Source organism: Malania oleifera, chromosome 13, assembly GCF_029873635.1.
Source record: "Malania oleifera isolate guangnan ecotype guangnan chromosome 13, ASM2987363v1, whole genome shotgun sequence".
NCBI lineage: Eukaryota > Viridiplantae > Streptophyta > Magnoliopsida > Santalales > Ximeniaceae > Malania > Malania oleifera.
Genome location: NC_080429.1, coordinates 35590697 through 35651644, shown reverse-complemented (window position 1 = coordinate 35651644; position 60948 = coordinate 35590697). Strand labels below are relative to the sequence as shown.

Sequence of the window (60948 nt, the reverse complement as noted above, 5' to 3'; positions counted from 1 at the left end):
CAATGACAGCCCAGCAAATGAGCACGACTCATTAGGCGAAACAAGCCCAAATGAAGAGCATCACTCTTGAGGCCAACAAAAAGTAAGCCAAAAAGCCGCATAGGAAAGCTACTCGACAAAACCCACTTTGCAAAAACGTACCACGAAGTAGGATGGCAAAATCGCTCTACGAGGCAGCTCGGCTAGAACTGCTATGCAAAAATGCTGCATGAAGCAGCCCGAAAAACATTCGATCGGTCAGAATCCAATTCGGTAAAATGCTCCATGGAGCAGCTCGGAACATTGGCTCGACAAAGTCTGCCCAGCTCTACAAAATTCCTCCGCGTAGCAGCTCGGGAAAAATGCTCCGCGGAGTAGCTTTGAATAGCAGCTAAAAAAAAAATGCTCCATGGAGCAGCTCAGAACATCGGCCCAGCAAAGTCTGCCCAGCTTGGAACAGCTCAGCAAAAGTCCTCTGCATAGCAACTCGGGAAAAATGCTCCACGGAGTAGCTTGGAATAGTAGCTCGGGAAAAATGCTCCATGGAGCAGCTCAGAACATCGGCTCGGCAAAGTCTGCCCAGCTCGGAACAGCTCGGCAAAAATCCTCTGCGTAGTAGCACAGAATAGCAGCTTGGGAAAAATGCTCCATGGAGCAGCTCGGAACATCGGCTCGGCAAAGTCTATCCAGCTCGGAACAGCTCTGTAAAAGTCCTCCAAGAAGCAGCTCGGAATATTAGTTCGGTAAAAATGCCCCACGGAGCAGCTCGAAATATCAATTCGGTAAAAATGCCCCACGGAGCAGCTCGGAATATCAGTTCGGTAAAAATGCCCCACGAAGCAACTCGAAACATCAGCTCGGAACATCGGCTCGACAAATTCTGCCCAGCTCAGAACAGCTCGGTAAAAGTCCTCCACGAAGCAGCTCGGAATATCAGCTCGGAACACCCTAAAAAAGAAGAAGAAGAAGAAGAAGAAGAAGAAGAAAAAGAAGAAGAGGGAGCATTACATCTTTTGGAAGGAAAGTGCAGACACAGCGATTGTTCAAAATTCCGTCCAGAAATTTGAAATTGAGGGGGGGGGGGGACAACTGATTCGCCCAAAATAGTCCAGCCAATAAGAGCAGGTCAACACTTGATTTTGACCTAACTAGGCTTTTCAATCCTATTTTAATGATAACAAAATGAAGGATGCTTTAACATATGATATTAAGTGATGTGTTTTAGGTAAAAGAACTCTCAAGGTTGATAGGTTGAAGTTTAATGTTAATCTAGTGAAAGCTCCTCAGAATGTTGAAGGTAATGAATGACAAATGAAGAAGTTTAAGGGCAAGCAAACCCAGAGTCAAAAGTGAACCTCAAAAGGCTGAAAGAGGCTCAAGAATTTAAGAAGACCATAATTAGAAGAACTGTTGTAAGTACTTCAAAGCCAAATGTTAGTTAGATATGTGAAGCTCTCATTTGTCAAAAAAAACTAAGAAACACCTTGTTAAAAGAGTTTAAAATATGTTTTTTTTATTTTATTTTGAAACTCATTAGGCAAAGAGACTTAGAGACTTTGGTTTAAGTCTTGGAACACAATTTTCAATGTTAAACAAGTTAATATTCTAAGATTAATTAAGCAAAGAAGAGTTTAATTCAACAATTTAATTAAATGAGGAAATTGTTCTTTGGAAAAATTTTGAATTTCAAAATTAGTTCAATAATTTAATTAAATGAGGAAATTGTTTTTTGGAAAAATTTTGAATTTTAAAGTTAATTCAATAATTTAATGTTACCTAATTAAATGAGGAAATTGTTCCTTGGAAAAATTTTGACTTTCAAAATTAATTCAATCATTTAATTAAATGAGGAAATTGTTCTTTTGGAAAATTTTAAATTTCAAAATTAATTCAATAATTTATTGCTACCTAATTAAATGAGAAAATTATTTTTTGAAAAATTTTGAATTTCAAAATTATTTCAATAATTTAATGCTACCTAATTTAATGAGGACATTATTCTTTAAAAAAGCTTATAAATACCTCTTTGGGTAATGAAAAAAAACAAGAAAGAGAAAATACAAGAAAATAGAGAAATCAGACAAAATTTGAAATTCATCTTGTGCTGAAATTCTCCTGAAATTCTTCTTTGCTCACATCTTTTGCTGGAGAGGAATTCTACAATTTTGGTTCAAAGCTTGATTCCGGGTTGCAATTCCATTTCTCTTTTAAACAAACCAATGGTGACTTCTAAAAACTTTAGAGCTTTATATATTTTAATTTGCTTTGGTTTTTTTGAAGTACAATTTACATTTCAATTTGTACAACCTGCTCTAAATTTTGAGAGTATTTTTTGTACGCAAAATTTATATTATATTCTTGTAGATTGTGACGATTCCAGGTTTTCTGGATCATTGGCTAGGTGAGGGATTATCACTTAGAGAGATACTGCTCTAGCCTTCTGAAGGAGTGTGTAAAGGTGTTGTTTCGCCCGGTAAAGGAACAGGCTTAGTGAATCCTTTGGTGGTTTTGCCAAAGGCGAGGACGTAGGTTGTGTTGAAGCCGAACCTCGTAAAATCCTGTGTCTCACTCTCTCTTTCCCTTACTCTTTATTTTCAGCATATTTATATTGCGTGGATGGTTTAAATTTGAAATCATATACATTACGTATATTTGAAAATCAAACAAACTTAAAGTTTAATTTTGATTTGGGTTGCGGAAACCGAAAGGGAGTACGTTGGTTAAATCATACTTTACGGAAACTATACGGGAGTACGTTACTTGGTTAAAACACTTAAAGAAAATTAACTAATAGTTTACTTGAATTTTGAATTTTGGGAAGAATGTAGATGTGTGGTTGTAAATCATATAAAAAAAGCAAATTTATTTTAACAAGCATATCATTCAACTACAGGGTTTGATTCATATTTATAAGGCATACATAAACAAACAACCGTCCTAATTTCTTATTACTGTATATTTTAATTTTGGTTTGGTTGTTTGCTTTCAAATTGTGTTTGATTAGTTTGGATAGTGTGGTTGATTGAAAGGTTGTTTGGTGATTTAGTTGTTTAAGTGCTGGTGTTGTTGATTGTATAAAAGAAACCAAGTTATTGTGTGTTTGACAAATTAAACAAACAAGTAAAAGAATTGGTTAAATAATAAAAGAAGTTAAGTTTTCTTAAAAGGAATTAAAAAGAAAATTTTTAAATTCCCAATTCACCCCCGTCTTGGGAAGCTATCCTAATTTCACCTGACCCACGCCTCCTCCGGGTCAAACATTCTGACGAGCAATTAGCTCTCACCCAATAGAGAGGAGGAGAGATCCACGTCAACAACTTAAATAACTGAGTGATGAGCGCAAACACTTTATGACTTGGGAGTGATTCATGCCCCCGCACAATAAAGACGAATCAACCAAGGGTCAGCTCTAGCTCCTATAAGAAGGGATTTGGGGAAGAGATCAAGGTAAGTCATTCAACCTATTCTACTGTTGCATTCAACCTCTCTAAAGCATCCCTCTTACTTAGGCATCAGAGTGATCCCCCGGAGTACACCCCGAGTCCTCCAAACCTTTCTGTTTTTTATCTTTTTCAGGTCACCAGAGATCTGGGAGCACCCCTATTGGTCGTCAACGATTTTTCCCCCGCAACAGAGTTTGAAGGGGATGATTTCATCATGGTTTATCTTCAAAGAGAGAGGTTCTATGCTAACATTATAACAAGCTCAAGCAAAGGAAGTTCAAACCTTGCCTGATACTAAAGAAGCTTGGGTAGCATATTGTTTGGAGATGTTGGATGGCTTATCAATCAATTCTATATTTAATGTGAGCGGTTTATATCCTTTCTATGGTGATGCAAATAGAATTGCAAGGAAGCTGCACGAATTTGTAGAAAAAAACCACAAGTTCTACTTAGGAGATGATTGATGTATTCGATGTGAGAAGTATTACAACCAAGCTATTCTTTTATTTCAATGGAAAACCAAGTTCAAAAGATGCTTGGATTTCAGCTTACGAGATTAAGGAGTTGGATGAAGCACTTTGGGAAGATTTGACTTCAAACATTAAGCCAAATTCTTTTCAAGCAAGGGAGAATCATGTAAGAGCATAGTAGCAACTTTCATAGCCATAAAACAAATTCAATTAGAGAGTCTTCCATTAATTTGGTTTGAATTTATTTTGAGTCATTGAATGTTTTTGCTGGCATTTATGTTGTTTTCTAGTAACTAATGTCTTGAAATTATGTATAGGTTATCTAAAGGCTTGTTTTAGACTTGGGTCAAACTAACTTTTATTATGTGAAGTATGAGAGTCACATTTTGTATAAATATAGATCAAGTGAATGAATCCAACAATACTTTGTTTAAGAAATTCACATTTTTGCAAGTATTCTTGGAGTGATTATTTTCCTCCTAGTCAAATCAAGTGTGCTGCTTGGTTGCGTTGAGTGGTATCCATGATTAGTGACATTTACATCCATCATTCTAGTTGAATGATATCCATGGTTATCTTTTTTTTCGTTGAAAGCTCACTGGTTTTGACATTATTATTTTTTTTTTTGGGTGCATGTTTCTTATTTACATCAAAGTTGTAAAGTGTCTAAAAGTATTTAAAATAATTAAAATAAATATGTATTTTTAGAAAATGTATTATTGGGTTGATTATTTTGTTACATTTTTTAAAAAAAAGTACCAGTGGAACAGAATAATTTGTTTAGGAAAAAAAGTCAGTTTTCAAGTTTTAAAAGTTTCAAATTCTAACTTTCTAAAATTTTTTCAGAAAACCTAAAAGTTTTTTTTTTGTAAGTTACAAAAATTGTTTACTAAACACCTTATACCTAACTTTTTCTTTGAAAAGTTACAGGGGGCTGCAAACTCTGAGAAGGATGGATAAACCCTAATTCTACACATATTTGGCATGGTTTTGGTGCAAAACATTACAATTGTCTTCAAACTTATCTAACTAACATACCACATGCGCTCTTTTTGAGGTATGACTAATGACAGTATTGACTTGCCCATTTTATTATGAGCAATTGGTTTCAAGGGCAACACAAATTAACTCATGTCACTGGAGTAAACACGATTAATTTGTTCTTAGTTCATCAACACTGTCACCATATTTCTTCAACAGCATGAAATTCCTAAGGTGACATGAACTCTAAAGCAAGTTTACAACCCACAAACCATAATCCAGTTTGTTTCTTCTTTGCTTTTTATCCTTTTTGTTTTCGTCATTGCTCTGTTGCCTCCATTTCTAACTGCTTTTGCTTAAAACTATGACAAGGACAGACCCTACAGAGTAGGGATGACATTCTGGAGCCTTGATGAATATGAGTGGAATTAATTGAAAATGCAGTCCTGAAAATAATTCATGACTCAAATATAATATAATCCAGTTAGATATTGCCTGTCAAACTGTACATTTTTGTAATTTTAATTCTTAGTTTCCTACAGCACCAAGAACACGTACAATAAAATAATGATAATAGGTGTTTTGGTGGGTAATGTTTCATATAAATTTTGCATGAAATTCCAATAGTGCTAATGAATTAACGAATTAACAGACTATTAGAAAATAAATAAAGGGTAGCCAGGTGCACAAAGAGAGAGAGAGAGAGAGAGAGAGAGAGAGAGAGGAAAATTGAGCTGGGAAAGCAATGGAGCCCTAGAGTGAATACACCTGGAATCAACTGATGGTAATCCAAAGACTGGCTAAGTAATCTGCAGAAACAAACTATGCTCGAGATTGACTATGGATTTTCAGCCCTTTTAGGAGATGGGCGGGAAAGAAACTGGTGTGTAAACTAGTCACGGATTGGGAGCTGCAAGGGAAATGATTGTGGTGTAAAACATTTTGTGGAATGGTTTTAGGAGGAATGAAATGCTCATTTTCCCATGGAAAACCAACGGAATGCCCATTCCAACCATAAAGGGTGCTCATTTCAAAAGAATCCCAGGTCAAATCTTATATTTTGCAACCAAATAATGTAAAGGAATCCCATAATTCTGTTTTTCCATGACTTCTTTTCGACCAAACACAGTTGGTTTATTGAATAGAGAAAAGTTTAAAACTGTTTTCATGTTCTAGTGTCTTGTCAAGTGACTTTATAATATATTTAGTAATATTTCTTTTTATTTATGGTGTTCACGATTGGATTTATGGTTGGTGGCCTACATCTATACCTCCGTTTTTGCATGCATTCTCACTCACTACATCTGATGAATTCTTTCAGGACAATTTGGATAGTTGTCCTGTAACTCTGGATGCTATCACAGCAAATATTTTTTTCCCCTCTCCACGTCTGTAATGAAATGTACTAGAGAACATGCAGCTGAAGTTTCCTTTCCCAGCCTAATTTGATGAAGTTGTGCTGTTCAGAGTGTACACTGAACATATTAGATGATAATTTAGTGTATTGCGGCTAGCATGACTGAACCGTAAACTATAAGAATATGATTAATGGTCTGTTGCTTAGTGCATACTGAAGCATGGCTAAACCGTGCATTCCAGTAATTATGGTGCCACAACTAATGCCTAACATATTTTACCTTTTGTATAGAACTGACAACCTCCAACAATTCCTTCCGCCTAGGTTTTGCATCCATCCAGTTGTCACAGAAGGCCTGTGCATCATAGCTGTATAAGTGATTATGCTGTGAGTGTTCTTGGTGTGAGAAACACAGCAGAAAACATGGGATCATTGCAGATTAATTATAATAACCCTTTGAACAATTCCTGATATATGCAGCTCATGATATATGGAAATAATATTTGCTGTTAGTATGTATTTGCTCATCATAAATTTACTATGACTCTCAAATATTTTTACGTCTACAATCCTAAACAGCTCATTTATTAAACCAGTTTCACTTCCAGGCTTGTCATAGCTAACACTGTTCCAAATTATCAAATGAAGAAATGTGCGCGTCATTCAATTTGCTTTAACCTGTATGACTGCATGTCAAACATGCTTTTCATCACAGAAGCACATCAAGTGCTTATTTGCATCTAGCATAAATTAGGTTCATATGTTTTCTGCATAAGTATCATATGATCACATCTTATGTCAAGATATAAAATATGATACTAAGATGATATTCAAATATGAATACGCCCCCACTTACTCCACCCAATACAATCAATTACCCACTCATTATTCAACAATATAAGGAAACCAGAAACAAATAAACAGGTGGTTTGTGTGCATTTTGAAATGAGAACAGTAAGGCTAGGCTTACAAATTTTACATTATTAAGCACCACTGCAGTCAACTTGATCAGCAGCAGTGAAGCAATTTAATAGGAAGCAATTAAGACCCATTCAGTTTTTATGTTGCATTCCTCCACTTTCTACACCAGCGTAAGGGTCAATTGTAACATTTATCACAGCTGGCTTCCGTGCAGAAAAGGATTCGCCAAGGGCAGACTTGAGTTCGTCAGGCGTCCCTACAAGATAGCCTTTGCCCCCAAAAGCTTCAATTAGGGTATGATAAGCTGCACCAGGGACAAAAGAAGTGGGTGCAGGATCATCTTTGTAAGGCCCTACAATTTCTTGAGCTCTTCTCCGGTCGCCACCATATACCCCACCATTGTTAAAAACTATCACAACTACAGGCAACTGATATCGAACCAATGTCTGCAGAAATCCACAAAAGCACACATGATATGAAATTTTTTCTACAATGGGAGAAACAAATAAATAATCAGAACATTATAATCCACGAGAATAAAAGCATAGTCCAACATAATCCAAACTGAATATCATTTTGCAATATTAACCAATGTCATACTAGACCTGAAAAAGAATCAGCACAGGAACTGATGCAACACCAACATCCAACAACCTTAATTCTCATTCCAATCTTGGCAAAACTAATAGATGAGGGTCCATTTATAGATTTAGGGGGGATTTGGAAAAATTAAGTGTTAAATGTTGAACACTGAATTCAAATCTGATTTTTGTGGACCAGTTCTGAATTTAATTTGAATCAGTTAGTGAATCTAAAAACTGAATTATTCTAAATATTTGCATCTAATATTTGAATGTGTTATTTTTCAATTTTAACCTTCTCAATGCTTGGAACATAAATAACATAAGCTAAAGTTTTTAATTTAACATAAATAATATTTTCTTTTCATATATTTAATTAATAATTATAAATAGAAGCAAATAATTTATTGTCATACAAAAATAAAATTTATTATTTTAATTTTAATCACTTGGGTATTGAGCTTTTTGCCATTTTTAATTTCATAAGGGATAAAATTGGAAAACCGAATCAGACATGTTTCCATGTTTCATTTTAGCAGAGGAATTTTAAGAAAATTCAAAGATGTCATCAAACGCTCTAATGTCTAACCGATTCACTTATTTAGTGAACAAGTACAAAGATAGCCTCTATTTAGAGGCCATTCAAGTCAAACAAATGCCCCCTTACAACACTTGTAAAATAAGCAAAAACTAATTTAAGAGACCTAAAAAAAATCAATACTAGTTTCTTAAATAAATTAAATTTCCAAATAATCAAAAGAAACTAAAATACAAGTTCCTCAAATAATAATGCCCCAAAATCTTGTTTCCTAAGTTATACTATCCTAGAATCTTGAAGACATAACCTAGTACAAATAACCTAAATAAAACAAACGAAATTAAAAAAAATTAGGAAAGTAATAACAGTCCTTTGCTTGTGTGTTGCATCATTCTCCACTAGTTAGAAAGAATTTGAACTCAAAATTTTAAAAACCATAGGATGAAGAAAAAGACCGCACATAAGCTTGAAGGAGACCAAGGAAATTTGTTGGCTTCAAAATGACATGTGTATGATGGAAATGCCCATGGAGGTGTAGCTGGCAAGTTTACTAGGAATGTATGAATTAAACTGGTTTCTCTAATCTTAATAGTAGCTTCCTCAACTACTTCATTAGGTTGGAGCTTTGGCTCCCAATATAGTGGGTTCTACGTCAACAGTCACTTCCTCAACTATCTGTTGTTTGACGGCGCTTTTGTAATGGCCGGGAAGGAAGGCTTGTTTTTTTACATTCACAATAATTAGGATCAATGATCAATATAAGGAAGCAAAGCATAGAATCAAGCTTGTTCATCCTAGAATTGTACTTCTTGAAGGCCAATTCAAGGGTTGTGCTTTCTTTTTTTTCTGCTCTTTAACTGGCAGCATGGTGGCTTGGTCCTGTTCTCGAAAATTCTCCTCCTCGTTAGATCAAAATCAATGAGAGGTAGGGTTTTCTTTGTCACTCCACAAACCTGATAGTCTATCTAGCAGCAAAGACACCAAGCAACAAGGGTGCATTGATGAGTGGCATTAATGACCAGAGAAGATGTTATTCCCATCGATGATGACTAGATTCTTCATGTGAGCTCTATCTTCTTCTTCAAAAATGACAGCAAGGCTGAACAAATGGCTACTAACTTTGTTGCTGAGCCAATCACCAATGGTGAGAAGCAATTTCATCCATGAGACAGGAATCTACAATGGTGATTTGCTGGTGACATGCGGAGTAGTGGCCTGCTCTAGAACAAATAACACACATTTGGATGTGAAGTCGCAGGTAGCTGTCATAAACAAAAACAGCTCCAACGAGTTCACAAAGTAAGGTTGCAGTAACAAGCTGTTGCCAGTTTATGGCTACAAGCTCTTGTGAGTTTCTATGAAGATAACAAAGGTCTTCAATCTGCAGTCTTTACAACAATGGCAAGGCTCACAATGGAAGTAGACAACAATTGAGCTTTTGTTTGAAAGAAAGAGAAGTTACATCCTTGGTGATGAATGGAAATCCTAAAAGAAAAATAAAATAAACCCTTCAAAGAAGCTACAACTCTTTAAACCCTTCCCCTCGTAGTTCTCCAAACAATTCAAATTTGCTAGTTCCCTCTGGCCCTTTTCTCCTTATTGTTACCACTGCCGGGCTAAATTTCGTTTACTTCAAAATCAAACAGCTGCAATTCCAACTTATCCATCAAATGCTGAGCTTTTAGATACTTCCTGGAAATCTCCTCCATAGGGGTGGTAAAATTCCATCCTCATCCACTCCATCATTTTCACAAAATATTAATCCCCTTCAATCCTTCCATTGGAGGTGGTGGCACATACAATAAATCCCCAAGTAGAACAGATGAGTCTACAAACATACCCATATAGTTTCCAAATCTCACCCAAAAGCAAAGCCCCATCACAATCAAAGTCAGAAAAGACTTCACTGTCATTACCCAATGCATTGACCTTTTGGCCCCTAAACTCATCAGAGTGAGTTTCCTTACCACTAGGTTTCCCCTTGGAAAAACATTTTTCCCCAGAACCTTGCACACAAAATTTTTTATTCTTTGTAAAATCCCCCCTTTCATCAGCCATTGCTGAAGGTCCACTAGTAATTCTCTCCTCTACGCTGATTTCTTCTCCCACTGAACTCAAATTTATTATGGGCACAAAGGGCAGCTGAAAGTTGGGACCAATTCAGGCTTATACTGGAAGAGGGCAGATTGCCAAATAAATGGCCCAAACGTAACACGACCCAGGTCCAGATCATGCCATATTCAACCCTTGGATTGTCTCTTGCGAAACCTAGCTACATGGCAGTACTCTGCATGTTGAGAATTCCAATTGCCTCACATCATCTCCGATGGTCTCCTCCTGCATATTCTTGCCATACTTTACATGGATGAGCTTTTTTTAGGCAATGACAGGCTTCAATTGTGTCAAAGATTTGATGTCCTGCTTGATAAACATAGGGCTGGAGGGCATTTGGTATTGCATGGTTTCTTTCTAATATACCTGCTGCTGGTTGGAAGTGGCGGACAGACAGTAGAAGGCTTGAAGCTGAAAGTAAATGGTAGCGGTGATAGTGGTGGTGGGGAGGTGACAGAGGATGCGATGCAATTTAAGTTGAAATTGTGAAACCTACGAGCTTAAGTGGAAGCTCACAGACAACCTTGCAAACACTGACATTTGTGACGATTTAAGTTGAAATCACAAACATTGTCTAATGTCTAATAACACCGATAGTCATGTTGAATCAAACCCTGCTTTGAGCCACTTGATGTGCGACCAACATCCAACAACTTTATTTCTCAATGCCAATGCTGCAAAAATTAATATATAAGGGCACATTTATAGGCTTATAACATGGAATATAAGCAAACTGATTTAAGAAACCTAAATAAACCAAAACGGTAATTTCCTAAATAAACTAACATTACTAGGAAACCTCAATAAACTAAATACGAGTTCCTTAAATAATACTTCCCTAAAATTTTGCCTCCTAAATTATAATATCTAAAAATGTTGAAGATATGACCCCGATAAAAATACATTATAAATAAAACAAGCGAAAATACAATAAAATTAGAAAAGTAAAAATAACTATTGCGTCTTCTTTTTGAGGGGAAAAAATAATAAAAATCTTGCATGTGCTACATTGCAAACCTACTCAAAAGTTGCAAGGTATCATAGTCCCAAATTGGAGGTGTACTAGAGAAATCCTGAGCTTATAAGGTTGGTTTGGGCTCCAACTATGTGAGGTTTCTTTTATAGGACAAACCCATAAAGCCAGTAGACCAAAGTGAACAATACCTCATCGGAATTGGGACCAAGACCATTACATTTGGTATTAGAGCCACATTAGGGGTACTATCATGTGGGACCTCGCTTGGAGGCACTCTGACAAAGACGTCAAAGATTATACGAGACCACACAAAATTCTTTCGGGTTGTAAGACACATTGAATTCAAATTCAATATAAGTCTCAAAAGTGCAAATAAAATTAGCGGGAGGGGTTAAAGTTATTAAGTTAACTTGAACTTCTTGAATTTGAATGAAAAAAATTCATATTTATATTGAGATTATCATAGTCCCACATTGGATGCGCATTAGGAAAATTAGGAAAATCTTGGGCTTATAAAGTTGGTTTTGGCTCTAACTATGTGAGACGCCTTTTATAGGACAAACCTGTGAGGCCAATGGGCCAAAACAGACAATACCTCACCGGAATTGGGTCCAAGGTTATTAGACAAGGCCTTACTTAATAGAAGAAATATCTTAAACTTAACCTGTAGAGACTAGCAACACTTTTACGCATCCTAAACAATGGACAAAACTAAGATGTTTATGCACCTATCCCTTTTGAACAAATGACTACACCAGCACAGGCTGAAAGGGAGAAAACTCAAAAGTAGAACCAAACCAAAGAAATTACGGTCTTAAAAACTTTTTTATAACAAAATCAAAAATACAAATATGATTCGCTTTTTAAAGCAAGAACAAACAATCAAATCAATAGGAAAAAATAATATTGTTTTTCATGGTGAAAGTTGATTTACTATTTAAATAAGAAACATTAGAAGTTCACTAACATAAAATAATTAAATAGGAATAATGAAATATCAAAGGAAAAAGTTTGTGAAAATCCATGAAACACAACATGGAATAATTGTAAGTTGTGGCTCATATTTGTTAGTTGTTGAACCATTGATCTCAAGCTTTAGGTGGACGTAAAAGCATAAAAAAGCTCCAAACATGTGAATGTCAATCAAGATTGTTGAGTTATGGCTCTCATGTAAAAGGGTGGTCCACTTGAAATTTGTAAGTAGGGGGCTCACATTCAGCCCCCTCCACCCTCCACCCTCCACCCTCCCCCATCTAGTAGTGCAATACCGAATTTTTAAGTCAATACTAAGTGTCATTATATTGTTGTATGAATGTATTTTGCGGTTTTCACATAGGAGCTACGTATATTTGTAGCTGAGGATTGAAATCCTAAGGCAATTCAAATAGCTTATTGGAGATTTTTGCAAGGGCTTTGTGGATGTTGGTATACCATCCAACCATGTAAATTGTTGTGTTCTCATTTTTCTTCTATTTTTAACTGCTGTGTTCTCAAATTTTTTTTCCCCCTTTTGATTTGGTGCGTGTGCATGCATAACCATAGTGCTTTTGCAGACTAAGCAATCACTTCAGCCTTTGAAGATACTATTGATGCATGAAGGATGTGGAAGCGAAAAGTTGCAAATGCCATAAACTGAAACGTAAGAGTTGCCAATCATCCGACTGCCCAATTAACCATTCAGAGGGATACAATAAAGGCACAAGGTCAATCTATGTGCATAGTTTAGCGTGGTAGCTATATTTTGAATTCATCTTTATTTTCCCCAGGGGGTTTCATAATTGGATGCAATTCCACCTATAATGCACTTAATGAAGTAATCTTTTCAAACACAGATGGTCCCAAGCCTGGGTAAAGGAGGATTGCATTAGGTAGCTCACAACCAATGTCAAACTTGTCAGATCATTATGATATGAATCCTTACCGCCTATTCCCAAGGGCATCCCCTATGAGCGACGCATTGCATTTCTACCACCTGAGTATAGCGAAAAGTGGGTGAGGGTGGGCTAGGTTGCCCCGAAGCAACACACCGTGTCTGCACCCAGGTATGGTGTCAAATATGCAAGTGTTCCTGCATCATTCTAGATGTGGGCAGGTAAATAAATTAGTTCAAGAGACTAGGATTAGATTAGCAACTTGGAATATAGGGACACCTATAGGTAAAAACATTGAAATTGTGGACAAAATGATTAGATGAAAAATTAATCTAATATGCCTTCAAGAAATTAAGTGGGTGGGGGAGAAAGCTAGATAAATTGAAAGATTAGGATTTAAACTTTGGTACCCTGGAAAAAAGAACATAAGAATGGGGTAGGAATTATTATAGACAAAAACTTAAAAGATAGCATTGTAGATATAAAAAAAGTACATGATCGAATTATAAAAATCAAGATGGTCTTAGACTAAGAGATAATAAATGTTATTAGTGCTTATGCTCTTCAAGTAGGCTTAGCAAAAATTCTTAAGAGAAAATTTTGGGAAAATATGAATAGTATAATACAAGGCATATCAAAGACTGAGAAAATATTTATAGAAGTATATCTGAATGGACACATTGGAAGAGATAATAAAGGTTATGAGAGGATATATGAAGGATATGGATATGGAGACAAAAATGAGTCTAGAGAGATGATCTTAGACTTCGCCACGTCATATGATTTTATTACAATGAATGCTTGCTTTAAGAAGAGAGAAGAACACCTAATTACCTTCAAAAGTGGATAAAATAAAAGTCAAATAGATTTTTTCTTAACTAAGGGGGTTGATCATTTATCGTGTAAGGATTGTAAGATATCCTAGGTGAAAGCTTAACTACACAACATAGAGTTTTAGTGCTAGATATATGTATTAAAAAAATAGAAAAAAAAGTATAAAATAAACCAATGTTAGAGAACTAGATAGTGGAACCTAAAGGGAGAGAATATAATAAAATTTAAAGATAAAATGATCAAAGATGGCGATTGGACTATAGAGGATGGTGTAGACACAAACACTCTTTAGAAAAAGATACCTAACTCTATTAAAAAGATAGAAAAAGAGATTTTAGGTGACTCAAGAGGAAGATTATCGAATAGCAAAGAAAGTTGGTGGTGGGATCAAGATATCCATAAAGCTGTAAAGACAAAAAGAATTTGGTATAAAACATGGCAAAATGTAGAAGCATGGAAAACTTTGAAAAGTATAAAGAAGCGAGAAACGATGCAAAAAAAACTGTTAGTGAAACTAAACATAGATAATTTAATAATTTGTATGCTATATTAGATACAAAAGAAGGGGAAAGAGACATTTTTAAACTTGCTAGAGCTGGAGAAAGAAAGAGTAAGGACTTGGGTAATGTAAAATATATAAAAAGTGAGGATGATATTGTCTTGGTTAACGAAGAAGACAAAAATGAAAGATGGCAAAGCTACTATAGCAAGCTATTTAATGAAAATCAAGTAGAAGGCATAAACTTAGAATTGACAAACGAGGAAAAGACAAAAAAATATGAGATTTATTCGTAAGATTAGAGTTAATGAAGTTAAGTTTGCACTAAAAAAAGACAAAAAATGGAAAGCTATAGGACCCGATAACATCCTAATTGAAGTTTGGAAATGCTTAGGTGATTATGAAATTATATGGTTAACTAATTTCTTTAACACAATTATAAAAGCTAAAAAACTGTCAAACGAATGGAGGAAAAACACTTTAATACCTATATACAAAAATAGAGTTATTCATAATTGTAATAACTATCGTAGAATCAAAGCGTTGATGTCCTGCTTGATAAACAAAGGGCTGGAGGGCATTTGGCGTTGCATGGATTCTTTCTAATATACCTGCCGCTGGTTGGAAGTTGCAGACAGAGAGTAGAAGGCTAGAAGCTAAAAGCAAACGGTAGTTTTGGGGGGGGGGGGGGCGCGTGAGTTTAAATGGAAACTCATAGACAACCTTGTCAAACATTGACAATTGTGGAGATTTAAGTTGAAATCACAAACATTGTCTAATGTCTAATAACACTGATAGTCATGTTGAATCAAACCCTGCTCTGAGCCACTTGATGTGGGACCAACATCCAGCTACTTGAATTCTCAATGCCAATGCTGCAAAAATTAATACATAAAGGCACATTTATAGGCTTATAAATCATGGAAGATAAGCAAACTGATTAAAGAAACCTAAGGGTCTGTTTGGTATTGTTGTTGTTTTCTGTTACTTTTTTTCCACAGTGAAGAAACATATTATAAAAACACATTTGTTTATGTAGTCAGTTTTTTGTTTCTATTGCTGGTTTTCAACTATTTGCCAAAAAAAAAAAAAAAAACTGAAAACTAGATTTTATGGTTTTCAGTTGTTTTGGCAGCCTGTTGCCAGAAATTTTAATATCCATAAATAGTTTTTTTTATTAAATTATTCATTTTATACACTTTTAAATTAAAATCAAAATTAAATGATCATATGAAATTAGATATAATTAAAAGCAAAACATATATAAATTTTAATAAATAATGATAATGTCATTTACAAAATGATTTTACTATTTTTCAATTGTCATGTTCAATAAATTTTTATTGTAATGTGAAATTTGAAAGTGCAACAATTAAGTAAAATAATTATAATAAATTTTATTTTTATTCTAGTAAATTGTTTAATGTATATTATTTGTAATTTTATTATTTTAATCATATAAATTGTTTAATGTATATTATTTTATTATTTTAATCATATTTTTATGATATTATTTGATTTAAAGATGAAAATGAGCATTTTTCAATTAATTTTTTAATTTGTATTAATTTTATAAATATTAACCAAACAAGTTGCTTGTTTTCAGTTTTTAGTTTTTGTTTCTGGTTTTTGGTTTTTGTTTTAGGATTTCATTTCTCTAATTTTTGATAGCGATACCAAACGACCCCTAAAAAAACCAAAATAGTTATTTCCTAAATAAAATAACATTACTAGGAAACATCAATACTAAATACGGCTTCCTTAAATAATAAAGGGCAGCCCGGTACACAAAGCTCCCACATATGCAGGGTCCGGGGAAGGGAGAGTTCCTTAAATAATACTTCCCTAAAACTTAACCTCCTAAATTATAATATCTAGAAGTGTTGAAGATATGACCTTGATAAAAATACCTCTTAAATAAAACAAACAAAATAAAATAAAATTAGGAAAGTAAAAATAACTATTGCGTCTGCTTTTTGTAGGAAAAAGATAATAATAAAAATCTTGCATGTGCTACATTACAAACCTACTCAAAAGATGCAAGGTGTCATAGTCTTACATTGGAGGTGTATTAGGGAAATCTTGGGCTTGTAAGGTTGGTTTGGGTTCCAACTATGTGAGGTTTCTTTTATAGAACAAACCCATGAAGCTAGTGGGTCGAAGTGAACAATATCTCATCGCAATTGGGACCAAGACCATTACATTTGGTATCAGAGCGACCTTAGGGGTACTATCATGTGGGACCTTGCTTGGAGGCACTCTGACGAGAACGTCAAAGATTAGATGGGAGAGAGAATATCACAGTCCCACATTGGATGTTTATTAGAAAAATTTAGGACTTACAAGGTTAGTTTGGCTCCAACCATGTGAAGCGCCTTTTATAAGACAAAGCTGTGGGGCCAGTGGGCCAAAGTAGACAATACCTCACCGGAGTTGGGTCCAAGGCCGTTAGACAAGGCCTTACTCAATAGAAGAAATATCTTAAACTAAACCTACTGAGACTAGCAATACTTTTACGCATCCTAAACAATGGACAAAACTAATATGTTTATGCACCTAGCCCTTTTGAGCAAATGACTATGCCAATAAAGGGTGAAGGAGAGCGAACTCAAAAGTAGAACCAAACCCAAGAAATTACGGTTTTAAACTTTTTTTATAACAAAATCAAAAATACAAATATGATTCGCTTTTCAGAGCTAGAACAAATAATAAAATCAATAGGAAAAAATAAAATTGTTTTTCATGGACAAAGTTGATTTACTATTTAAATAAGAAATATTAGAAAGTTTACTAACATAACAAAACTAAATAGGAATAATGAAATATCAAAGGAAAAAGTTTGTGAAAATCCATGAAACACAGCATGGATTAACTAGAAACACTTGAGATAAACCTTGAAGGTATTGTAAGTTGGCTCATATTTGTCAGTTGTTGAACCATTGATATCAAGCTTCCAGTGGAGGTACAAGCATAAAAAAGCACCAAAGGAGTGAGTGTCAATCGAGATTGTTGAGTTATGACTCTCACGTAAAAGGGTGGTCCACTTGAAGTTTGAAAGTAGCGGCTCACATTCGCCCCCTTCCACCCTCCCCCATCTAGTCATGGAATACCAAATTTTAAAGTCAATACAGAGTGTCACTGTATTTTTGTATGAAAGTATTTTTGCGGTTTTCACATTGGAACTATGCATATTTGTAGTCGAGGATTGAAATCCTAAGGCAGTTCAGATAGTATATTGGAGATTCTTGCAAGGACTTTGTGGATGTTGGTATACCATCTAACCATGTAAATTGTTGTGCTCTCATTTTTCTTCTATTTTTAATTGTTGTGTTCCCATTTTTCCTTTGTTTTTCTTTCAATTTGGCATAACCATAGTGCTTTTGCAGACTAACAAGCACTTCAGCCCTTGAAGATACTATTGATGCGTGAAGGATGTGGAGGCAAAGGGTAGCAAATAAACCGAAACACAAGACTTGCCAATCATCCCACTGTCAAATAAACCATTTAAAGGAGGGATGACAAGAAAGGCACTAGGTCAATCTATGGGCACAGTTTTAGCGTAGTAGCTAAATTTTGAATTCATTTTTATTTTCTCCAAGGGGTTTCATAATTGGATGCAACTCCGCCTGTGATGTGCTTAATATACTAATTTTTTTACACACAGCCAATCCAAAGCCTGGGTAAAGGAGGAGGGTTGCCTAGGTAGCTGACAACTAGCGTAAAACTTTGTCAAATCATTATGATATGAATCCTTACTAACTATTCCCTGGAGCATCCCCTATGAGCAACATGTTGCACTTATATACCATCCAAATGTAGTGAAAAGTGGATGAGGGTGGGCTAGATTATCACCTCGAAGCGACACACTATGTTGGCGCTCAAGTACAGTGTCAAATATGCGAGGGTTCCCGCATCATTTTGGATGTAGGCGGGTAAAAAAGTTAGTTCAAGAAACTAGGAATTATAGAAAAAAAACTTAAAAGATAGCATTGTAGATATCAAAAGAGTAGGGGATAAAATTATAAAAATCAAGATGGTCTTAGGCCAAGAGATAATAAATGTCATTAGTGCTTATGCCCCTCAAGTAAGCTTAGTAGAAAACCTTAAGAGATAATTTTGGAAAAATATGGATAGCATAATACAAGTAATATAAAGGTACTGAGAAAATATTCATAGGAGCAAATTTGAATAGACACGTTGGAAGGGATAATAAAGGTTATAAAAGGGTACATGGAGGATATGGATATGCAGGCAAAAATGAGCTAGAAGAGATGATCTTAGACTTCGCCATGTCATATGGATTTATTATAATGAATACTTGCTTTAGGAAGAGAGAAGAACGCTTAAGAACCTTCAAAAGTGGACAAAATAAAAGTCAAATAGATTTTTTCTTAATTAAGAGGGTAGATCATTTATCATGTAAGGATTATAAATTTATCCTAAGTGAAAGCTTAACTACACAATATAGAGTTTTAGTGTTAGATATATGTATTAAAAAAAGGAAGAAAGAGGATAAAATAAACCCAATGTAAGAGAAGTAGATGGTGGAACCTAAAGGGGGGGAAAATAATAAAATTTAAAGATAAAATGATCAAAAGATGGTGCAGATACAAACACTCTTTGGAGTAGGTAGTTAGCTCTATTAAAAAAATAGCAAAAGAGATTTAAGTAAATCAAGAGGACGATTATTGAATAGCAAAGCTGGTGGTGGGATCAAGATATCCAAAATTCTATAAAGACAAAAAGAATTTGGTATAAAACATGGCAAAAATGTAGAAGCATGGAAACCTTTGAAAAGTATAAAGAAACGAGAAAAGATGCAAAAAGGCCATTAGTGAAGCTAAACATAGACAATTTAATAATTTGTATGCCAGATTAGATACAAAAGAAGTGAAAAGAGACATTTAAACTTGCTAGAGCTAGAGAAAGAAAGAGTAAGAACTTAGGTAATGTAAAATTTAAAAAAAAAATGAGGATGATATTGTCTTGGTGAAGGAAGAAGACAAAATGAAAGATGGCGAAGTTACTTTGATAAGCTATTTAATGAAAACCAAATAGAAAATTTAAACTTAGAATTGACAAACGAGGAAAAGACTAAAAATATGAGATTTATTGATAAGATTAGAGTTAACAAAGTAAAGTTTGGACTAAAAAATATGAAAAATGGAAAATCTATAGAATCAAATAACATCCCAATTGAAGTTTGGAAAAGTTTGGATGATAACAGAATTATATGGTTAACTAATTTATTTATCAAAATTATAAAAAACTAAGAAAATGTTAGACGAATTGAGGAAAAACACTTAAATACCTATATACAAAAATAAAGGAGACATTCAAAATTGTAATAACTATCATAAAATTAAACTTATGAGTCGTGCAATGAAACTATAGGAAAGGGTAGCTGAACAAAGATTAAGGCTAGAAATGAAGGCCTCAGAAAATCAATTCAATTTTATGCCTAGGAGATCTACCATAGAAACTATATATCTTTTAATAAGATTCATAGAAAAGTTTAGATAAAAGACAAGAGACTTGCATATGGTATTTATTGACTTAGAGAAAGCATATGATAGAGTACTTTTCTATAGTGGGTTTAAAAAAAAAGAATGTATGTAATAGGTATAATGATGTCATTAAGGATATGTACAAGGGAGTAATGACTAGTGTTAGGAATATGGTGGAGAGACTAGAGAATTCCAATCACAATAGGTGTTCATCAAGGATCTGCTTTGAGCCCTTATTTTTTTTCTTTAGTGACTGATGAACTAACTAAGAGTACCCAAAATGAGGTTCCATGGTGTATGTTGTTTGCAAATGATATTATCTTGATTGATGAAACTAGGAGTGAAGTAGAATCTAAGTTAGAATTATGGAAAGAAGCTCTAGAATCTAAAGGCTTTAGGATAAGTAGAAATAAGACAAAACATATAAAATGTAATTTCAGTAATAGTAGGAAAAATATCAAAGATAAAGTTAAACTTGATGATGAAGAAATCATTAGTACTAAGAGATTTCGATACCTTGAATCTATTACGCAAGCTGAAGGAGAAATTGAAGAAACTGTAAAATAGAGAGTTAAAGCAGGTTGGGTAAAATGGAGAAGTGCTTCAAGTGTACTTTGTGATTGTAGAATAGCCTTAAAATTAAAAAGGAAGTTTTATAGGACGATTGTAAGACCAGCTATGCTATATGGATTATAATGTTGGGCAACTAAGAAAAACATATCCAAAAAGTGAAAGTTACTGAAATAAGAATGTTTAAATCGATGAGTGATATAATGTTAAAAGATAAATTAAAAAATGAACATATTTGTGGTAAGTTAGGCGTAACTCCTATAGAAAATAAGATAAGGGAGGGACAACTCAAATGGCTTGGGCACTTGCAACGCAATATAGTGCGCCAATGAGGAAAAGTGAATTAGTTACTATGAAAAGCAGTATAGGGGGTAGGGGTAGATCTAAAATAACTTAGAATGAGAAAGTAAGGATTTAATAGCCTTAAATTTGTCAAAATAAATTGTCCAGGATTGCATAAATTGGAGAAAAAATATTAATGTAACTGACCCCACCTACTGAAACTTAAGGCTTGGTTCTGTTGTTGTTGTTTGTTTGTTCCATAATTGGATGCCAAACCCATTCCATATGATGGTAGTTGCCAGTGTATTATGTGATGTTGACTAACTTGAATATCTCTTTAATTGATCAATGAGCAATTTTGAATTCTCACTGTTAATAGAACCCAAATGATCTCTAGATTGATAAAAAATTCCTAAAAATTGGCTTGAATCACTTAAATAAAACTGAAAAAAGAAATAAACATAAGGCCATGATTGCCAAATCCTAGGGAATTACTTTATCCTTTAAGAGAACTGAATACTTTTTAAGGCTAAATTTGTAATAAATAAATAAAAATTTTGTCCAATAGCTAAAATATGTAAAATTTGAATTTCAAACCAATCAAGGAGAAACTATGTTAAGCCGCGACGTTCGGATAGAGGGTTCAAGCCAAATCCCAAATATCTGGGAGGAGGTTAGACGTGCGGACGCATGGACTGGCGTAATGACGTCGTGCATGGGGATGGTTTGCGTGAGTGCATGAATTGGGTCGTGGCAGTTTGGCAGTTTGGACGGAGCCATTAAACACGTGAAAAACAACACTTTTATTTCCATCAGTTATGCTCTGTTTTTACGTGTCTTTGTATGCTCTATTTTATGTGTGTTTAGTTCCCTTTTATTTCGGTTTTCTTGTACACAGCTTTGCTAATTTAAGCAGCCAAAAGTTATCAATGAGGAATCAGAAAATCAATTAATTCAAATGTTACAGTACTTTTGTCACCCGAAGAGAAAACAATTCACTTTATCATTCGAATATCTGTGTTGGGATCTATCATTGGTATCAAAGCCATGGGAACCAACAAGGAACATATTGAACAACTGGAATTTGGGCTTGGTGCAGTTCAGGAGGGACTACATCGAATAGAGTTTGGTATGACTGACAAACTTAACCATTTGGAGGAAACTCTCAATCATCTTTCAAATGTTTTGCTCTCTAATACGGCGTCCACAAGTTATGGAAATCACCACCGAGAAAACCAAGATGGAGGTCGACTGATCGTCTTGTCAAAATCAGCCAAGCTAGAATTTCCACTATTCTCTGGAGACGATCCAACAGAGTGGTTTAATCAGGTGGAACAGTTTTTCGAATATATGGGCACTGCCGAAAATCAGAAAGTTCCCATGGCTGCTTACCACCTTGAAAAGGAGGCCAATTAGTGGTGGCAATGAATTCGTAGAATATTACGGGACAAAGAACACGTGATTTCATAGAAGAGATTTGAAGAAGAAGTATGGGCTCGCTTCGGACCATCAGGATGTGAAGATTTTGATGAAGCTCTCTCAAGGATAAAGCAGCTAGGGACATTAAGAGACTATCAGCGTGAGTTTGAGAAGCTCGGCAACAAGGTGCGTGGATGGACGCAGAAGGCATTGGTGGGGACGTTCTTGGGTGGCTTGAAGGTTGAGATTGCTTATGGGATTCGGATGTTTAAATCGCAATCCCTCGAGGAGGCTATTAACTTGGCATGGACGAGAGATGACCAGCTCGCATGACAGGAGATGTTCATACAACCACCACCTACAAGAGCCCCTCTAGCTCTCCCACAAACCACTTGTGTAGCTCCTGCCATCCCTACAGCTCCAATCAGACGTTTATTGTGGGAGGAGATGCAAAGGGGAAAGCTCAAGACCTCTATTTCAACTGCAATGAACGCTTCACAGCAAGGCATAAATGCCAAAAAGCACAAGTATTACTCTTGGAAGGATATGCAGGAGCTGGCAACGTGATATTAGAGGAGGTCACTCCTCATTATGCACTAGATGAGGACCATGGTGGAGAAACGGGGGAGGTGCAGGAACCAGAAATTGATGCCGAAATCACATTACATGCATTAATGGGAGGGTTGGCGCCAAGAACCATGCGCATAACGGCTAAGATGGCCACTCACGAAGTTGCGGTATTGAACGATAGTGGGTCAACGCACAACTTCATCAGTGATCGATTGGGGAATATACTGAGAATACCGGTAGTACCCACAGAAACATTTACCGTCCGGGTGGCTAATGGAGAGTGGCTAGAATGCCAAGGGCGTTTTGATAAGGTACTGGTAAATTTACAAGGCACTAATTGTTACCTCACCCTTTTTTCTCTACCCTTAGGGTTGGAAATGCTTGGATCTGTGGTTTGTAATTGGAAGCAATTAACTATGGAATTTATTTGGGAGAATCAAGCCACACGGCTGCAAGGAATGTGGGAGCAGACCATTCAAGAAGCAGCCTTAAAAGAAATTTCCAAGGAATGTCGAAGGGTTGATGCATTGCTTGCAATATCTTATTCGATAGCCACGGAAGCCGCATCACCAAGTGCAGCCCCCGACAAGAAGCAGCAAGATATGGAAGGACTATTGAAGGAGTTCATGGACGTGTTCAAGGAGCCTTCATGCGTACCACCAGTGTGTGAAGTGGACCACTACATTACACTCAAGGAAGGCATCGAGCCAATTAATGTCCGCCCATATCGATATGCCCATTTTCAGAAGGAGGAAATCGAAAAATAGGTTCAAGAGATGCTGAATCTTGGCCTCATTCGTCCGAGCACTAGTCCATTTTCGTCACTAGTATTGTTAGTGAAGAAAAGAGACGGGAGTTAGCGATTTTGCACCGACTACAGCGCACTCAAAACTGCCACCATCAAGGATCAATTTCCCATTCCAACAGTAGACGACATGTTGGATGAATTACATGGCGCCTCATACTTTACCAAGCTCGATCTAAGGGCCGAATATCACCAGGTAAGGGTGAATCCTTCCAACATACTAAAAACTGCTTTTCGTACTCACAACGGACATTGCGAATATTTAGTGATGCCGTTTGGCCAATGTAATGCACCCTCTACATTCCAAGCCATCATGAACTCTATATTTCGACCTTATCTTCAAAAGTTTATTTTAGTTTTCTTTGATGATATTCTCATCTATAGTTCTACTTGGGATGCGCATGTGGTGCATGTTAAACAAGCTTTGGAGATTGTGAGGCAGCATAAAGTTTTTGCCAAGGCAAGCAGATGTGCATTCGGCCAGCAGGAGTTAGAATATTTGGGACACATTATTACGCCCCAAGGACTGAAGGTCGATACTCACACAATTGCAACCATGGTGGCATGGCCACGACCAACTAATATTTTTGAATTACATGGTTTTTTAGGCTAGACAAGATATTACAGCAAGTTTGTTTGGAATTATGGCATCATTGCTCAACCCCTTACCAATCTACTCAAGAAAGGGCAGTTTGGATGGAACAAGGAAGCCGATGTAGCCTTCGTGACTCTTCAGCATGCAATGACCACCACACCGGTTTCGGCGATGCCAAATTTCAATGAATCCTTCACCATTGAAACCGATGCTACAAGAAAGGGTATCGGCGCGATCTTAACTCAACAAGGCCAGCCCATCACCTTTATGAGTTGTGCACTGGGAATTACAAAAAAATCATGGTCAACCTATGCCAAAGAGATGCTTGCAATTGTGGAGGCTATACGCTTATGGCGACCATATTTGTTGGGGAAAAAGTTTTTCATCCAGACTGACCAACGCAGCCTAAAATATTTTTTGGAACAACGTTGGGCAACACTAGAGCAACAACAATGAGTAGCCAAATTATTGGGCTACGATTATGAGATCACGAATCGCCCAGGCTGTGAAAATTCAACTGTGGATGCCCTCTCACGCAATCCCAATAGTCCAATCCTTAATCACCTTCATGTACCCACAGTGACCATGTGGGAGAAAGTTCGGAATGCTTATGAAGGAGATCCATATATTCAGTCAATAGATCAATTGATCAAAAATTTGATGGGCCATATACACAACACCAGGGGTTATTCTATTTCAAAGGCAGGGTAATTATTCCTTCACAAGGGGAGTTGCAGAAAAGGCTGATACACGAGGCTCACGACACTAAAATTGGGGGGCATTCAGGAGTATTGCGGACATTTAAGTGGCTGGCTCAACAATTTTACCAAGAAGTTCAAGAATATGTCAAGCGATGTGAAATATGCCAAAAGATGAAATCCGAAACACTCTCACCTGCGGGACTTCTCCAACCGTTGCCCATTCCTTGCCAAGTATGGGATGATATCACTCTTGACTTTGTTGAAGGATTACCCACATCCCACGGCAAGGACACTATATTGGTAGGTAGTTGATAGGTTAAGTAAATCTGCACATTTCTTAACTTTAACTCATCCATTTACTGCTAAAGGGGTGGCTGAAAAATTTGTTGAAGGAATTATCAAGTTGCATGGTCTTCCAAAATCCATCATAAGTGATCGTGACCCAATATTTATTAGCAGATTTTGGCAAGAATTTTTTCAAATGTTAGGAACCAAGTTACAACTTAGCTTTTGCCTATCATCCACACACTGACGGACAAACAGAAGTCGTCAACTACTGTGTGGAGCAATATCTCCGGTGCTTTGGGCATCAATGGCCGCGCAAGCGGAGTGCCTATCTTCCTTGGGCTGAGTTATGGTATAATACAATGTACCATGCGTTGACGGGAATGACTCCATTTCAGGCGTTATATGGGCGTCCGCCTCCCTCAATCCCACTCTACCACAACGGTTTTTCTTCTGCCAACGAAGGGGATGTAAATTTGGTGTCTCAAGATGAGTTACTACGGCAGCTCAAAGCCAAGTTGGAAACCTCCATCAATCGCATGAAGCAAACAATTGATCAAAAGAGGCGGGAAGTCACGTTCAAAGTTGGGGATATGGTGTTTCTTAAATTGCATCCCTATCGGCAACAATCAGCTTTTAAATGGGCCCACCAAAAGCTTGCCGGCCGCTTTTATGGGCCATATCCTAGGATACAAAAAATTGGAGCAGTTGCTTACAAACTTCAGCTACCAACGGAGGCCTGAATTTTCCCTCTTAAAAATTTTCTTTGGGAGAACGTACAATGCCTTCTACTGAGTTGCCGCCTATAACTGATGACGAGGTGATCATACTTGAGCCTTGGCACATTTTGGATACTTGTTGGGTCAAACGGGGCAAGAAATTTGAAGAATAACACTTGGTTCAATGGAAACATTTACCAGCTGAAGAGGCCACGTGGGAGACACACCAGTCATTGCTTGATCAATTTCCAGATGTGGACCTTGATGACAAGTGTCCACTCGGTGGGGAAGGTCTTGTTAAGCCGCTACATTCAGATAGAGGGTTCAAGCCAAATCCCAAATATCTAGGAGGAGGTTAGACGTACGACGCATGGACTAACGTAATGACGTCATGCATGGGGATGGTTTGCATGAGTGCATGAACTGGGTCGTGGCAGTTTGGCAGTTTGGACGGAGCCATTAAACACGTGAAAAACAACACTTTTATTTCCGTCAGTTATGTTCTGTTTTTACGCGTCTTTGTATGCTCTGTTTTACGCGTGTTTAGTTCCCTTTTATTTTGGTTTTCTTGCACGTGACATTGCTTATTTAAGCAGCCAATAGTTATCAATGACAATGAGGAATCAGAAAATCAGTTAATTCAAACCTTGCGGTACTTTCTCACCCGAAGAGAAAACAATTCACTTTATCATTTGAATATCTATGTTGGGACCTATCAAACTACAAGAGTTGAAAACTGAAATTACACTTCCCTACTATAAAAAGAGTGCAAATTTCCTGGTCAGCATCACAACTCATTCAATCCCATTATATTTATTTGTTAGAAAAAATAAATCATAAGTTGTTTTCACCACATAAAATTTAGTTTGCAGTAAGGGGAACGAAGTCACAAACCTCAACTTCCATGGCGCTGAACCCAAACCCAGAATCCCCTTCCACAGCAACCACAAGCCGATCGGGTGAAGCCACGGCGGCGGCAATACAATAACCCAGACCAACTCCCATTGTTCCCCAAGTCCCTGCATCCAACCTTGTCCTTGGTTCTGTCTGAATCAACACTGACCGACCAACATCCATTGTGTTCGCCCCTTCAGATACCAAAATTGGAGCCGGGCTGCCTAATGCAAGAATTGCATCTCTAATAATTCTCAATGGTGTTTGAAAATTAAACGGCACAACATCCTTAGCCAACTGAGCCTCCATCCTCGACACATTCTCCTTGGTCTTCTTCGAAATTGCCTCAACCCAGGAATGGGACTTCCCCAAGCAAAAAGGATCGTCCTTTATCTCCTTATTTATCATCTCCAAAACCCGCTTTGCATCACCAACCAAGCCAACTTCCGGTTTCCTTAGCTCAATTTCATCTTCAGAAATGTCAACCAATATGAACTTAACGTCCTTGGACCATCTGGGCGGCTCACCGAAGTGCAACAACCAGTTGAGCCTAGCACCCACAACAAGCGCAACATCGCATCGACCAATTGCGAGCGATCGTGCCGCCGTCGCCGCCTGCTCGTGGGTATCGGGCAACAAACCCTTCCCCATTGGAGTCGGCAAAAAGGGTATACCAGTAGTCTCCACCAACCTCTTCAATGGATCTTCGGCTCGCGCAAATGCCGCACCTTTGCCGAACACAATCAATGGCCGCTCGGCATGCCTCAGCAGCGAAACGGCCTTCTCAATCTTAGCATAATCAACAGTTTCATTCGCTTCCTGTTTGCTGGAAACCTCGGCTTCAGCCAAGAGTTTTTCGGCTTCAGATTTAGAGATACTCTGGTGCAATACATCAGTCGGAACATCCAAATAGCACCCTCCGGGCCGACCTGAAACGGCTTGATTGAGAACCTGGAAGACGCAATTAGGGATTTGGGATATATCAGAGGCTTTTGCAGAGAATTTGGAAAAGGGTTTAACAGCACCAATCTGATCGAGCTCCTGAAAATCGCCCCTGCCGAAGTCCCTCTGATCGGAAGCCCCGGAGATCATGACCATCGGCCAGGCGTTCACACCGGCGTTAGAGAGACCGGCGAGGCCGTGGACGCAGCCGGGGCCGGAGACGGTGAGGAGAACGCCCGGACGGCCGGTAAGGTACCCATAGGCGGAGGCGGCATAGCCGGCAGACTGCTCGTTGTGGAAACCGATGAATCGGATGCCAAGGGCCAAGGCATGGTTGGCGACGGAGGTAACGGGGATACCAACGACGCCGAACATGCGGTCGACGCCAGCGCGTGCGAAGGACAAGGACACGAGATAGCTGCCGTCGATGTGGGTCGGTTCAGAGTTGAGGGAATTAGCGTTTTGTTGATCGGTATGCGCCATTGGTGAATGGGAGTGAGCTCGGAGCGAAGTGAAGTGGGGAGTAGAGAGCAGAAGGGGGGGAGGGGGGTGGCGGCCGGAAGCAGACCTCGACGATTTTGGATAGGACCAACGGGACGCGTCACACGAAGTGAATTTTCACACGTTTCTTTTAGTGACAAATTTGGTGAGGTGAGGGCCCCAGAACAGCAACGTAGGTCACTTTGTGTTGTACGGAATAGAGTTGTCAGCGTTGGATTGGTCGAGTTTTTTCAAAATTATATTAATTTAATATAATAATGTGTGTAGTGATTTTTAAATAAATCTCACCGAAGATTTGGGTGGTTGAATTAAGTAGAGCCAAATTTCAGGGATAATGTAATGTAGTGATTTTTCCAAATCATTGTTTGACAGTTTTTTTCGGGCCTTATTCCTCCTTTCCATGTTCACCCCACTCTAGAACTCACGTAAAATAGTTTTAGAGAGAGCTCATTTATTCCAATTTATCCTTTTTAAAATATATATATATTAAATAATACTTTTTTTGAAAAAATAATTTTCAAAATGATTCTGACGTGATTTCGTTATTCCAAGTAGCGAGATTTGTCATGTGTCATACTAGAAATTATTTTTTCAAAAAAAAATTTATTTAATATATTTTTTAGAAAAATAATAAATCGAAAAATAAATTCTTCTGTGTAGTAAATCGAAAAACCATGCGTAACAATACTCTCTCTCTCTCTCTCTCACTATATATATACAAATACAGTTCACACTATAATTTTAAAAAAAATTAAATGACATTCCTAAAATGTCTCACATGTAAACCCCTATACATTTATTGATTCATAATCATTTTTTGAAAAAGTATCATTTATAACTTTCAAAATTCAAGACAAATCTCACTGGATCAACCAGTGAGATTTGTCACGCATCTAAAGCTGTCTTATCATGCACAGTAAATCTCGTTGGATCAAATAACGAGATTATGTCAGAATTATTCCAAAAATTATTTTCTTAAAAAATGTATTATTTAATATATTTTTTAAAAAAAATAAATAAGAAAAAAACTCCAGTTTATGACGGAAGCAAGAGTCAAAGTGGCAAGTATTTTATTAGCTTACACTAATAAAGAATCACCAAATACACACTGGATATGAAGTTCCACGACAACACAGCATAGTAGCTTCACTGTGAAAAAAAAGGAAGTAAGGACCCATTTAGGAGAAAAAGGGAAAAACATAGTAGGTTGATTAGTATTCATGATTTATATGGTAGACCACCTCTTGATTTCTTAAGAAAAAGTAAGCGAAGAACAAGCTTAATGACAACTTAATGGCTCGACAAGATTAGAAGGCAAGTGCCTGTTGTAATTAATTTTAGTATAATTATTTAATTAAATCTGCTTTTATTTTGTTAATTGTTGGAATGGTTCTTTTGGGTAGATGCATGGAAATGTTAAGATGATATTTTATTTCTTTTGAAGAAGATAAGATAGGATACGCATGTAGAATTTTTAAGTTCTTCTCATATCCAAGGTAGGCATGCATTAAGCAAAGTCATGATCCCTAGGACCTTCACAGTTGGTTTTTTATAATATAAAATTATTGAGGTTTTATTCTTGTTTTTGTTTTTATACTTATACTTTACTTCTCTATCTAGGAACTTCATAGCTGGTTTATCTTTGACAATTCTTGAATTCGTATAGGCTAAAATTAATAGATTTGGATTGCATTGCATTGCATTGGATGGATATGTCGCCACTGGTTGGCTGCCTCTTCCAATGTCACTGCCAAATTTTAGCAAGTGGCAAGCCCATCATGGCATGGAACAGCTTCAAGCTAGGCCTTCACCCCCTCTCCATCGGAAGATGCTCGCAGCTTCAATTGCTACCCCAACCAAAAACTCAACCAAGGATGTTATTGCAATTGCCCTTGCTGCATTGAGAGTGTGGACTGTAGTAACTTGAAGGAAAAAAAAAAAAAAAAAATTCTTGGAGGAGATATTTTTAAATATTTATATATAAATATTTTGGATGAGATATTTTTAGATTATTTAAGGGTTAAGTTATGTTTATTATATAATTCTTTCTCACTCTTTCAAAGATTTCGGGCGGTTCGTTGCCCGAATTAACGATCCAACGTTACTACGTGGATCAGCGGGTGAATCTCTACAAGTCCTACGGAGTAGAATCCCAATTTGAGGATTTTCAGGTTTTTACTCCGACGTTGAGGTAAGGGTTAAAACGAGTCTAGTGACTTGTAGATCTGTACTAAATAGGGCGATATTGACGTATGGTCTTTCGGTTTTAGGATTTGGGAATCCGTGTGGCTATTTCGAGCCGTTTGGAGTCGTGTTTCTATATTCAGGAACAGGTAAGGAGATTTGTTTATTTCAGTTATTTTTAAAATTTGATCCGATAGAACTGTAGGTTATATTTATACAGATGTTTTGGTTACTTTTTTGGAAAATTTCACCAGGTGAGATTGTCGATTTTTTGGGTGTACGGTTTTTGAGAAAATTAGGGTTTCGGGTATCGTCTCCGTTTCTTTTGGAAAATCGTTTATTTGAATAAAACTAAAGTATAGAGATGACCATACCTTTATTTTATGTTAAACTATATTTCCGAATTAATTATCATATGATTGTTTAATTATCCAAATAGGTGTGGCAGGAGAGGATATTTTGTGATGATTGAGTTATGATGTGTTTGAAACGAAATATAGGAATTGGAGTTCCAAACTGTTTTCAGGAATGGTGGTTACTGACATTTCGGTTTCATTACCGTGGGGTCAATAATGACATGCCGGTTTGATTTCGTGGGGTCGAGACATTCCTAATTAATACCGTGGGGTTGTAAGACATGTCGAGTTAATACTGATGGTTGTAAATTGTCGATTTATGCCGAAGAGTGTGAAAACACTAGATTTGTGTCAGTTCAATACCGGGGGTAAATAATGACATGCCGGTTTGCCGGATTATGGTTACTAAAATGCCGGTTCAATACCGTGGGGTCAATAATGACATGCCAATTTTTCGAATAATATCGAGGGTTGTGGAATGCCGGTTCAATACCGTGGGTCAATAATGACATGCCGGTTTGCTGGATTGTATCGATGATTGTGAAATATATAGGAACTGTTTGTGAAAATACTAGAAATGTGATATGCTTTGCTTCTTATTGGAATTACACTCATGTGCCCACACATTGATATAACCTGATTCTCCCAAACTAAGAAGTGTCACACTCCAATCATACAAATCTGTTTTAGGTCCTTCAGGTAGCCGGACCTAGCATTCTAAAGGGTTCTGGAGCGTAGTATTCTGTTAGTTTTTGTAAATACTGTTGTGAGTACTAAACTATAGCCGGGATGTCATTTTGAATTATGTTGGATACCTTGGGTTGATGTTTCGTATTATGACAGACTTAGTACTCTGGTATGAACGAATGTAATATGTTGAAATATGTTCTGCTACGTTATTCATGTGTATCCGTGAGCCCATCGGGTTGGACCCTCATATTTATTAGTATCATAGATGTTTGTATGATACAAATACATGTTAGGTTCTCAAATCACATCCTAGGACCCACTTTTGGGGTTCGGGGCGTGACAACTTGGTATCAGAGCTAACCAGGTTGTTAGGTCTTGTAGACTTGGTTAAGCTTGATTACGTGAACATACCAGGTTATAGGAATGTAAGGAATTGGTAGATTGAGATATGGGTAAAGTAGGTTGAGGGTTGTCTTGTAGCTAGACAGGGATTCATTGATGGTGTTCTGTGTTTTTCTTGAAGTGACGATTTCAATAAAATCACGGTAAACCATTGATGCTTTCGTATCGGTGCGGTGAGGCAGACCCAAACCCAAGAGTTTAGATGTTAACATGATTATTTTACAATGATTGTGTTAATTGTGCTATGACATAGGAATACTAATCTGTTCTTATCCTATTTTCAGAATGGAGCCCAAGGATAACAACCTGGATGGTAGCTCGGAGGGGACTTCGAGCGATGGGTCTCCTGCCATGCCTCAAAGCTTGACTAAGTAGGTCCTGCGGGAGATTAGGCAGAGTGTTAGGGGATGGGAACGTCCACCTACTGCTGTGGGTTGCACTATCAAGAAATTTACCCGCATGCATCCTCCAACGTTCACAAGAGGATCTGACCCAATAGTGGCCGAGAACTGGGTGTAGAAGACGGAGAAGATACTGAAAGTTCTACACTGCACAGACAAACAGAGGGTTCTCTATGCTACATTTTAGCTAGCAAGTGAAGCTGAGAGATGGTGGACGGTTGTGAGTCTGCTGGAGGAGCAAAGGATCGGGACATCAGAGATGACATAGAGCCATTTCAAGGAGGTATTCTTCGAGCAATACTTCCTGGCTTCCACCCGAGACGCGAAGGTGGATGGGTTCTCAAGTTTGGCCTAGGGAACCTTGACGGTGCAGAGATATGCGGCCAAGAACATCGAGCTATCTCATTTTGCTCCGTGCCTGATATCGAACGAGTATGAGAAGACTTGGAGGTTCAAGAAGGGTCTAAGGAAGGATATCCGTAAGAAGGTGGCAGTCCTGCAGATTCGGAAATTCGTTGTATTGGTGGATAAAGCCACCGTGGCTGAAGCTAGTCTTCATGAAGAAGTGGTAGTCTAGGATCAGAAGAAGAGGCCAGTGTCTTCTAGTTCTCGGACTAGTGCTCGTCAGGGGCAGTGGAAGAAGAATAACTACGGTTCTGGTAAACAACAGGAGGTGGAACCACAGGGGGATTCATATAGCACACGGTGTCCCAGGTGCCATAGGTGGCATGAGGATGAGTGTCAACCATTCACGGATAACTGTCACCGTTGTGGCAAACAAGGCCACGTGGCACGAGTCCGTCATGGGCCAAGAAGTGCTACGGCTACACTGAATCAGTATGAGGGAGGTAACTAGGCGCCCCAGGGAAATTTGTAGAGAAACACGACTCAAGCGAGAGTTTACTCCGTTAGCTTTACTGTAATCCCAAAAGTGAGGGTGAATTGGTATTTTAAAATTTATCCCCTAGGTCAATCCACTAAAAGCAGTATTACACAAGCCTAAGGTCAATCTAATGCATGTAAAATAAATCAGTATATATTATTAGTGAAAATTAAACTGCACTAGAAACTTAACTAAGCATGCACAATAAAACAGTAAAGAAGACAACACCAAAAATGTTATCAAGGTTCAGTAAACTGCCTATATCCCCACCTTGGCTAATAAGCACAAGGATTACACTATAAGATCACTTAGCGGGTGGAGTGACACCTAATACAACTAGGTCAATTAGCACAAGACTGACCTCAACCTTTACATACAATCCTTCCCGGGCTGGATTACCGCCCCCTCAAGGCACACCTGGAATACAACAGATTTCTCAATAAAATTTACATGCAAACTATATGCTTCTCAATCAAGAAAATTTTGTACTAATATAATTAGCACACTATCAAATGATAAGATATGATAAGCTCAATGTAGTTTTGATATCTACTCTCAAAATAATGCAAGAATGTCAATCAGTTCGTGAGAGTGTATATGTGAGAATCTTTATGTCAATCAATCATATTGCAACAACAAAGATTTCAAGAACACTTCAAATATCTTTAACAAATATTTTTCTCAAAATAAATCACAGTAGATATTTGAAATCAGTTTGTAAAATAATATTTCACAACCAAAACGTGATACAAACTCTTTGAGTACTGCAATGAAGATGCAAAACTCACGAGTTCAGAGAAGTTTTCCTATGGAAGACTTACTAATAAAGTCTTCTAAAAAACCTGAAGCTTGCTCTCTAATAAAATTTATCTCAATCAATAAGAACAAGAGAGAGCCCAAGCTTAGTAAGAAAGTCACAATAACACTCTTACGAGATGATTTTTGGCAATAGAAATGAGTAAGAATGAGTGTAGGGAGCTTGAAAATGAGTATAGGGATTTTTGAAATTCAGAGATTATTTGCTAATTAAGACTGCTAATCAAGTTCTAATTTTTGCAAATGAGGGTGTATATATAGAATTCCCCAAAATTATACCCATTCGGTACATAAATGTCTTTTTTGCAAAAGTTTAAGTGAGGTTAATAATATTTAACAATGTTTTAACCTCGGTAAATTCGTACAACCCGAGAGGACCGGTCGATCGTCTTGAGACTTCAGTTAACCAAGTGCTAAGTTTGGTTGACTAGGGAAAATTTGAAATATGTGTTCGGTCAGCCATTCATAAGGCGATTCCTAAACCTCTAAGGTTCGATCGACCATATTGGGTTCGATTGACCGTACTGGGTTCGGTTGACCGAACTATATGAACTTCAGTTAACTAGCATGAGAATGAAATAGATTGGATGGTCGACCGTGGTGTTGAGATTTCCCACATGGGGGTTTGGTCGACCAGGGCATTGCCTTATATTTTTGGTTAGTCGACCGAAGGGTCAAAATGTTGACCTGGTGGAGGTTCGGTCAACCGAAAGTCCCTATTCATTAAAGTTCGGTTGACCGAACGTGCCCTTCAAGGGTATTTCGGTCCAATTCTCTTTATAATGTTGTCCCTACACATATGATGATTAATATTAAAATGATAGGACACATTTTTATGCAAACATGAGGGTCCTAAGGTCAGTCTAAGTCTTTTGAGCTTATTTACCCTATCATGCATGTAATGCATTGATTATTACAGTTCATTGAGCTTTAATTATTACAGACCCAAATAAAAACTGAATTAAAATACAACATATAAAAAATTTAGGGTTTTTACCCTCTTCAAGTCCATGTGCACCAAATTGGAATCTCTACTTGAACCTGCACACAAACTCATTAACTATTAAATAACATAATATTTTTCATGATCAAAACCGGGCATAACCTATGGGGTCAACATAATTGCTCACCCCTATCGATGCAGAGAACGCGGGCAACATGGTGACAAGTACCATGTTATTGCTTTTGAATACAGTTGTTGTCTTATTTGATTCAGGAGCAACTCACTCCTTTATTTCTGCAAATTTTGTAAAATTTTGTGGGGTTGAAACCCAAGTGATGGATGCAAATTTGTTCGCGGAGACACCATCAGGGAGTATGGTGATATATAGGAAGAAGTTGAGGGATTATCCTATAGAAATTCAAGGAATGATGCTACCGATGAATCTAGTGGTATTCGACATGTACATGTTTAATGTTATTTTGGGGATGGACTGGTTATCCTCTATTTTTGCTGTCATCGACTGTAACCAGAAAAAGGTAGTGTTCATACCTTCGGATGGACAGAAGTATAAGTTTGTGGGATTGTGTGTGCGCTCGGCGCCACAGATTCTATCGGCAATACAGGCAAAAAGGTTACTCTTAGACGGGTGTCAAGGGTACCTAGCATGTGTAAAGGAGCCACCGTGGGATAAGTTAAATCTTGAGGATATCCAAGTGGTTAATGAATTGCCAAATATTTTCTCAGAAGACTTACCCGACTTACCTCCTGATCGTGAGGTGAAGTTTGCTATTGAATTGCTGCCAAGAAAGGTATCGATTTCTAAAGTTTCATATCGGATGGCTCCTACAAAACTTAAAGAGCCGAAGGAGCAGTTGTAGGAACTACTGGATAAAGGCTTTATCAAACCTAGTGTTTCACCTTAGGGAGCTCTAGTATTATTCGTGAAAAAGAAATACGAATCAATGAGGATGTGCATTGGCTACCATGAGATTAACAAGGTAACAGCTAAGAACAGATATCCATTGTCTCGTATAGATGATCTGTTTGACCATCTGTAGAGAATGTAGGTCTTCTCTAAGATCGATCTATGGTCAGGGTATCATCAGGTGAAGGTTAAGTCTGAGGATGTGGTAAAGACTTCTTTCTGAACTAGATATGGCCATTACAAGTTTCTAGTCATGCCATTCGGGTTGACTAACACTTCGGCGGTATTTGTGGATCTAATGAATAGGGTTTTCCATGAATAACTGGACCAATTCGTGGTGGTGTTTATCGATGATATTTTGGTATACTCGAGGAGTCCGGAAGAGCATGAAAATCATCTAAGGTTGGTGCTTCAAATATTGCGGGAAAGGAAATTATATGCTAAGCTAAAGAAATGTTCTAGTTGGAACAGATAGCATTTTTGGGCCATGTCATGTCGAGGGGTGGTAATCACCAGGCATTCATAGCTAGCTTAGTGATCCATCCGACATTATTTGAGAGAATTAAATCTGCGCAAGCCAATGATGAGGAGTTAGTGGTGGTTGTAGAGAAAGTGCAGAAGGGGTTGGCTACAGATTTTAACATCTCTAATAATGGTGTATTGAGGTTTGGCACCAGGTTGTGTGTTCCAAATGACTAGGAGATAAAGAGGACGATTCTGGAGGAGGCACATCGTTCTTTGTATACGGTACATCCTGATAGTATGAAGATGTATCGGCATCTGTGCAAATCCTTTTGGTGGAGTGACATGAAAAGGGAGATTGCTCGATTTGTGGAGAAATGTATGATGTGTCAACAAGTGAAGGCTGAGCATCAGAGGACGGCAAGGCTGTTGCAGCCATTGAGTATTCCTGAGTGGAAATGAAAGCATATCTCCATGGACTTTGTTACAGGGTTACCACCAGCACTTCATGGGCAGAATGCGATATGGGTGATTGTCGACAGGTTGACTAAGACTGATCACTTTGTGTCGATGAAGGTTAACTACTCCTTGAATAGGCTGGCAGAGTTATACGTTCAGGAGATAGTCAGAATGCACGGTATACCGATGTCCATTGTTTTAGATTGAGATCCAAGATTCACTTCTCAGTTCTAGAAAAGTTTGTAGGAAGCACTAGGGACTAAGCTTACCTTCAGTACAATATTTCACCCTTCGACTGATGGATAGTTGAAAAGGACGATTCAGATCTTGGAGGATATGTTACGGGCTTGTGTGTTGGACTTCGGCGGTAGTTGGATACGATTTCTACCATTGGTGGAGTTTGCCTACAACAATAACTTCCAAGCTAGTATTGAGATGGCACCATTCGAGGCATTGTATGATCGGAGGTGTTGATCTCCTATGTAATGGGATAAGGTCGGTGAATGACAGATGTTGGGACCTAAACTCGTGTAGCAGACTTCTGAGAAGGTTAAATTGATCAAGGATAGAATTAAAATAACCCAAATTCAGCAAAAGAGTTATGCAGATGTTCGCTGTCGGGAGTTGGAGTTCAAGGTAGGGGATAAGATATTCTTAAGGATCGCTCCGATGAAGGGGGTGATGAGGTTTGGTAGGAAGGGCAAGCTAAGCCCTAGATACGTCGGGTCATTTGAGATTTCAAAGAGAGTCTGTTCAGTGGCGTATATAATAGCATTACCCCCAGCACTGTCTAGGATTCACGACGTGTTCCACATGTCTATGCTTAGGAGGTTTGCTCTTGATCCTTCGCATGTGATCAACTACAAGTCCTTGGAGCTTAGGGACACTTTAGCATATGATGAAATACCGGTTCAAATTCTAGACCGTAAGGAACAAGAGCTACGTACTAAGAAGATTCCACTTGTGAAGGTACTTTGGCGTAATCATGCAGTCAAGGAAGCTTCATGGGAGTTAGAGTCAGAGATACGTCAGAAGTATCCTTAGTTATTCAGAGATGCTCAGAGTTAGACAGGTAAGCAGAGTGGTAAGTAAGTGCTTTGTTTGGTCTCTGATAGAGCTTGTATTTGTAATCTCCCGAGACGTTATGCGTAACCACGGTATTCCTCCGCCATAAGTGAGGGCAGGTAATAAATTTGGGACGGGGATACTATGTGGGTGGTCACTGGCTCTTCCTAGAGACAAAGCAGTTAGAGTTCAAACAATGTGATAGAAACAATTAGCAAATTTTGAAAACGAAATTTTATAAGAAGGGGAGATTGTAGTAACCCGAACAAAAAAAAAAATCTTGGAGGAGATATTTTTAGATTACTTGAGGGCTAAATTATGTTTATTATATAACTCTCTCTCTCTCTCTCTCTCTCTCTCTCTCTCTCTCTCTCTCTCTCTCTCTCTCTCTCTCTCTCTCTCTCTCACTATGTAACGACTCGGAAAAATTTTAAACTATTTAAAATAATAAGAAGGATAGTATGGAAAGAAAAAAAAATTTTAAAAGGTGATATCGAGCAATTGTCGACGAACCAACCAGTCTCATCGACAAGTGTTCTGTTTTGGCTCATTAATGAGGGCACATGTCTCATCGACGAGGGTTTTTCACGACTGAAATTCGTTGACGAGTTTGCTATTTTGTTGCCGAACTGTATGTTAGGACTCGTCGACGAGTCCACGTGTCTCATCGATGAACCCTTGCTTATAAATAGCAAATTCTTTCATTTCAGCGTGAAATCTATTGCATGTATCTTCTCTCTCACTAGAATTTTGGCCCTACTACCTTCTCTCTTCGATTTCGGGTAGGATTTAACTCGGTTCGACGATTGGAAGCTACCACGGGACTCCTGCAAAGATTTTCTACAATATAGGCAGAGCGGATCTTCAATTTGAGAAGTTTGGAAAACATCCCAAAACTAGGGTAAGTGAAATAATTTAAGGTATCATTATTATTTTGAGGTATTTGGAGCCTAAAAAGTATTATAAGGGTGTTTTACTAAGATTTGAGGAATCTGGAATTTTTGGAATATAGGGTCTCGTTTTGTTGATTTTAGGCCAAATCCTGAGGAGCAAGTAAGAGGAAATATTTTATAATAGCTTTTTAATAATTTTAAATGATATTTTTGGGTATAATTTCTACATATCTAGGTATAATTTTTTTAAAACATACTGGTATTGAAAATACTGATTATATATATATATATATATATTATATCGGGAAAAATCGTGTGGTTGAAACCATTCTTGTTAAATGATTGTGAGCATTGTGGAATGGTGAATCATTGAAACTATGGATATTGTTGGCTATAATTCTTGCCTAGTTGAATATACTGGTTGGGTTGTGAACTTTGTTTGGTTGAAAATAATGGATGATTGTGTACATTGTGGTAATTATGTGGATGTGATTGATTGGTTAGGTTGATTATTGATTTGTGTTGTGGTTCATGTAAATTATGATATAATGTTGACAGTGGTATGAGGAGGTAGTTATATCGTACCTAGTATAACTGTCATATAACGTTGGCAGTGGTATAAGGAGGTCGTTATATGGATGTTTATATTGGGAGGTAAACATTGGCAATGGTATGAGGAGGTTGTTTACCTATTTACTATAAACAGAGTGTTTGCTTTGTAACCTGTGTGGTTTGATTAGTCCTGTGTGGACCAGTTTTGTGTGGATATATATGTTGTGTGATTGGTTTGTCTTGTGTGGACCGTGTAATCTGTGTGATTGGTTAGTCCTGTGTGGACATGTATGATGTGTGAGTTAGAGTCCTGTGTGGACGATTATGTGATATGTGGAAATAGACCCTGTGTGGGTATGATTGTAGATGGTATAATTATCTCGTGTGGATTGATTGTGCTATGCGTATATGTGTGGAGTTTTGCGATACGAATATGGTTGGTTGTGTGTGACTTTAATTAATTAAATATTTATGGTAAGTAGATTACTCCACCTGAGGGCTTGCTGAGGAAGGTGAGTACTCTGGTAATTATATGTGGATACCAGAGTAGAGGGAAGTCACTTGTATAGGCGAGTGACCTTCTCTATTCTCAGGGACTTTACTTGGATACATAACCCAAGGGCTTACTGAGAAAAGTGAGTGCCCTAGTGATAGCACTAAAACAGAGGCAATATACTTGTATGGGCGGGTAGACTTCCCTATTCTCTGGAATTATTAGTAAAATATTTTTGATTATGAGCATGATATTTTGGGTTGCTTGTGGATCGTGAATGCATTTGGATGAATATTTTAATTATATATTAAACATTTTAGCCACACACTGTTATAAATTATTTCTTCCTTACTGAGAGATGTCTCACCCCGTCGTTGGTTAAATCTTTTCAGGTTATCCAGGTGATCGAGCTTAGATAGCTCCAGGACTGGGAAGTTTTGTGAGTGGTACCAGAACATTTATGTTTTTAGTTTATGTTCATTATATTTCATCCAGGTGTTGTAATATGGAGAATGTGGTTGAATGACATGAGTTTGTTATTGTACAAATATAGAACTCTGGTATATTATGTTAGAGGTTATTTTATTATTTTTCTACTGCGTGAATGGTATCAGAGATGTGTGTCAGTCTCATAACACTCCGAGCCCCACGTGGCGGGTCCGGGGCATTACGGTTGGTATTAGAGCATAGCGATCTTGTGGACTTTAGAAGGATTAATACCAGAGTATAGGTTGAGTTGAATGAGGGTAGGAATGGGTAGATTAGGGTGTTGACAGAAGTTTGAGTTTTTTTCTTAGCTTGGAGGTAGAAATCCCTTGACGGACTTCTATGATTTTCTGATTCAGTCGATGGTTTCAAAAAATCACAATAAATCCATCGACGGTGATGTTTCCGAGAAGATGAACTAAAATTTAGAATTTGAATTTGAAAGTTAAAATTATTGCAGATAATTGGATATTGAATGTTTAATTGAAGATTTGGATATTAAATTGGGTTCATGTGTTTGTAATTATGTCAAAAGTATATTAAGATGTGGAAATTCTAAATTGCCTCTATTGTATATTTATATTCAAGGATGGATCCTAGAGGCAAAGGCGTGGATAAAGGAGGAGGAAGCGAAATGGGAGCTTCCAGCGGGTACGAGATTGATACCTCTCGACTATTACGAGGAATAGCTCGTCAGGTTAAGGAAGAAATGAGACAAGATTTTGGGGGAATAAGCTATCCACCAGTGCACAAGGGTTGCACCATTGATCAATTTAACGTCTGAAACCCTTGTCTTTTGAGGGTGGCAGTGATCCGATTAAGACTGAGATGTGGATGCAAGAAATGGAGAAAATACTAGTGATGTTGAATTGTATCGAGGAACAGAAGGTTCTCTTCGCCACCTTCAAACTAGCTGAAGAAGCTGAACGATGGTGGCATGCAATGAACTATTGGAGGAACAGCAAGCGGTACCTATAGCAATGACCTGGGGTCGCTTCAAGCAGGTCTTCTACGACTGATATTTTCCCGCCACCATTAGAAATGCGAAGGCGGAGGAATTTTTCAGCTTGACTAAGGGACGCCTCATTGTTCAGCAATACGCTGCTAAATTTCTGGAGCTATCTCGTTTTGCACCTTCTGTGGTTCTAGATGAATATTAGAAGGCGAGGTGGTTTGAAAGGGGCCTAAATCAGTGGATTCACGAGCATATGGCATGTCTGCAGATTCAGGATTTCACGGAGTTGGTGGAGAAAGCTACGGTGGCAGAGTCGAGTCTGCAGAGGGGTACAGAGGCATCAGAACGAAGGAAAAGGCTTGCATCTCCACAATCCCATATAAATGTTAGACAAGGGTCATGGTGGGGAGATAGAGATGTAGCAGGCCAAGGGTCAGAAAGAAGTGATCGGGGATGACAGGGCGATTCATCATGCCCCCACTGTCCTAGGTGTAATCAGCGGCATTGGGCAGAAAGCCGGAGTAGGAGTGTTGTATGCTATAGATGCGAAAAACAGGGTCACATAGCTCGGGAATGCCAAGAACCGCCAAATAATGCACTAATTCTTGTCTGGTTGAATATACTGGTTGGGTTGTGAACTTTGTTTGGTTGAAAATACTTGATGATTATGTACACTGTGGTAATTGTGTGGATGTGATTGATTGGTCAAGTTGGTTATTGATTTGTGTTGTGGGTCATGTAAATTATGATATAACGTTGGCAGTAGTATGAGGAGGTCGTTATATCATACATGGTATAACCGTCATATAACGTTGGCAGTGGTATGAGGAGGTCATTATATGGACGTTTATATTAGGAGGTAAACATTGGCAGTGGTATGACCTGATTTTTTACCTATTTACCATGAATGAAGTGTTTGCTTTGTAACCTATGTGGTTTGATTAATCCTATGTGGACCAGTCCTGTGTGGACATATATGTTGTGTGATTGGTTTAGTCTCGTGTGGACATGTATGATGTGTGAGTTAGAGTCCTATGTGGACGGTTACGTGATATGTGGAAATAGACCCTGTGTGGGTATGATTGTAGATGGTATGATTATCTTGTATAGATTGATTATGATATGCGTATATGTGTGGAGTTTTGCGATACGAATATGGTTGGCTGTGTGTGACTTTAATTAATTAAGTATTTATGGTAAGTAGATCACTCCACCCAAGGGTTTGCTGAGGAAAGCAAGTACTCTGGTAATTATATGTGGATACCAGAGTAAAGGGAAGCCACTTGCATGGGCGGGTGACCTTCCCTATTCTCGGTGACTTTACCTAGATACATAACTCGAGGGCTCATTGACAAAGGTGAGTGCCCTGGCGTTAGCACTAAAGTAGAGGAAATCTACTTATAAGGGCGGGTAGACTTCCCTATTCTCTAGAATTATTAGTAAAATATTTGTGATTATGAGCATGATATTTTGGATTGCTTGTGGATCATGAATGCATTTGGATGGATATTTTAATTATATATTAAACACTTCAGCCACACACTGTTATAAACTATTTCTTCCTTATTGAGAGGTGTCTCACCCCGTCATTAGTTAAATCTTTTCAGGTTATCCAGGTGATTGAGCTTAGATAGCTCCAGGGCTGGGTAGTTTTGTGAGTGGTACCAAAACAGTTATGTTTTTAGTTTTTTTATGTTTATTATATTTCATCGAAGTGTTGTAATATGGAGAATAAGGTTATATGATATGAGTTGTTTGATGTACAAATATAGAACTCTGGTATATAATGTTCGAGGTTATTTTATTTATTTTTCGCTACGTGAATGGTATCAGAGACGCGTGTCGGTCTTATAGCACTCCAAGCCCCATGTGGTGGGTCCAAGGCGTTACATTCTCTCTAAGATCTCGAACGGTTTGTTGCCCGAATTAACTATCCAACGTTACTACATGGATTAGCGGGTGAATCTCTACAAGTCCTACTGAGTAGAATCTCGATTTGAGGATTTTCGGGTTTTAACCCTGAAGTTGAGGTAAGGGTCGAAACTAGCCCAGTGACTTGTACATATGTACTAAATAGGGTGATATTAACGTATGATCTTTTGGTTTTAGGATTTGGGAATCCGTGTGGCTGTTTCGAGCCGTTTGGAGTCGTATTTCGATATCCAGGAACAGGTAAGGGGATTTGTTTATTTCAGTTGTCGCGGCGTCCCGGGTTCGCGTGTGCCCCGGGTGGCGAAATTAAAAATCAATTTTTAATATTTTTATGGAAAAATCATGGAAAAGGTCGGAGTCGCCACTAACCTTTTGTGCGGTTAGAACACATGATTACTACCCCGTTAGGGGTAGAATAGGTCTATGTTACCAGAGTTGGGCTCGGGAGTTCGGTTACGCTAGGGGAAGGTACAAGCACCCCCTACGCGCCCGTTCTTACGAACGGTACCTAATTAATTTGAAATTATCCCTAAGTTAAATCTAGTAAGTTTTTAAATTACTCCTTTTTGTGATTTTATAAATAAATATGAAAAATAAATAAATAAATATATACATATATATTCCCTAAGAACTTAGGGTACGTGATGCCCAAAGGCTCATACCCCCGCAATAAAATCATAGGGATTAAAAATCAAAAATGCTTTATAAAATACGCTCCCAAATTTTAGAAATTTTATGGGTTTTCCTAAATATGAAAATGCTAGTTTGGGAGGTTTTGGATAATAGATATAATAATTTAAACATAATAAATAAATAGATAAATGAATAAAATAATAATAAACTAGAGTATTAGGATACCATAATATGTACTAATCAACATATATAATAGAAGCTAAAATATCTAACATACCAATAATAGTAGAATATAAACATATAATATAGACTAAGATAATGAGCATATCATATTATTAAAATACTACATGTGCGTTATAAACAAAAATACTTAAACATACCATAATAAACATAAACACGATGATAACAATAATAAATATCCACAAAAAATATAATACGTAATAAATTACTATAATACTATATATACTAAACATACCATATAATAGCATGATACCAAAACACCAAAAATATTATATTACCTAAAATATTAAACTTACCATAATAATTAACATACTAAAAGTATCATAATAATAATAAATATATAGTATTACTCAAGATGCTATATTAAAAGTTACCTAAATTACTAAATTATATGCATGATGTTACTTATAAATCCTAAGTTATTAAATACTTAATATGACTAACATTCTAGAATGCACATACAACTATAGTTTTAAAATACCACTACAACTAATCTACTAAAACTCCTAACATGATATATAACTCGACCAAAATTCTAAAATACTAATAATATACTATAAAGTTAACCTACAATATATGCATGAATAAAATAAAATTAAAAAAAAAAAATCTTACACATAAGAACCACAACAAGATAAAAAAATCCGAAACCTAAGAATACATACAACTTAAATATTACGCACTAAAAAAAATGACAACATAAATTATTACATTTAAATATTACAATTGAAATCTTACCTTGACAATAAAAAGAAAAATCCTACAATAATGAAGATAAACAAATTAGTATTTATAAATATGGACATCCTGAATAAATACACAAATAAAAAATATATATATATGATGAAATATACCATAATATTAAAAATGCCCCATACAATAACAATGAATATTTAATAATGGTTGAAATAATAATAATAATAATAATAATAATAATAATAATACAACAAAATTAACTGTCCTAAATTAATATACAAACTACATAATACTAATACTAATATAACTAACATAATAATAATGCTAATATTAATAAACCAACCATATAATAATGTTACTAATAATGATGTATAAATCATACAATACTAATAATAACAATACACCTATAATGTGATGACAATATTAGAAATATTATACAAATCATATAATAATATTATTAATGGTTATATACAAATAATATAACAACACTATTAATAATGATATTCACATGACAATGATACTATAACCAATAATGTATACATAATATTATTAATCAATAATGTACAACATCATAAGATAGCAAAATGGAACAATAAACTATAAATATGCATATAACATAAAAATAATCACCATATTACATGTATAATAAATCGTAATAAACATACATATACTATAACTATATAAAACAATAAACCATGATAAACACGAAAATATACAGAATAATAAAACAGATATGAATGTAACCATATTAATAAAATAATAATAATAATAATAATAATAATAATTATAAATAAATAAATAAATATCAAAGCAAAATCTCACCTTTGGGCAGTATTTGTGTGTGTTCTGTGTATGTGAGTGTGTGTGTGTAGTGTGCGTGAGTGCAGGGACTTACAGAGGGAGGCAGGGGACTCACCGTGGAGGTACTGCGGTGAGATGGTGATCGTTGGCAGAGGGTGGTGATGGCCCCGTGCGACGTCGCCGGCTATGGGGCTGATGAAGTTGGGCTGGCCGGAGAAGCAGAGGAGGAACCGAGTAGAGGAGAAGCCTGAAGTTGCTCTGGTTGGCCGTGGATTTCTCTACTGCCTGCTGGAGGAGGCTCGGGTGCTGCCGGAGTCCTGGAATGCTGCTGGTGTTGCTAGTATGGTGGAGTTGAACAGAGGATTATGAAGACTCCCGGAATAGTGGTGTGTGGCTGGATCTGCAGGGAGAAAAGCAGCCGCAGATGGTGCCGGAACTGGATGGAGGATGTGCGCATGGAAGACAACCCTGCTGCCGTGGGTGGTGTGTGCGGCTAGATTATGGAGAGCCTGGGTTGCTGGTAACCGCCGGATGGTGACTGGGCACGGCGGTGGAGCTGCTGCAGGCGTAAACTGGATGGTGGCGGGATTCTGCGGTTGGGACGGTTCTGGAGAGGAGGAGAACGAAGAAGAAGAAGAAGAAGAAGAAGCCAGGGAAGCTAGAAAAGGGTAGGCTTTTATTTTTTTTATTTTTTGGTCTCGGCCTGCCCCCCTGCGCAGTCCCACCGTCTGTCCGTATGAGTTCTCAAGCCTTTTTAAAGGCTCTCCCCAAAACCCTAGTGTAGACTTTCCTTTTTATGTTTTTTATGTTTTTATTTTTTATAATAATAATAATAATAGTTATAGTAATAATAATACTAGTAGGATAATAATAATAATAATAATAATAATAATAATAATAATAATAATAAGAATAATAAAAAAAAATAATAGTAATACTAATAATAATAATAATAATAATAATAATAATAATAATAGTAATAATAATATATCAAAAACAATAAAATAAATGGAAAATAAAATTTAAAATAAAAGTACTAGTAAGGATAATAATAATAAAAATAATAATATAGGAAAATAATAATAATAATAAAAATAATAAAAAATAATAATAATAAAGCATCAATTTTGAAGAAAATAATAATAATAATAATAATAAAATAATAAAACAAAGGGAACCCCCTTGTTTTATTTGGTTAGGGCAAAAATAGGGTGTCTACATCTATTATTTTTAAAATCTGATATGGTAGAACTGTAGGTTATATTTGTACAGATGTTTTGGTTACTTGTTTGAAAAATTTCACCAGGTGAAATTGCTGGTTTTTCGTGTGTACGGTTTTCGGGAAAATTAGGGTTTCGGGTATTGGCTCCGTTTCTTTTGTAAAATCATTTATTTGAATAAAACTAAAGTATAGAGATGACCATACCATTATTTTATGTTAAATTGTATATACGGATCAATTATCATATGATTGTTTAATTATACAATTAGGTGTGGCAGGAGAGGATATTTTGTGATGATTGAATTGTGATGTGTTTGAAATGAAATATAGGAACTAGAGTTCCAAACTGTTTTCAGTAATGGTGGTTACTGACATGCCGGTTTAATTACCGTGGGCTCAATAATGACATACTGGCTTGATTTTGTGGGGTCGAGATATTCCCGATTAATATCATGCGGTCGTATGACATACCGAGTTAATATCGATGGTCGTAAATTTTCAGTTTATGCCGAAGAGTGTGAAAACACTAGATATGTGCCGGTTCAATACCATGGGTCAATAATGACTTGCTGGTTTGCCGGATTATGGTTACTAGAATGCTGATTCAATACCGTGGGGTCAATAATGACATGTCGGTTTGTCGGATAATATCGAGGGTTGTGTAATGTCGGTTCAATACCGTGGGTCAATAATGACATGTCGATTTTTCGGATTATACCGATGATTGTGAAATATACTGGAACTATTTGTGAAAATACTGAAAATGCGAAATGATTTGTTTCTTATTGGAATAACACTCATGTGCCCACACATAGATTTAACCTGATTCCCCTTTACTAAGAAGTGTCTCACCCCAATCATACATATCTGTTTTAGGTCCTTCAGGCAGCCGGACCTAGCGTTCTAGAGGGTTCTGAAGTGTAGTATTCTGTTAGTTTTTGTAAGTACTATTGTGAGTATTGAACTGTAGCCGGGATGTCATTTTGGATTATGTTGGATACCTTGGGTTGATGTTTTGTATTATGATAGACTTAGTACTCTGGTATGAATGAATTTATTAGGTTGAAATATGTTCCGCTGGGTTATTTATGTGAATAGTAGTTGTGAGTAGGGTATCCACGAGCCCATCGGGTTGGACCCTTATATTTATTGGTATCATGGATGTTTCTAGACCTGGCAAAGCGGATCGGGTCGGTTTATCCGTGGCGGATAAGGCGGATTATCGGGTGAAAAAATCATAATCCATATTCGACTCGTTTAAGTGGCGGATTAGGCGGTTTCGGGTCGGATAATTCATGGCGGATGAGCGGATAATCCGCCATTCTCAAATATAATTTTATTAATAATTTATTTTTGTCATAATAATTTAAATTGTATACTAAAACTTGCAATTAGTTTGTGTATTAACTTTTTTAGTAACTATATCAATCATTCAATCATTTATACTAATTAACAACTCCTAATTCATACAAGTAAAGCTGTAAACAGTAAAACACAATAAATTAATCTCAATCCAACTCAAAATAAAAACTCAAACTGTGTGACTCGTGTGAGTGTGAGTCTAAAATCTAAACATTATAATTGTTCTTACAGCATATGAGTTTCTTTAAATACAACTATTTTCAAATCGTGTGAATCTCTCAAAATAAAACTATCAACAAACTAAAAAAAATCTCAATCCATCCTTCAAATAACTTCAAAATTATTTGAATGCCTTGAATTAATTGAAATGCTTTCATTTGTGACATCAAAGCTTTCATCTTCTTCTCCTCGTGTGCCTATCATGAAAGAATTCAAAATATAATTTAAGTTATTAATTGAATAACATAAATTGAACTTATTAATTAACATCTCAAAAGTTACAAGTTATCAAACTGGAAAAAAAATTACAAATAATTTATTCAACACTACAAGTTAAAACAACAAATAAAAAATAATTTATCGACTACATAATTTTCAAAGATAAATAGAAGCACTAGCTGCACAACCTGTGCTAGTGTAGTAATATTCAAATAAGGTCAAATAGAGCAAGATGATACACTAGATGAGGTACGACCTGCTCTTTCAGCTTGAGCAATATCTTCAGCAAGTTCTTCCTTATCTACAAATTCTTCAACTGCATTCAAATTTTAAAATATAAATAAATATTGCATAATACATAGTATTTATAATAACATAGAAATATAATTAAATAAGCATACCTCCTCGACTATGCAGCCAATCACGAGTTAAAATGATAGTTTCAGCATTATCAGGCGTAAGAGAACTACGTGACATATTTATCACTTTTCCTCCAATACTAAATGCTGATTCCGATGCAACAGTTGATATTGGAATTGATAAGATATCTCTTGCCATTCGAGAAAGAATCGGATACCTATATTCATGACTCCTCCAAAAGTCCAAAATATCCAATTCTTTATCACAATCTACCATCCTCTCTCTAAAAAACATTTCTAGTTCTGACATTGGAGCTTCTTCATCTTCCTTAGCAAAAGCTTTAAAACCCTAAAAACAAGTATATAACAATAGAAATATAAAAATTCTATAGATGTATAATAAAAGTAAATAAAATTTGTACTTAAAAAAAAATCTTACTTTTAGTGTCACGTCAACTGATGTTGCAATAGGTGTCATATGACCACGATCATGACTAATAGATGCTTCAAAGGAAGGCATTTTATTAGAAGTCAAAGGGGAGTGATGCTTCACATACTCTTCAAAAAGTGAATGCATCTCACGCTGGATGTCGTTTACTCGATCTTTCCAAGACATTGGTTGCACTTCTTTTAAACAAAAAGATACAAATTGTATCTTGAAACGAGGATCCAGAATAACAGCCATTGCCAAAATTTTACTATAATCTGACCAGTATTTGTCAAATTTCCCTTGCATTTGAGTAGCCACATTCTTTAAAAAGATATCATCACCCAATGCTGCATTAAGTAAAGTTACTTGTACCTTCCATACTCCTTGAAAGTACAAATTTGCAGTTGGATAAGATGTCCCAGAAAAAAGATTTGTCAAGTCATAAAAAACCTTCAAGAAACTAGCAATTTTCTCAATTTCCTTCCATTCATCATCGTTTGGGCAAAACTTGAAATTCTCCTCACTAAACCTGAATTGGCAAATAGCATCTCTATAGTATAAAGCACTTTCAAGCATCATATAAGTAGAATTCCACCTAGTATGACAATCTTGGCGAAATCCTCTCACACGTGGCACTCTCACCTTTTCACAACATTCATGAAATCTAAACTTTCGGTGTTGTGAATGCTTCACATATTTGACATAATCTCGTATTTTGTCCACAGCGAAATGAGATAATTTTAGGCCATCTTGGACAATGAGATTCAATATGTGAGTGCAACAACGAACATGAAAAAATTTTCCTTCCCTTACCAAAGCATTTTTCAAGTTCAAATTAGACTTCAAAAACTCTACCAAACAGTCATTGGATGTAGCATTGTCCAATGTTATGGAAAATAGCTTCTTGTCTATACCCCAATTCACCAATAAGTCCATGACTTTGTTACTAAGTGCTAGACCAGTGTGTGGAGGAGGCATGCTTGAAAAACTCAATACTTTCTTCTGAAGCTTCCAATTTTTATCCACAAAATGTGCAGTTAAACATAAATAGCCATCAGTATTTAACGAAGTCCATAAGTCCGAAGTAAGAGAAATTCTACTAGAATTATTCAATAAAAGCTCACGAATGTGCTCTTTTTCCTTGAAAAAAACCCTCATAACATCAGCATTTGCAGTATTTCTTGTCACAAATTTTGTCTCTGGATTTAATTCTAAAGCCCATTCATGAATTCCTTCATACTCAACAAAAGAAAATGACAAATTGTGTCTCACAATTGCCATTGCCAACTTCCTACGTTGTACAACTTGATCAAGTTTTCGTGTATGCAAAGACAACTTTCCATCACCTTGACTCATTAGCATTTGTTTCAAATCACTATTTTTCTTTCCCATGCATTTTTTCATATGACAATGTAAGTTTGATGTCCCAAAGTTCTTACTATGGTAAAGATATTTCTTAGGACAATACTTACATTGAGCATATTGTTTATCTCCACTTTCAATCAACTCAAAATCTGTCCAAATACTAGATGTTTTTTTCCTAGCTCTTTTTACCTGTGGAGTTGTTTCTTTTGTAGGTTCTGTGTTTGATGAATCTGGCAACTGAACTTCTTCTTCACTCATTTCATCATTTTGATCAATTGAATTTGCTATTGACTGAGACATTTTTTTTCCCAAATCCTTGTAATGCACTGCAAAAAATTATGAAATGGGATTAAATGTTTACATTGCCTAGCGAAAGATTAAATTCATCTTGAAACAAAAACAATGCTACTATGCAGGCCTACAACAATAACAAGGTAGAGATGTCAAAGTATTTAAAATGACAAAGGCCTACAACAATAGCAATGCAGAAATGTCAAAGTATTTAACATGACAAATAATGTAGTTGCTAGAAGTATTGGCTTAGAGCTAAAAATTCATATTTTCATTAGCCTTCACTAACTTGAACATTGGTTTTTTTTTCTATAAAGGAGGAATTAAATAGAATTAAATTTCTTCGGTACCAAGGCTTTAAAGGAGGAATTAATGCTTTTACTAAGGACTCCATTATCAAAGAATTGCACTCAACCTATTAGCTAAGACTTTAGTAATAATCTCAAGGTTGATAGATGGATTAAGAGAACTTTATTTTTATAGGCCTATATATATTATGTTGTTAATTTTTTTTTATGACAATAACACGTTTTCTATGAACAGTACAATTTGAATATTATGATTGTTTGAGCAACAAACACTAACCATGCATAGGATTCATGGGAAGAGCATAGATTTTTAGGACATAGATTTGGATATGCGTTACTTTGAACAAACCATAATACAAAATTGTGTTGATTTTATTTCAAAAATCCACACAAATTCAATTCCATGTTCCAAAATCCAAGCTCATAACACTATCCATGCATGTTATGGTTTATTGCATGTTTAGTACATAAGAATATAATGAAATCAAGCGACATGAAATCATATTTATTACTCAGTTTTGTCATTCTCTTCATTTACATTTTTCATTCCATCCAACTCTTATCAATTTACACGACAATATATTTAGTAATGTTTTGCAATGTCAAATTGTATTTCCTGTAAGTGTATGTTTTACAAAAATGAGTTTTTATTTTCAAGAAAGCTAGAAAAGGATTTCTTCTAATATTGTTTTCCAGCTCTTCTGCACAAATACTAGAAAACTACAAAGCAAGGTATGTCATCTTTTGTAATTCTTTGAAAAAATAAAAATTATTTTTCACAACTGAGGTCCTTTAACTTTTTTCAATGACTGGATTGCAGTACCAAAAATGCCCACAACGGGAAACATCCATGCATAATTAGGGGAAAACATAAACACTGCTGTGGCAAGCCTAAGTTACAATTTGCAAATACCAATTCTTTAAACAATTTGCAAGGAATCAATATTTAATATATTTAAAATTAAATAAAAATAGAAGCATGGCTCATGGATGCATGAAGAAGAAAAGTAAAAAAATAAAATAAAAATACAATAAACAGTAGCATGGCTCATGGATGCATGAAGAAGAAAAGTAGAAAAATAAAATAAAAATACACAACACAGTGGAAGTGTGGATTGTGGAACAGACAAATAGGGGTGGAACTGTGGAAGCCTGGAAGGCATAAACCAGAGCGGAGCTCGGAGGGACTACCAGTAACCAAACTACCTTCTGAGTTCTGAGTTCTAAAGCCCCCTCCTGCTGGTTCGAAGCTCCTCGCACCTGCTGGTTTGAAGCTCCTATTGATTCAAAGCGCAAAGCTCCTGGAACCTGCTATGGCTAGACCTAGCAAAATGGATAAAAATCCGTTAATCCGAACTGTATCCGACCCGTTCTAACCGACTCATGATCATCCGTTTGTTAAATGAGTCGAATATGAGTTTTAATTTTCATATCCGCCCCCTTAGCGGGTCGGGTCGGGTTTATCCGGCGGATATCCGCCAACCCGCTTAACTATTAACTCATAAAAATAGCCCACAAGCCACAACCCACTGCCCCTAAGCCCACTGAAACTGAAGCACTGCCCAAAATTCAAAGGCCCAATGGTCAATGCCCCGGCCCAAGCACCCACAGCCCACATGCGTGCCCCTCTTGACTATTGAGTCTCCCTCGGCCCTCCTAGACTCCCACCCTCAAGCTCCCAATCTTCCAGCCCCCACCCAGGTCAGCCCCATTCGCGATTCTTCCATTCGAGCCCTAGCCACAGACACTAGAGACTGAATCACTCAGACAAGGAGAAGTGGAAACCAGTCTAGGCGTCGCTGCCGCCGCACAAGACCCTTCTTCTTCGACCCTTCGAAGCCCTCTTCCCTCGGCCCTCTGAGTCGTGAGTTTCTTCTATCCTTCGAACCAGTCTTTGCAATCGCCATAGCAGGTTCCAGGAGCTTTGCGCTTCGAATCAATAGGAGCTTCAAACCAGCAGGTGCGAGGAGCTTCGAACCAGCAGGAGGGGGCTTTAGAACTCAGAACTCAGAAGGTAGTTTGGTTACTGGTAGTCCCTCCGAGCTCCGCTCTGGTTTATGCCTTCCAGGCTTCCACAGTTCCACCCCTATTTGTCTGTTCCACAATAGCCATCAGTATTTAACGAAGTCCATAAGTCCGAAGTAAGAGAAATTCTACTAGAATTATTCAATAAAAGCTCACGAATGTGCTCTTTTTCCTTGAAACTGTGGAAGCCTGGAAGGCATAAACTAGAGCGGAGCTCGGAGGGACTACCAGTAACCAAACTACCTTCTGAGTTCTGAGTTCTAAAGCCCCCTCCTGCTGGTTCGAAGCTCCTCGCACCTGCTGGTTTGAAGCTCCTATTGATTCGAAGCGCAAAGCTCCTGGAACCTGCTATGGCGATTGTAAAGACTGGTTCGAAGGATCGAAGAAACTCACGACTCAGAGGGCCGAGGGAAGAGGGCTTCGAAGGGTTGAAGAAGAAGGGTCTTGTGCGGCGGCAGCGACGCCTAGACTGGTTTCCACTTCTCCTTGTCTGAGTGATTCAGTCTCTAGTGTCTGTGGCTAGGGCTCGAATGGAAGAATCGCGAATGGGGCTGACCTGGGTGGGGGCTGGAAGATTGGGAGCTTGAGGGTGGGAGTCTAGGAGGGCCAAGGGAGACTCAATAGTCAAGAGGGGCACGCATGTGGGCTGTGGGTGCTTGGGCCGGGGCATTGACCATTGGGCCTTTGAATTTTGGGCAGTGCTTCAGTGTCAGTGGGCTTAGGGGCAGTGGGTTGTGGCTTGTGGGCTATTTTTATGAGTTAATAGTTAAGCGGGTTGGCGGATATCCGCCGGATAAACCCGACCCGACCCGCTAAGGGGGCGGATATGAAAATTAAAACTCATATTCGACTCATTTAACAAACGGATGATCATGAGTCGGTTAGAACGGGTCGGATACGGTTCGGATTAACGGATTTTTATCCATTTTTCCAAGTCTAGATGTTTGTATAATACAGATACAGGTTAGGTTCTCAGATCACACCCTGGGGCCCACTTTTGGGGTTCAGGGCGTGACATGGACTGACCATGGAGAGGAAGAAGAAATGTAAGAAAGGAAAGCCAAAAAATGGTTTGAAAAAATCGCAGCACTGCCCTATAAGATTTGCCTCCCTAAAATTTAATTATGTAAATTTCGCTGAATGGTCTGGTGAAATTTGTTTGAAAATCTGTGCTTTGTCTACTTTATTTTAGAAATAAAGTTCAGTTTAATTTTTTGGGAATACTTTTCATAAAAAGTAATACTAATTTTACAAAAATTCTGGGTTGGTCTGTGCATATGGTAGGTGCTAACTTTTTCAAATGATAAAATAAAATTAAAAAATAAAAATGAAAAAAGGTATTTAGAAGTTGATTCTTGAATAAGAGATTAAAAAGGTTTCTATTCATCACAAGAAAATTATTGAAAAATCACAAGTAATGGGGCTTCAGGATTTGTTAAAATTTATTTAGCGTCAAAAAGTAACTAATGCTGAAAAATACTGGGATGTCACATTACCCGTGATGAATAGGAGAACTTTAGGACGTAAATTTTTTGTTGACATGGGTAAAGTTTCCATGCCAAACTTGTTTTCGTGACTAATTTTTTAATCTTGGATTTGTTTATGCATTAGTGGAAGCATATCTTTCGAAGGCAAAATGCATGATCGACTTTGCAACTTGGTGGTTTCTTCTTTGAAGGCTCCTTTTGGGATGATGTGTATAAATTTTGAATCTCAAATTTGAACGAAATGAAGAAATACAAAATTATATTGATTATCCTCCAAATTCACATAAATTTAAATCTAAGACTCAAAATGTATGGCCCACAATCTTAGGGCCAATTCAATGATGGGAATTATTATTATTTTTTTCATTTCCATTTTTTAGTTTTCTAAAGAATTACAAAAAAAAAAAGAGCCAAAATTTCACTTCTACAACATTTGTATAGAAAATGAAAAACAATAAAAAGTTTTTACACTATTTGCTTATGGAATATTTTTATTTTTTATTTTTAACTTTTCAAATAATTACAAAAAGAATATCAATCAAGAAATTGGTGAAACTCATTGTGTGTGTATATCATCTTGACCTAATGCCCAAGATTTGAAGTACATCATGCTTTTCTCTTCCATCATATGCCTTATAGGATGTCACTTAGATTATAGTTGGTTCGTGAAATTCCTATTCATAGAAATAGATTAGTTATAAAAGATTAATTTTATAAAAGAATATAATAATCATAAATCAAATCGCAATATGAAACTATTTTTGGTAGCTGGCTTAGGGCATCAAATGATACTTGCAAGAAACCTTCTAGTTATGTCATCTTATTGGATGATGTGGTTCTAATGGAACGTGTGTCAACTTTCTTTGAGCATGCTACAATTTCCTACAAAGCTCTATTAAAGAGATAAATAGTGTGGTGAATGCTCGACTAATTTTGATATATATTGTAGGAAATAAACCAAATTTCCTATTATTTATTATATGAGTTTCCATATTTATTGTGTGAGTAGGAAACTCTAGAAGTCTTTCTATTTGTTAGATGGGTTTTTTATCTTTAGTATAGTATGTGTAGGAAACCCTAGGTATTAGGAGTCTCATGTATGTATCTCCATACTAGTTTATGGCTATTGTGAAGGAATTTCTCCTGATTATTCTAATGAAATATTCATTCTTAGTTAATTTTGTGAATTTGGCACTTGATATCAAAGCCTATTAATCAAGATGGCATCAATTCAACCTACCATTTCAAGATTTGATAGAAAAACAAATTTTGAGTATTGGAGAACTCATATGCAAGTAGTTTTTCAGTTTCATGATTTCTGGGATGTTGTAGATTAAGGTCATAGAGAGTTGCAAGATGAAGCAAATCTAACATTGGAAAAGAAAATGATGTTGATTTCAACTTGGCAGAAAAATATAAAGGTGCGACATTGTATTCTTCAAGTAATTGATCCATCAATTTTTGAGAAAGTTATTCACGCAAAAACTGCAAAGGAGGTATGGGATGCATTCTTGAAGTCATATCAAGGTGTTGGAAGAACTAAAAAGTGCAATTATAAACTCTACAAACGATAGTACAAACTTTTACAGATGGAGAAATCAGAATCAATTTTTGACTATTTTTTTACAGGTAATAGTTATTGTCAATCGGATGAAAGTTAATTGTGGGTAGGTAAAGGATGTTCAAAGTATGGAGAAAATTCTTTGAACTCTTACAGTCCGGTATGAGTATCTTATGGTTACAATTGAGGAATCTAAAGATTTGATGTAGAGACTCGAAAAATTATAACAATTAAAAAATAAAAGAAAGGAGAGGAAAGGAAATTTTAAAGTGGGTCACAGTAGGGTCTCGTCGACGAATAGACTTCTTGGGATCATTGACGTGGACACATGTCTTGTTGACGAGAATTTACCAAGAGGCCTATTTTCAAGGCCTAAATTTCGTCGATGAGGGGTAAGTGTTCATCGATGAAACTCCTTCTTGGACTCATCGATGAAATGACATAGCTCATCGACGAGGCCACGTGGACAAACACTCTATAAAAAGCCAAAAATCGTTTTTCTGCAAGAGAATTGCATACAGGACTGTTTCTCTTTCTAAAAATTTGTCTTCTCCTCCTCTCTAGAATTCTGGCCTTGTTACATGCCAGTTCGATAATCGGAATTCGCCACGTTACTCCAAGGAAGATTCTCTACAAATCAGCTGGAGTAATTTGTTGGTTAGGCCAATTTGGGCACCATCCCAAAATTTGGATAAGTTGTGTGTTTTAAGTTTTATAAGGTTTTTGGTGTTTCTAGACTGAGGAAGTATGTATGGTAAGATAATACTGAAGTTTTGTTGAGAAAAATATACATTTTAGGGTGTTGTTGTAGTAACCCGACCCAAAAATAAATAAATAAATAATTAATGAATAATTAATAAATAAATAAATAAGTAAAGAGATATTTTGGAGAAGATATTTCGAAAGGAGATATTTTGAGATATTTATATATAAATATCTTGGAGGAGATATTTATTTAAATTACTTAAATGTTAAGTTAGGTTTTATTCTATAAACTCTCTCATTCTCTCTCTCTCTCTCTCTCTCTCTCTCTCTCTCTCTCTCTCTCTCTCTCTCTATAAAATTTCGCTCCATCCGTTGCCGGAATCCACAATCTGTCGTTACCACATGGATTAGGAGGAGAATCTCTACGTTTATTATGGAACGGATCTTCATTTGGGGAATTTTGGGATTTTTCCTAAAATCGAGGTAAGGGTCTGAATTCGATTTCAATTCGGTAGATCGGTAGTATAGGAAATTATATTAAAGTATTGTTCTTCAATTTTTAGGTTTTGGGGACCCTGAGTCGTTGTTTTCGATCTGTTCATTCGTGTTTCGGTTTTAGGTTTAAGGTAAGGGGAAATTGATTACAACAGTTATTTCGTAAAACTAAACCGCTAAAAAGATAGTTTACATTCATATGATTGATTTGACTACTATTTTACTAAATTTCACTAGGTTGAAATGTTGGGTTTCGTGATTTTACGATTTCGATAAAAATACGGGTTTTGGCGTATGGTCTCCAAATGTTTCAAAACTTCTTTATTTGTATTATTATGCATATAGGAGATGCCCGAATCCCTTATTTTTATTTAAATGGTGTTTATTGTATTATATACTATATAGCATATTTTTGTTTAAATTAGTGTGACATGTGGATGAAAATGAACTTGTGAACATTTGATATTATTGATGTGGATTATGGAAACGGAGTTCCAAATTGTTATATTGGAAAATTGTGAAAAACAGGTGCCAGTTATATACTATGCTAATTATGCGAAAAGGGTAAACCGAGAGGGTGTATGCCGATTTATACTAGATATGGATATATGAGTTTGTGAAAATACTAGAATTGCACAGGTTATCATGTTTTGTTATAAATTGTATATATGATAAGTGAAACCACGGCTTGCGACTATTGGAGTTGAAAGATACTACCACCTTAGGGGTTGAAAGATACTACCAACTAAGGAGTTGAAAGATACTATCGAACTAGAGTTGAAATACTTCAGGGTAATGGACCAAGGGAGGCAGTCGTATTATATATGAGATACATGACAGTGCCTGCACTAACATGGCATTGTTAGAGATATCAGTGCACAACCCGTGCCACGGGGTAAAATAGGCATTATTTGTGGTACCAAGTCGTTGGTTGTTCTATATTCATATACATGATTTAAAAGCTGATATGGAAAAACGATATTGTTTATACTGATATGTGTGTTGTGCTTCAGTATTGAAAACCTTTGTTTTATATATATATATGGATATATGTTTTAAATTAAAATACTCACATATGGTCACACACTGATTGTAGTACTTTCTTCCTTACTGAGAAGTGTCCCACCCTATTATACAACCTCTATTTTCTGGTTCTTCAGGACATCGGTCCTAGTTGCTGGAGTGTCTGGGAGGGTGGTTTTTGGTTTAGTTATGTAAGTATTTGGTTATGTAATAAACTTAGTTAGAAGCATCTTTTTGGAGGTTGTAAACACTGATTTATGTATTAAGTTGGATGTTTGAGAATTTAAGAATATAGTTGGTAGACTCTGGTACATACCTAGTATAAATCCTGATGGATATTTATGTTTTTCCGCAACATTTATATCCCAGTTTTATATGATTTACACCCCTATGTCCCTATTTAGGGCGAGTTGTTCATGTATGTCTATCAGGTACAGGTTATTATGTATGTAGGTTGGCAACCTGGGTCCGTTTAAAGGGTTGGGTCGTTACAATTGGTATCAGAGCCCTTAACCAATCGGAAGTGTGATTCAAATCATGCTACCTGGTTAGGGATATGTTCAAAATTAAGAATTTTCTAGTTTTGTAGTCTAGAATATACCAGAGTATAGGACATGGATAAAACCTCGGGTTTTGTTTTGTATGCCTGGAGACGGAATTCCCTTCGCAGACTTCTATGTTTTTCTGGATCATTCGAAGGGCTAAGAAAATCACAGCAATCTATTGATGGTGTTGTTTCCAAGCAGAAGGGTATGATTTGAGTCAGAATGATGATGTTAAATTAATGGAGTACGTCAATATTGACAATATGATTTTAGGGGATTAAGTCTATAGTAAAATAGTATTAGCCGATATTTAGGCTTTTACCCTTCTAATGGATTTTCATTTTTGCCTTTTAGGATGCAATCTAGGGACATTACTGCCAACATAGGAGGCATTAGTAGTGAGGGTGCTGGCCATGAGGCTGGCAGTGACTCTATGAGTGTATTACGGGATTTCGCACAACAGCTTGTGCGAACGAATAAGGGGCAGGACCATCTCACATCTGAGATAGGATGCTCCATTGATCAGTTCACCAGGTTGAAGCCTTCGGTGTTTATAGGAAGTGCATATCCAGTTCATGTTAAGAATTGGATCCAGTGGATCGAGAAAATCCTGGATGTTTTAAACTTCACGGAGAAGCAGAAAGTTACCTTTGCAACGTTCAAGTTGTCAGGGGAGGCAGAAAGATGGTGGGTGTCGGTTAAGAAGATGGAGGAACACCGACCGATACCACTAGCGATGACGTGGTCCTGTTTTAGAGATCTATTCTTTAAATGGTACTTTCCAGCCATGATCAGAAACGCGTAGATGGAGGAATTTATGAACCTCTTTAAGGAGTCATTGTCGGTGCAGCAGTGTGCTGCGAAATTCCAGAAGTTATCCCAATTTGCTCCATTCCCCGTGGTCTTGTTTTTGCTTAAATTCCACCTCTATTTGCTTGGATATGACTTGTGAGTTAAAATGGATTTTCTAAGTGATGTTAAGGGACCTAAGGTCGATCTATGGCCTATCTGAGCATTAAGTCATATCATGAAGGATGTATGCACTTATTACAGACCAAAGATATATAAAAATTAATGCAATACAATTAAACTCAAATGTCTTCTTCTTCTCCTTTGCTCTTTGACATCATAGAATACGCCAATTTTGAGCATTAAGTCTTGTCTTGGCTTCTATGTTCTCTTGATCTTATGCGTGACTTGAATTATACCTGTTCAAAACTTAAATACACACATAAGAGACATTTGTGTTTGTTACTATCAAAACAGAGATTAGACTCAAAAAGCCAACAAATCAATTTTTCTAAAATAAAAATTTTAAAAGTCATTACTCATTATGAGTGGGGACAACACCGAAGAAATATAAGAAGATTTCAAGGTATTTTTAATCCTCAAACTTATGATTATAAAGACTACATCAAAGCTTGGTCAAATACTTTATTCGTAAGAAATTTTAGCCACTCGTGGCTAATTCACTTCGATCAGAAAATTGTAAGGAATTTTCCAAAATGGTTTTTATTATGGTTTCAGCTTTTTGGCCTTGAAGAATGTATTTTCCTTGAAAATATTCGTGATGATTTTGAATTCTTTCAAAAGAATTTTCATGCTCCTCAAACATTTTCGGATCGATCTTCAAAGTTATTACTTTTCTGTTCTCATTCATGATTACCTGGATTTTCTGCTAGAACTATTGTATAGTTCCTCCTGAAGTCAGTA

At 36.7% G+C, this 60948-nt stretch overlaps 1 protein-coding gene across 1 annotated transcript; it reads right to left on the bottom strand.

Annotated features, from left to right (window-relative positions):
* Positions 1–7082: 7082 nt before the first annotated feature.
* Positions 7083–28487, bottom strand: LOC131146019 (2-hydroxyacyl-CoA lyase). Its single transcript, XM_058095271.1, has 2 exons — positions 26910–28487; positions 7083–7597 (listed from the first exon to the last, which is right to left on the bottom strand). The coding sequence occupies exons 1-2, from the start codon at positions 28332–28334 to the stop codon at positions 7283–7285; spliced, it is 1740 nt and encodes a 579-aa protein (XP_057951254.1). The 5' UTR covers positions 28335–28487; the 3' UTR covers positions 7083–7282.
* Positions 28488–60948: the final 32461 nt, after the last annotated feature.

What these genes read in the sequence shown, in the direction of transcription:
- LOC131146019 (XM_058095271.1), bottom strand. Translation starts at nt 28,334, where the DNA reads ATGGCGCATACCGATCAACAAAACGCTAATTCCCTCAACTCTGAACCG. An exon ending in TCAGCGCCATGGAAGTTGAG is followed by an intron (nt 7,598 to 26,909) that starts GTTTGTGACTTC and finishes GGATTTCTGCAG; the next exon opens with ACATTGGTTCGATATCAGTT.